Source organism: Medicago truncatula, chromosome 4 (assembly GCF_003473485.1).
Source record: "Medicago truncatula cultivar Jemalong A17 chromosome 4, MtrunA17r5.0-ANR, whole genome shotgun sequence".
In the NCBI taxonomy this organism is placed as follows: Eukaryota; Viridiplantae; Streptophyta; class Magnoliopsida; order Fabales; family Fabaceae; genus Medicago; species Medicago truncatula.
This window is the reverse complement of record NC_053045.1, coordinates 58,439,921-58,500,868: the sequence shown is the minus strand read 5'-3', so window position 1 is coordinate 58,500,868 and position 60,948 is coordinate 58,439,921. Positions and strand designations below refer to the sequence as shown.

Below are 60,948 nucleotides of genomic sequence, written 5' to 3'. Positions count from 1 at the left end.
GTCTGAACGCTAGTAATAATAATAATAATAATAATAATAATATTTCAAAAAATAATAATGATATTACTAACGTTAAGACAGTATTTAGTGTCCATTTATGCGTTCTTTTTATTGCGTTAACGTGTAAAAATTATAAATAATTTTCTTTATAAAATTTATATTTTGATTGAAATTAATTGTATATGATAGATTTTTTTTGGATGTATAGAATTGATGTCTGTGACTTATTGTGTAACAAATCATGATAAACTCTTTTTTGAGGAGTAATATAATAAAAACTCTTTTTGACAAAATAATAAAAACTCTTATCATTTTCAATGACACCAACAATATAACATTATTATAGCAAAGTTGTTTAGGGATATAACTTTAATAATAAAAAAATCGAGCTTAAAATATCATATTCCCTTTATATATTTTAAGATAATATTGTTTCTATTATAGTGGGGTAGTACCTATTTTAATGAGATTTAACTATTTTTTAATTAATAGTTTAAAGAATATTATAAAAAAAAGTCAGTCTAAAGCGCATCATATTACACTTGAAAGGAGGTATAAAATTGGAAAGGAAAAAAGTCAATCTAAAGTCATATATTTTCTTTATATATAGTATAGATGTTCACGTGAGTTTAACTCAGTTGGTAGAGACATTGCATAATATATGCAGGGGAAGGGGTTCGAACCCCAAACACTTCACTTTCCACATTTAAAATGTGTGAGCTCCAGCCGCTAGTCTACTTACTTGACAAAAATAAATAAATTACCTGGGTCTTATGATGTTTTAAAAATAAGTTCAAATCTTAACCCTTATAAGCACTTATTTTTTGAGTTAAAATAATTTAGCGTTTTAGTTTCTATTTATATAAAATGGAAAATAAATTGATTTTCTACATTCGGAACGGGTTCGGGTGTGGGCAGTGGCGGAGTCCTTCATGGGCTGGCCCACCTGAAAAAATGAAAATATTAATAATTATGGGTCTAATTTGCAAGATTTTAAACAATTTTGTGATGTTTTTTATTTTCGGCACATCGAAATCCCCGTAAATGGTGTAGTGGCCCACCTAGAAAAATAAAAAAAAATAAAAATCATAGGTCCATTTGTGAGATTTTTCAACAGTTTTAGATTTCGGCAATTTCAAAAGTGGTTTACGTGATTTTTTTCATGTATATACTTGATTGGTTAACGGAGGTTTAAAGACCTTCTAATTTGTGGGAGTTTCAAACCTCCCTTATATTGTTTGTCAACTGAAAATTGTTCCAATTAACATTTGTATTTTAAATAAAAAAAAAGTTTCATAATTTAGCGACCCACCCAAACATTTTTTTTTCTGACTCCGCCATTGGGTATGAGTTTGGGGTGAGTATATATATTCATGTTACCCGTCTCATACCTATGTTTTGAAAATTGGGGAAAACCCATGCCCAAACCCAATCAAAGCGGGAAAAATCCGTCGAATTGAGTTTGGTTCGGGCGGTTACCCGCGGTTATGGTTTTGTTGTCATGCCTAGTTTTATGACTCTATGAGAAAGGGAGGTTTTTCGTTTTGTTTTATGTAGTAGTTGTTTTAGTTTTCTCGAGGTGTTTTTGGTGGTTTTTCTTTTTAGGGTTTTTGTTTTTGGTCAATGTTGATGATCCTCAAACTTTGTATATCTGTGCTTTTTTCTATTATAATATATCTATTTGTCATTAAAAAAAGTGTATGTTTGATTCTACTTTTGGATGAGTCAAAATTGATTTTAGAGGTGTATAATATTTTGACATGTTTGGTTATTCCTGTAAATTTAATTTTGTCTTTGCAATTCATTATACTCGAAGCGAAAATTTGTAATTTTTTATTCTATAATTTATTTTTGCACTTGAATTTATTGTTTAAGTCACTTTTACATGAATGTGTTGCAATACATTCCAAAGATTTCCTTCGTGAAATTTTACAATGCCGACGTGTTGTATTTGCAAAGCAAGGGAAAACTTGCATTTTCGGAATTGAAGGAAAATATAGGGTAGGTCAAAGCTTGACTAGCCAATGAAAATCAATTGTGATACGTTTGAGATGTATCCCCTCGCGGTATTGAACATTTTTGTATAATCAACTCATCTAAAATCAAGAAAAATGCTAATAAGTGTTTTAATGACATTGTTTAAGGAATTAAAAGAGGTAATTTTTACATAGATAAATAATGTAATTATTACTTTGATAATAGTTTGACTTGTATCTGCAAAACAAAATTTCTAATATAAAATTTTAAATTAATTACCTAAGAGTGGTGGTGCTTGCAAAGGGGGTGGAGAGTCTTCAAGGTGGTGGCAACTTTTTACGTAACTTGATGGGAGATGGATAAAAGGATACTTTAGAAATATTGGTGTTCCAGATGCTCTTCATGTTAAATTGTGTGACATGTACCTAAGCTTGGATATGATTTGAAATGAGCGCATTCTACAACTTATTGTGGAAAGTGACTCTAAAGTTATTATTAATATGGTTACATTTAAGTATAAGTTTAGTGAGACGATTTCCACGGTAGTGAACGTAGTCACAATATTTTAGTTGATGAGCCTTTGTTAGCATGATTTTAAAATTAGTTTTTATCAGGAGAGAATCAAATATTGACATGTGTGTTTTGTTTTACATTGAATGCCCTTTTATGCATGGCATAAAGTGATTGAGCTAGAGCCTATAGCTAGTAGCCTATAGTTTTGTTTATGTGGCTGAGTGGTTATGATCACTTTACTTTGATTGATTCAGTTTGATGAGGAGGCAAAGTCGTAACCTAACCATTGTTGAAGTTGAAGAAACAAACCACGTGACATGAAGAAGCTGCCACTGTCACGAAATTGGCAATGAAGAAGTAAGGAATATAGTTAAATCACAATGGTCGATCCTGTTTTAGTCATTGAACTTATGATTACTGTGTCCTTTTTTAGTGTCAGTTCGTTGCAGATATCACTATCACAATCATAAATAATAAATAGTAATAAGTAAACCGCAGCAACTTTAGTTTTTTAGACACAGCCCAAACGCGCCTGAATAATTCACCTTAGACTTTCAATGACTTGTCTATTTCAAACTCTTGCTCCTATCACTGACCACTCTGCAAATTTATTCTTTATGTGGCTCTCCTCTCAGTGCATAAATATGTTTTATTTCCCCTTCTGGCGTCTAGCCTGTAATCATTTTTCATTTTAAGTACAAACCAAACCACCACCCACACACATTGGTAAACGTAATAATGGATAAAGAAAACAACATTAGAAATAACTTTTTTTTTGTTATTGTTACTAGTATGTTCCAATTCCTCTTTACTAATTTTGTTTTGATAAAAATATTGTGAGTAGTGATATATGAACATCCATTTGAAGATAATTTTGATGATAATCTTATTTTTTTCACTTTGATAGATGTGCATGAGTTATCTACACTTTTACAATGGTGTTTATACAATTAACTTGAAATAAATATTTAATAACAATCTTAAATCAATAATTTAATTAATAAATAGCCAATACACTAATATTTTATTTTAAAATATTCTATAAATATATGTATATATTTATATTAGTATAAATATTTTACATTCACATTTGATTCAAATGTAGGGATATCTATGTCAATCCTTATACTTTCTTTCCTTTTGTCATCCAAACAGACCCTTAGGGTGTGTTTGTTTTCAAAGAAAGAAGAAGGAAAGATTGTGATGGGAGGGAAAGATGATGGAAAGGTCAACTTTCTCTCGTTTGGAACAACAATAATAAGGCAAGGAAAGAAAGTTGGAGATGAGACCCACCTGAAAATGCTTTCCCCACACTTATGCAAGGAAAGTGAGGATGGAACATGTTATATGAGGAAAAGACAAAAATACCCACAAAATCAATGTTTCTTTAAACTATTTTTCATGCAAGCACAATAATTTTTTTTCGACAAAATGGCAAGCACATTAATTAGTAAGCCTTACCAAATTACCAATGCGCCATGCCGCCATCATAAACGTTAATTTATTTATTTGTTGATGAAGTTAGTTCTTTATTTCTACTGATGAGAGCATATTTCATATTTTTATTCTAATGTAGTATTTTATTTTTGGATAGGGTTAGTTTTGTCATTTTAAAAAATATACATCTTTCTTTCTTTTCAATTTCATTCATACCAAACACTGAAACAATCATCCCACTTTCCATTCACTTTCCTCATACTTTTTTTCCTTTAACAATCTTTTCTCTTACATTCTTTCCTCTCACTTTCTTTGGTGATCCAAACACACCCTTAAGTTAGTTTCAGAGATATGCACAGCCCTTTTCTATGGTCACCGTATTATTCGTTTGATAATCATTTACATGAATATGACAAATCAAGAGTATCAATCAACCACTGTATTGAGTCTTGTTTTGTCAATATAATCAGATTTGACCTATTATCATTCAAAAATCTATGGAGAAAATAATAATTGCTTTGCTTCATAGATAATATTTGTTTGAATTCGACTTTGCTTCAATGCCAAAAAAAATCCGTAACTATACAAACTTTCATCCTTTATATTACTTTTTGCTCTCTGATATTCCTCAGAGCGAATATTTTGGTTGATGATGTTAGTAAATTGACTATCAATTATAAATTCAATAACTGTGGCGTGTGATTTGCCATTTCTTTTTATCATCACACTGGTAATTAACAAGGTAAAAGTGAAGGAAGATGTTTGTCTTTGATGAAGATAAGTTTAAGTTTTAAAACTATTAAGGTGTTGTTTCAAAAAAAAAAAACTATTAAGGTGTCAATATCATTTTAATAAACCTTGTAAGATGTGATTGTAGTTTTCCCTTGTCTTTATGATCAATTGATGATTACTTTATATGAAAATAAAACGATTTTTTTCTTTAAAAAAACAACTAGATAAGATTACACTTTTGTTTGTTTGAGGGAGACAAACTTAATTCAATAAATTTGTTTTCAAAGTACAATTACACAACGGGGCAAATATAATGGAGCTATTATAGGATGATGCTACATTCGTTAATGTGTGAACGATCCCATTAATTTGTCTCCGTCTAATTTGATTATGAAGTTTTGAAATGTAATTTGGAACAACTATTTACAGACATACATTAATTTAATTATATCACATTCTTACTAGCGGAACGCCCATCAACCACAATGTCCCTTTGGTATATGCGGTTTTGCTTTGGAGGAAAGATATTCCTTTGAAAGTCTCGGTCTTTGCATGGAGGCTCTTTAGGAATAGGTTGCCTACGAAAGTGAATTTATTTCGGGGGGGAGTTTTTCATATTGAGACGCAGTCATGTGTCAGTGGATGTGGCTAACGTGAAACGTCCGATCATCTTTTCTTACTTTGTAATCATTTCGGTATGGTATGGTATCTGGTTCGTCAATGGTTAGGTGTCTATAATGCGGATCCCTTAACTTTGATGGGTTACTTCATTCAATTTGGTACTTCAATAGGTTATTCAAAGGTGCAGTGTTCTTTCATGCACTTAATTTGGTTTGCAACTTCATGGGTCATTTGGAAGGAAATGAATGATAGAATTTTCAAGACAAATCAAAGCTCCTTTCCCCAGCTCTTGGAGAACATTAGGCTTCTCTTTTTTTATTGGCATAAAGCAAAGTTTGCTAGTTTTAATTATAAGTTTCATGATTGGTGCCATAATCCGTTCTTGTGTTTGGGTATAGGCTAATCATTGTTCATTCTTGTTGATATTTTGTTATAAATATTTGATATCCTTCTTGGCACATATTGTGCTAGAAGAATAGTCACTTGAATAATATATCCCATTTTAATTTCTTAAAAAAAATAAAATTATATCACCACTACTTGTTCCAAAGTGATCAACAACCTTCTTGAAATCCAACACAAAGTTTCTAAACTTGCACGTCATAGTCTTATTTGATAAATTACAAATGATATTTTTAAGTTTGATATTTTATTTGGATCGGTTTTTCAATGTTCTTATCTTGGTCTATTAAATCTCTAAACTTGCACGTCATAGTCCTTTTTTTCCTTATATATATTTTCAGTCACAATTATAAACGAAAGTCAATTTTAGATTCATTCAATTAAATGATGCATATGGTCTTTATTATAGATTACACACATCATTTAATGAATGGATCTAAAATATTTCAATAGTTGATATATATGATGTTTATTATTGATTAAATACGTAATTTAATAAATGAATCTAAAATATTATTTTTTACTTATAATAACAACAAAAGCGTGTATATTTTTAACTTTATTTCAAAAGTCACCAGCATGAACTTTTTTTAAGGAAAAAGTCACCAACATGATTGTTAAATGTGGACATGTCAAGTCAAAATCAATAAATTATTATTTTTAATTAATTTTTAACAAAAATAAGTAATCCCAAATTAAAATATAGGAATCATTTTTATCATTTTTCCTCAAATTAAATATAAAAAATTTAGATTGGTTCATTAATCAACTTTCATTTTCTTCATCCACAATTTCATATCATCTTATAAAAGTAATTCCATAAAAAATTCAAATTGTTTTTTTTTTTGTTAAAAAAAAACCTTTTTTGAAGTTCAAGAAACCTATAAAATTAAGAAATACACAACTTTTGTGTGTTTTCTTTGTTGTGAACATGTTTCATATTATATAATTTGAACGGACTCTAAGCATGATTTTTAGATTATAAAATCCAAAAATATCTTGACTATAGACAATGGTTTGCTCAACAAGGTTGATTGATTTCACAAATGTTTCATGCATTTTTTAACGGGTTTGACCAGGTATTCAAACTTACATTGTTTGTCATTATAATTGATACTTGTTTGCTTATAAAATAGCCACTCATTATTTACAATTATTCATTCTAACTCATTTTCTAGTCTTATTTCCATCTGCTTAACATTTATGATGTCATGATTTCATTGTTAACCATTTATACTATCCACAAAACTGTTGTGCGATTTTTGTGAGGATATTACGTCGATCAACATAGACCTTTACATCACCTAGTACATGACTTCTGATTTTTTTACATGATTCATATTATATAATTCAAAACAGTTCAAAAATATTTCAGATTAGAGCAAAATGAGAAATTTGGAGGGCATGTAGAAATGAGTAGGGTTGGAAAAATAATTCTCTATTTGTCACGTATATGATGATACATGGGCCTCTAAAGGTGTTATGTTAGCCCAACCAATTATTTCCCGCCAAAAAGTGGAATACCTCTTTCCAAAAGGCACATTTTCATTTTCAATTGTAAAAAAGCCGCCATATTCATCACAATCACAAATTCGCGTCTGAATCGAAAATGGAAGTGAATACAGAGATAGTTGAAGACACCCAAATGGACGTAGAAGAACAACAGAAAGAGGAAGAAGATCCTTTTCTCAATTTCGTCGATCAAGCAAGATCCGAGCTATTGTCGCTAGAAGACGATTCAAATCGTGGTGATTCGGATACATCTGGTTATGGTTGGAGTTGGATTGTATCTCGTATTCTTAAAACTTGTATTGCGTATTCGAGCGGCGTTACTCCTGCGATTTTGCTCTCTGAACTTTCTCAGGTATTATTATTAGACACAATAGTTAGTTACAATAACCAGTTACGCTAGTTAATTAGGTTGGATTATGAAATGCCTTAATTAGGGATTTGTAGTTGGTTATATTAATCTAATTTGGAATTTAGTTGTTAGGGTTGTTTGATGTTATTGTGATGAGGTTTTGAGTTTAATTAGGGTTTTGAGTTGATGATTTTGTTTTTTGAAGGCGTGGAGTGAGCAACGCAGAGTTGCTGTACCGAAGAAAAGACTTGAATTAATTAACAGTCTGAAGAAGAATAATCGGAGGATAAAGCTTCCAAACACGGTTACTATTGATTCCATTTATGAGAAGAAATTCATTGCTTTGAACAGTGTTTTGGAAGTTGTTATTATCGATGCTCATGTACTTCCAGGTACATTGAAATCAAAGCATTTTCTTGTTTTAGTTTATTGTATGGTAAAAAAACATGGATGTTCAAAGCATTTTCGCATATTAAGTAGAATAAGCATGTTGAGTGTTCATTTAATATTGTCAACTGTGTGGAGGAGGTTCAAAACATGCCACATTCCCATGGAAAATGTTGATTGTAGCACTTATATGACCTACCGTTGAGGCACAATTCTATCAATTGTTTTTAATTAACATCTGTTTTTGATATTTTACCCCATTTTTGGTGCACTAGAAAGTGATTTGGTTTAGGAGAAATAAGTAAAAAATACCTCACTCTAAATTAGATTTTAAAAAATTAGTTGTTATGATTGAGGCCATCGTGTTACTAATCCCAGTTGCTAGGATAACGATTGGCTGTTGTCTCGGTTACTATGCTAGATTGCCGACAATGGTCTTTAGCTTAGTATACATCAGGTTTATGCCAGTTTCTTTAGTAATTAGTATGTTTTTTACATTGTCTAAAAATTATTTGCTTGTTGACATTTTTACTAATTTAAGCATGATGACCTACATGAAGACTTAAGCCTATAAATTTACTCATACTTTTTATAAATTAGGTCATACCTTAAATAAAATTATGTCATAAACAAATTAGGCTTATCCTTTAAAAAGCTTGACTTTATCTACAAGTTTTTACCCCTTATAAACTTTTAAGTTGGCTAATAGACCAAACTAGACCTTCAAAAAGATCAGGTTAGACCAAAAGAAAAGCCAGTGATATTAGCCTTAAAACTTGAACTTTTTTGACAGAACATTTTTCCAAGCAAAGCTTTGATTTGCTTAACCTATTCCCACCCCTAGTCTTTGTTACAGATGAACTATTTATTATGCTTCTGTAGCTGTCAATGCGATTATTGTAAACTGCTTCTTTTTTCTTCAGGCACAAACATCCACATGCTTACATTAGGGGATTATTGGAGCTCTAATATCATAGATCTCTATCTACACCGTAGGTAATTGCAGTATGCATTGTTAAATCTCTCAAGGTCAAAGTCAATTTGTAAATTTTATGATTAAAAGAATAAAATATCTTGGTCTTGCCAACTGCACGTGGCTTGTTTGTATTGCTGGTGAAAATATGAAAACCTAGAAATACTTACAATTAAGTACTTCATTTTGTTGAGTGCATTCTTTATTCGAAATACTTTCGAGATATTCTAACTGACAATTGTGATGATCAGTGAAGTAGATTTCTCTCCTGCGACTATTTTTTCTATCTATTGATGATTGAATGAACATTTCTTGGAGATGCATAACTTTTTTTTTAACAATATCATTGGTGCGAAGTATCCACCGACTTTACTGATGATTGGTAATGCTTAATTTACCAATGAATTACTTTAAAAAAAGTATTTACAATAAATACATGTGTTTTTTTAAAAGGTCATAAAATACATGCACAGAATCATCCACGTAGCATGTGATTTGAAATCAAAAGTTTCCATAGTCTTATTGGCAATTCCATTCAAGGTTGAAAATATCATATTTTGTCCAGCAGATTCTATGACTTGGCAGGCCTGCCAAGTGGAATTCTGAAGAAAGGGAGGGAAGTTTTGCTCACAGGCTGCTACCTTCGAACTGCCACTGAAAGTTCTGGTCATCCACGTCTTTTGCCAACAGAATATCTTGTGATTCTATTGGATGAGGTAAATATGAGTTTCTTATGTGGTATTGCGGTCTTCAAATTTAAGCATCGAAGTTTCATATGCTAGTAATTCAAGTTTGGAATCGAGTATCTGCATCTGAAGACTGGCTTTGTACTGCACCTATATTAGTTTTGGATCCAGTTTTCATAAAAATAAGCCTTTCGTTTTCTTTAATATTGTAGAATCAGGATGATGATGCAATGCTGCTAGGAGCTCAGTTTTGTTCCGACTCCTTCTCTTCAATTTCTTTGGATGCAGTTAACAAAGGGGTTTCTTATTCCCTATATGCCAGGTAACCTACTTGGAATGAACGTTGTTGTATATGCTACATGACTTTGTTCTTGAGCATATTGTAAATTTACTGAGCATCGTGTAATTAAAATTATTTCAGGCACCATTTTGCTGTTTATAAAGATACCTAAGTGTAACTATGAGGTTTAAATAATTTACTAGTTCATCAATGTTCCTCTATATATGAATTCATCAACATGATCCATAACCTTGAATTATGATATTTTTTCCCTTTTACAAGGAAGCATGCCCTCACTAGTTTCTTTTATTGATTACAGGATTGAAAACATTGAATCTGCGGAAGTTCGAGGGAATTTTGGGACCTCACAAAGAAAACAGATCACTCTTGTTGATGGTGATGGTGTCACATTAAAATTTTTCTTGTGGGGTGAGCAGATTCTCCTTGCCAATCTTTTCAGGTGAATTTTCACACTGTCAAACTTATGAAGATGAGTCTTTCTTTTCTTATATGTGGATAACATTCACCATTTTGGTGGGTTACAGAGTAGGAAGCATGCTTGCCCTGGACAAACCATACATTGCAAGTTCTGTAGAGTGTGATATTCAAACAAGTGAGGAAGTTTGCCTTGAATATGGAAGTGCAACACAATTATATTTGGTGCCTTACATTCAACATGAAGAACAGGTGACTTAATGGATTTTTGTATGACATTACTATAGTAATTGTCATATGGAGAGAAAATACTAAGCAGCTCTGTTGATTAGGTATGTGTAGCATTGACACCAAACCGCCATCAAGGTTCAAGGCAAATGGGTTCGTGTAATCCCACTCAGGGTCCCAGGTTCTCTCAAGTGAGTTTGCCTTGTGATTCTCAGGGTACCGTAGATTTCAGCAATTACCCGTTGCGGGTGAGTTTACCCTCTACCACTCTCCAAAATAAAGCAAAACGAAATGATAGATTTGTTTCTTATTTCTATCTCTATCATTTGCAATAGCTATCTCGCATTTAAGTTACTTTTATTTATGTTAGAAAGATATTTATGCTAGTTGGAAGTCAGACAATAGCTGTTGTTATGACTTATGATTATGTCTTAGTTTGAGTTCAAAGACAACCTGTACGAACATAAGTTATACAAGCCTATAAGATTGCCTAATCATACACCTGCTTTGCCTGCATGTTTTTTCCTGAACCTACTCCTATAACCATCTCAGTTTTGCAAATTTATACACATAAACTGGTCCAACATGGATGTCTTTGTTCATGCTATTATGTTGTTTGGCTGATGAATCTGCATAAGCAGTGCCAATCATATGGCTGTATATGATTTTACTACTATTATCCTGCTTACACTCCTTAAAAGTGTTAATTTTCAGTTCTTATGGAGTTATGGTTGATTAGTTAACCTCATTACTTATATGAAGTTTTGCAGTCAATTGTGGTCGACCTTCGTGATAAGATGACTGGCATCAGCCTCTATGGTGTTGTTACAGAAATTAGCAAAGAAGATAATAACCAAGCAACTGTTTTTTCTTTAAGAATTGCCGATACTAGCGGAGAAATCAGGGCAAAGCTTCATTTTACCAGATTATGGTAATGATTTCGGGCATTACTTGTATTGTATTTACTTCCAGACGTGCTTAAGAAGTATTGGGTACTCGGATGCAGGCTGGGTAGGCTTAAACATGGAATTTTTAAGAATAAATAAATATTTAATCATATATGTCATAAGTGTAAATAGGTTCTTACACTACTCTTACATTTTAATCAAAAACTAATTTACATTGATATTTTATGGAAAAATAAAGGACTTTTGTTGAATGTTCGTGAAAAATTAACACTCATCTTTTTAAAATTCTTAAAACAAACAACACAGATGAATTCTTTTTTTGGTTTCATTGGGTTTTGGCCTAGTCCCCCAATCTTAATTTACTTTTTCTTAAATAAAATTTTCAGCTTATCGAAAAAATAAACACGATATGGAAAAAAAATGCAATAAATCACAGGGCTAGACGGGTAGATGGAAATATTGACCGTATAATATTTTCTGATATTCCTAAACTAATTGAGACTGAGAAAAGAGTAAAAGAAAGTGTAAAAGAATTTTGAAAGAAATAAGTGAAAAACTTATTATTGTAAGTATGAAATTCTTCAGCATGTTTCCCTAATGTTTTTCCAAATATTCATTTTAGTATCCTCCCATTCTTATGATTATGTAAAATATTTCAGGTCATTGGGAAGAGTGAGTCTTGGTCACACAATATTTATATCTGGGTTGAAATGCACTGCTTCCAAACGTAAAAAATGGTGAGCACATTCTTACCTGATGTATATAACCAGCAATCACCTAAGAAAAAAGATAATTCTAAAAGATTATGGTGTAAAATTGAGTGGATCATTCAATACTATTTTTTTATCTTTCAAAATGTTGTTTACAATGGCCTGGTGTCTGCTCAATCTGTTTTCTCTGATTTATAGTTTAATGCGTTTTGTACTTGAATATTTTTGACTTGACAGTCTGGAATTAGCATGGTTTGAGAATGGTACCGGGGCTTCTTTCATCAATCTCAGTTGTTTACCTGCGTTGATCAACTCATCTTGCCTTCATAAACTATTCAAACTCTCTGATATTTCTAATCAGACTTGCTACGCTCAAGTAAGAATTATGTTTTTGTATAATTTGAATATGTATTTGACCTTTTAAATTTGTTTCAATTATTACTATGTGGCGTGCTTAAAAAAATATTTATGAATTTAAATCTTAATATACTATTCAAGGCTTATTTCATAAATTATCGGAGTTTAATCCATGCATTGTCGGTGTAAAATAATTTTACCCTGATATCCAATGAAAGTCTCTACTTTTTTGAAGAAACCCAATGAAAGTCTATTATTCTTCCATGTAACCCCATTCCTTTAAATATATTTTGAAATTGTTTATATGAAGTGCCAAAATAGTGAGTTCTTATTGGTTGCCAGCGTAAAGCAAATTTACACAGACTGCAATGCCCCTTTAACTCAAACTATCGCAAGTGACTGCTCTCTGATATTTTGCTTATTTTTTCCCCTTTTACTGTATAACCGTTTGATTGTTATCATTTATCTACAAATTCTGATCATTTATCTTGCTTGATATTGTTGCAGGTTTGCCGAGTCTGGCTTGTTCCGAATGAATATTATTACGTGAATACAAGATTCTCGCATTCCCTCTGTGGTCACTTTGTCGACAAGAAACCCGGTGGTTTTGTGGAATGCAGTTTCTGTCATAGAATTTCTGATGCAGAGGTTGTACGCACTTTCCATTTGAAAATTACCCTTGCAGATAAGAGTACGAAAGCTTTAGCATGGTGCACCGGTCAAACTGCTATGGATTTGTTGCAGATATCTCCTGAGGAGTTTTATGACCTTCCCGAGGTAATAACTTATATTTGATACCAATTGTTTCTTGGAGGTAAAAGTTGTGTTTTTATGCACATGGTGTATGCAAAGAGAAGCTTGTTGCACAATTATGAACAAACACTTGCTTGGGGGAAGGGAAGGTGAGAGCACCCACTTATTACCAAGTGGGTGAACCACCAAACCATCGGTGTAATGGAAAACACTTTTTTTTTAACAGACTAAAATGAATGATATTACCAACACCCAAGAAGTCTTCCAGCACAAGAAATGGAAAACATATGCTATCTTTGGGGGTCGATCTAATATGGTCCTGCAACCTGTCTGGAGGCGACCTTTAGTAATAACTATCAAGAACAAAGTGTTTACTAACTATGCAACTGAATTTCATTCATCAAAGTTACAAAGAGGGAAGAGATAGTATATATTGTAAATTCTAGATCTCAACAGATTCCCAACTAACTAAAACTTAAGATCTAACAAGCTAAACTAGATCAGAGATAAGATAAGCTGTCAACAAGCTAACCAAGCTTATCATAACTAACTGAAACGATAAGAGAACTGGAACAAATATAAAGTGGTTCTCATAATCCTCCCCCTCAAGTTGAGTGAAATACGTCATGATGGCCTAACTTAACAATAAACTGTTGAAATTGAGGTCTGGGTAAAGCCCTTGCCAGAGGAGCAGCCAGTATTTTGCTGGAACATGAACAAGATTTAAAAACCTTGAGGCAACATGCTCTCGAATGAAATGACAATTTATGTCAATGTGCTTTGATATTTCATGAGTAGTAGAATTATTTGCAAGATGGATGGCTGAAATACTGTTACTGTAAACCGTAGTAGTTGCAACATCAACTTCCATGTCTCTTAGCAATTTTTTGAGCCAATGCAATTCTGACATCAGCACTGCTACTGCTATATATCCCGCCTCAGCAGATGATCCTCGACACAGTAGGTTGTCTCCTAGATTTCCAAGAGATTAAAGAGTCTCCCAAAAATATACAATAACTGTTCAGATCTTTGAGTGATTTTGCAGCTGCCCCAAAGGCACGATGGTCCAAGCGTTGTTGGCCTCCGAAGCTGCTAATTCCACTGTCATGCCCTTCTTCCGGGTATCGAACTTGAATGCCTAATGATGAAACAGAGGTTCATAGGTGGAATTGACTTGTAGAACAAAACCATTCTAGCTGTTTGATAGTTTGGAATAGGTAAGGTATTTATTGATTGGGTATTTTGTGGTGCATGCACAGTCCTGAAAATAGGTAGGAGGCCTACAAGTTCAGGAGGATTTCTAACATTAAGCGAAGGAGGATTATCAGGTGAAGGAGGATCATCCTGATTGTGGTCAATACTCAATAACAAGAGGATGAGGTTGAATATCAGGGAGGGTTTTAGGAATAATATCTTTCAGAAAACTAGCCATAATCATGGCTTGACGCCAAACACCATAGTTGTTGCTGGAAGGAGGGATTGCACTGCCAGAACAAGGCCAGGGTTATTGGATTAAGAAAGGGGTTGGCGTTCACTGCCAGTAGTTCTTCCATGGTAAAGCAAGGAAGGAAAGGGGAAAAAATTGTAGAAGAAGGAAATCATCAAAATATTTCTGATACAATATTCAAGAAGTGTTTACTGAATTCACAATTGAATTTCGTTGATCAAACTTGGTTACAAAAGGAAGAGATGATATATTTGGAAACTCTATCTCAACAGAATACCAACTATCTAAAACTTAAGGTCTAACATGTCACTTATCACAATAATAACTGTTAGATATATTAATATTTTGATTAGCAATTTAGGTTTCAATATATCCAATAATATGCTGATCCCATCTATGTAAAATTAAATGGGAATTTTTATATGTCCTCGTGAGCTTAGCTCAGTTGGTAGGGACAATGCATAATATATGCAAGGTCCAGGGTTCAAACCTTGGCCACCACAAAAAAAAAAAATGGGAGTCTTTATATTTTCACTCTATCTATTGAAGCTCTTTGAGGTCACATGCACGTTTGCAATTTTTTCTATATTAAACCAAACATAGCATTAGTTGTTTCGATGACCATAATTGCTATTGTAGGACTCTTTTTTCTAAGTTTTAGAAACCTGTCTTTTTCTTTTTTAAAAAATATTATTGGCAAGTAATAGGTTGTTATACTTTGAATTCTGCTACATAACATAAATAATGCCTGAATGACATTACTATTAAATCTGTTTGTTGGTTTCACAGTGAAGTTATTTTGTTTCAGGAAGAACAATTGATGTATCCCTCGTCGTTAGAAAATGAAACGTTTATGGTTGCATTGGTAAATTGTAAGCCGGAACGCTGTGTGACGTATGACCTTTTGCCGGATGATTCAATTTCGTGGGAAATCACTCGTGCATACAAGTGTGAATAATTATTAATCGTAGATGCACATGCAAGGGTGCCCTTCAGTTGTATAAACAGAGGGGGACTGGAATTGCAATGAAACCTTTAAACCACACTAATGCATTTCAATTGGCGACTTGTGAAGAGACATCCATTTTGAGACCAAGTTAGACAGCATAATATAACAGGAAGAAACACCGTGTTTTTTTGGAGGAAAAGACTCATAAGCAACCAGTTAGGACAATAGAGCTGCTGCCTTTCTTACCACCATTGTATCGGAAGGTAAGGTGTGTATTGAAAGAAATGTCTTATTGATGGCCAGCCAATTTTTTCAGGGGAAAACTTGACCAATCTTAATGTAAAGAGATAACAGTGATCTTAAAAGCCATTAGAGTTTCATTACTGAGACTTTTTTTGTACAAAGGCTTAGTTATGTTACCACTACTAGAACTTTGGGTATTCGCTCAATCTTGGTAAAATAATTCGGGGTTTCTTTTAAAAAAAAAAAAAAAAAAGGAGGGTATCCTTACCCATTTTTTGACGCAAGAGTATCCTTGAACTCAACATTGATATTCAATGTATAAATATTGCTATTATTTGTTTTTATTTTTATTATTTGATCATTAAATTTTAATTAATATTTTGTAGTTAGTTTTTCTAATAACAAAGAATACGAAATGAATTTGGTAAATTTGATATATAATTGAAATTTTGAGAATGGTTTGAAACAACCCTAAAGAATGAATAAATCAAGATCTCAAGCATAATCGGTCATCAAATATAATTGTATGTGCATGTTATTTTTTTCCCTTAAAAAAGAAGTTATTTTTCGTTTGTTTTAATTTTATTATAAAAACACAAACAAGTAGTTGATTGCATTTAAGTTATCGATGAGCTCCGATAAAGGATAAACTATTTAAGAGAATGAAAGTTCGAATATTGACTATAATAATTATTAGATTATTGGAGCTCCTTTGTTTTGAAAACAAGAGGTTTGAGATGAAAAATAAAAAACACAAATCTATTGACGGACTTAGAAATTATTATTTTCATTTATATTACTTAAAAAAATTAGAATAAATAATTAATAACCAAGTAATGAATACGAATCAATAGATTTCTATTCAGTTTCAGATGAATTCTAACCACTAGACTATCAGAAAAAGAAAAAAAAAATCTGTTGAGTTTCATAATAGTCATTAAATATGTCATTTGGTTTTATATAGCCTTCATCTCGATTCATCAAATTCCTTCCTTCCTTCAAAAAAAATATTGATTCATCAAATTGTTTTCTCAACCGCCCTGTTCATATCTCTGAAATTTAAAATTATAAACCTTTTAATTTTAAGACGATGCTGATTTAGTGAAATTGATAATCAACTTTCATATTATTTATTTATTGATGAAGACATGACCCTTTTACTTTTTATAAATTTACTATTTTCAAATCGTTGGATTTTTTTTCCTTTGCGTATTTAATATGTAATATCTACATTTTCAGCTCTATCAATTTTGACTCTAAAATTTTTATTTACTTATTACTTTTAAAAACATATCGGTGTTGTAAAAAAAATAAAAATATCGATGGTCATTTTTTAACCACTCCTATATCGATACTCATGTTCATATATTACATAATGAGAAAGACTTGATTGGGAGAGAAAAGATTAAAATTGAGGTGAGAGGATTAAATGAGAAAGACTTGTATTGATTTGCACTTCAAATGATACATTTATACCACTTCTAGTATAGTTACTTGTGCGACAAGTAATATGTTTCTCTAACCAACTAGCAAGTATATGAAAAACATAAAAATTAGCATTAAACACAACTAAATAACTAATTCTATACACACTAAACAAACTTAGTTTGAATTATTATTAATCTCGACATGTCTTCTTAATTCAAACTATCAAATGCTACAACACTTAGTGCTTGACAAGCAGCTGAGAAATATGCTAAATACTCAGTTTTGTAGCTAAACAATGCTATTACTGACTATTTCTTTGAGCACCGTAAAATTGGAACTCCCTGCAGCTTGAACACATAATTAGTTGTGCTTCACCAATCAATTGTATTGTAACCCCACACCAATTAGCATCAAAGCATACTACTATATTAAACATTTCATCTACTCTACCATTTGGAAATAAGATGTCGTAGCGTAGTGTACCTTTTTAGGTACATCAAAATTATCTTTGGAGCTAGAAAACGGGACTTCAATAGATTTTTCATAAATCTACTCACGACACCCAAAAAGTTGCTTAACAGTGTTGTTGGATCAACAGTATCCCTTCACCTCTCACAGTAACTTCAACTTGTGTGATTGTTGAATTGCACTCCATCATGTTGAATTTTCTAATATCTTAGTATCATGCTTTGTATGATGGAGTAACAAACCTTTCGAGGTGCTAAGAATTTGTCGGAGATCAACATGATTAACCGAGAAAGAAAGGATTATGATTGATAAAAAATAATAAAATAATAGTTTAAAACAAAAAGTTAAAATAGAAGAAAAAAGTTACCATCCAATTATATATATAATTTAAATTTAAATTTTACGCAAGGTCAATGTAAAATTATTTTGTATCTTTTTAAAAATGCATCTAATAATATATTGCAACATCAATTAATAAATATGATAACTATCATATCTTCAAAATTATCAAACGGTGGGTGTAAAATAATTTAACACGTGAATACAAAATTAAATTCATATAGATATTGATGTAGATGTATTTTTTCAATTTCAAAAAAATAAAATAAGAAAAGAAAAAACAAAGCATGGAGTACTGAGAAAAAATAAACGGAATTTAACGACGATTAAAACCCTAACAATAAAACTCACTCATATTAGTTCAATGAAATCAAAGAAGATAAAATGCAAGTGCTGCTTCATTGCCTTTGTATCACAAACAAGTCGCAGTCCGACTGAACTCGCCGGAAAATCAAAACTTCACCGGAAAACACCGTAGCAAGGAAAACCACCACAAACAGCCACGATGTCCAGGTTTTCCTTTTCGTATTTCATACCTGTCTTTCATATTCTTGAAAATTATTATTTTTTCTTTCTCATATATAACCTAATTTCGTAATTTGATTTTCTGCAACATACCATAGTACTAAAGAAATTCTGTTTAATGGAAAAATATTTGGTGTATATAGGTTTGCGATTGAATCCATTATGCAGAGAAAAAGAAGTGATGTGCTACGAAAACCTAGGGTTAATTGTGATGCAATATTTCAGCATTACTTTGGGTTGTTATCATCACATGCTCACAATGAGAAGAATGTGAAAGATACAATTGTTGTTTCTGATGGATTAAAAACTGAAAATAAGCTCAAGAAGCTTAAGCTCAAATTTGGGGGTGTTACTCATACTATTCATACCAAGCCTTCTTCTGATGCTCGTAACCCTAAGGTAGTAATAACATGTCACTTGATTTGTCTTCTGAATTAATTGTTTTCATTAAAGATTCGCATTATGAATTAAGTGTATGTTCGGTTCCACTTCTGGTGGAGAAAAAATTGATTCTAGAGGTGTAGAATTGATTTTGACATGCTTGGGTGATGTTTATTAGATTTGCTTTTGCCATACATTTTTTAGCTTTTGACTTCAAATGCGAGTTTTTACACACTTTTCAACATTTTTACGAGGACGTATCCAAACATAGACCACTTTGCATTCAACTCACTTTTAACTAAAATCAACTCATTTAAAATCAATTTTTGTCACCACGGAACAAACATGCACTTGGATGAATTGAATAGTTTTGAAAATTGAAATTACGGTTCTTCAATTTTTGGTAGCTGAAATCAGTATTTGCAAAAGCTTCTTCTGGTGTCCTTTGTATAACTTTGTAAGTTTATGCTAGCAACATACTCTATATCTAATTGCTGAAATTTCATTTGAGTCCCACGAAATCATGTACATACCATATAAATTTAATGGGACCCATTTGAATTTCAATCAATTAGAAAGTGTATTGATAGCACCCTCAACTTCAAAATATTCAATCTCAAGAAGTTTACTCCATATATGATAAAGCAACTATATTTCCTTCAGATAAATTGGTATTAACTTCTAAAGCTTCTTATCTATCCGTTATCAGTGCATGCAGGACAATGCAGGTAATGATGTCCACTCTTATGATAAGAAGAGAGGCCATGGGGACAAATTGGTTAAGCTTTCAAGAACTGATCATAGTCATGCTGCTGAGAATCATTCACATAAAAGAAAGGCAACTGAACAACATGTCCGTAAGAGCAAGCGAGTTACTGAGAAATGTGCCATGGATGTGGGGTGTAGCGATGAAGATGATGATGCAGAACTTCATTTTCTTGAAAAAATCAATGCATCAAAAAGAGGAGTTAGTCGCCATAAGGATAATCAAGGAGGCACAACAATGCGTGGTGTTTGTAAAGATGCATCAGGAAAGAACTATGAGGATCGGGACTATATGCAAGAAGACCCTACATCAAGTGATGAATCAATATTAGAAGGGAAGAAGCCAAAGAGGGAATCTGTTGGTTTACTTGTACCAAGAAAGCATTCCACCCGCAATAATCATAATTGTTCAGTTGAGTCTTTCAAAGATGCGCTATCTGGGTCAGTTGCAAGCATTATTGACATCTCAGGTGGTTTGGTTTCCACATTATCTCAAAGTTAGAAATTTATTTAGTTTAGTTTTTTTTTTTCTTTTCTTTTGATCTTATTTTAGTTGCTTTATCATTTTAAGTCGTATTTAGAGTATTAAGATAAGAGATAAATGAAAAGTTAGAGATACCGAAACAAGCAAATGCATGATTTTCGCCCCAACCATAAGTTAAATCGAGTATACAAAGTGCAAGTTTAGCAAAGGAAAACTTACAATATTACAAGTCTTGTGTTTTAAGTGCCTTGATTCCATACAAAGTGACTAGGAGATAGAGGGAGATATTAACCTTTGAGGGGGATGGATGAAATAGGCGAATGCTTCGAACTTCCAAGTGTTAAATCAACAGAAAATACCGCTAAAGCTTAAAGAAAATTTTTACTGCATATCTATAATACCCAAAATGTTGTATGAAACTGAATGTTTGATGGTAAAAAGCCAAGAAGAAAATAAATTCAGTGTCACAAAGATCTCAATGGTGCAATGGACTAGTGGTTATAGTTATCCAAGAGAAGATGTGATTAAAAAAACAATTATTATAGATAAAATGGGTGTAGCCTTTATAGTAGGGAAGATGGTTAGAATATTTTCTTAAGTGGATTTAGCAAGTTATGAGGACCTATAGAAACAGCTTAACGCTGATGAGGAAAATGGACTAGCTGGAGAATTTTCTCATAATTAGAGGCAGAGAGAGATTAAGAAAACTATAGGTCAAAGCCATTAGAAGAGATTTAGAGGTAAATGGTCTCATGTTGAACCTAATAGGCTCATGCATGTTGGGATTTTACAGTATTTTGACTGATCCATGTAACCAACCTACCTATATGGATCTCACCTATAGGTTAAAGGCTTGTTGTTGCTATTATATCAGTGATTACTTTTACTTGGATTTAGTAGATATACAATAATAGATTGTATCTTATGTAGTGCATATTACTTTTAATGGTATATACAAATTTTAAATTAATAATGGAAGCAAAAAACTTTAAAAGATAAGGTTAGCGGAGTAATTCTTCTTAAGATCATCATAATTACCTTATAGATCTCACAATTTTATTTGTGTACAACTAATGTAAGTGGGCCATCAAATATTGATTGAAAGTTTTAACACAAATTCTTTTCTATAGAATAATCTAATTAAAGAAAATAAACTTATGAAGAATGTAATGTGAAGCACCCCCGGGTCCTCCCCACCTTGTTTCGTAACTCGGTATGAGGTGTTGACTCATAATTTTATTAAATTATTATTATTATCTTAGATCTTATATGACATTGTATACATATCTCTAGGAATATTTGTTGAATCATGTTTTCTTTGTTGATATGAAGATAAAAAGGGCAAGTTGTCAGAGGAACAGCTAATCAAGAAAGCTGAGGCTGCAAAGAGACGAAAAATTCAAGCTGAGAAGGCAGCTAGGGAGGCCGAGGTTTGAACGTGACTCCTCTGATCATCTTAGTTTTAGGAATTAAAGTTTGTAGTATAACATTGGGATGCAATGCAACATACAAGTTCTAGACAACGATGTTAATAAATGAGCTCTCACATTGTGTTTATGTAGGAAGCAGCCATTAAGAAGATACTTGGTCAAGATCCTGCTAGGAAGAAGAAAGAGGAAAAGATGAATAAGCACAGGGATGAAATAGCCAAGGTCTTGATACAGTTTACGACCAACCTTCTTCCTATATTGTTTCAACTTTAAAGTTCTAACATGTTGGTTGTGCAGGAAAAATCTAGCAAACCCTTCAATCTAGCATCAAACACTGTTCGATGGACTATGGGTCCCAATGGAACCGTAGTAACTTTTTCTGATGATATTGGTCTGCCAAGTATCTTCCAAACAATGCCTAACAGGTACATCTTCACATCACTTAATCTCGCACATTTTAATCTTCTAATCTTGTTATCCTTGATTTTCTTTGTAACATTTTTAGTACTTGATATGCTTTGGAAACTTCATTTCTGTAATGATTATGTCATGAATTGTTTCAGTTATCCTCCCCCAAGAGAAAAGTGCGCAGGTCCAAACTGCACTAATGCTTACAAGTATCGGGATTCCAAGTCAAAGCTTCCCCTTTGTAGTCTTGGTTGTTACAAAGCAATTCATGAAAAAATCTCACCTGTGATTGCATGTTAGTCCTTGTAAATAGTAGTTGGATATTATATCTTGCAAGACTTGGAAGGTTTGTGATTTGGCCAGGAGGATATGTGGAAATGTATGTGGAAAAATTATCCAAATAGACCTATTTGTCTCAATTCTGTCTTGTTTCTATTCACTTTCATTTCATTTTATCTCATGACAATCGACGCCCATGTCCAGTTAATTTTAGGTCATTTGGACAGTTTTTAAAGGGTTTCATGGTATAATTTCTTTTACTTTTAAATTTTGATAAGAAAAAAAAAAAGGTTAAATTTTTTTCTTTATAAAATTTTTTAAAAATTACTCTACAGGTTATCTTCTTTGCAAAAAGTCCCCAACCCCGTTTTCTTTATAAAAATATCCCGAAACCATGGATATCTACAGTTATAGACTTAGGCCTCGTTTGGATAAACAACTTATATAGATGCTTATAGCATTAGGGCTTATAACATTAGAGCTTACATCATAAGCTCTTATACTTGATAAGTTATTTATGTTTGGATATGTACACTAAAAAGTACTTATATAAATTGAAGTGTTTGGATGTGACATTACATAAGCAATTATCAAAATTATAATATATATATATATATATATATATATATATATATATATATATATATATTCGTCCTTAAAAAAAAATCAATATTTATATAAGACAAAATTAACATTAGATAAGTATACATTTACGTAACAAAAAATATTCATATAAGAAAAATATTAATATTCAATTTATTTTGTTACGTAACAAAAAAATAATAAAAATCTTCCTTAAAAAAAAAAAATCTTTGTTATGTGCGTTAATTTAGTAAGATAGGTATATAGCAATTTTGTTACTCATACACTGTTAAAGATAACTAACATTATAATTAAAAATATATGTTTTGAAAAAGTGAATCCAGAGATAATCGAAGGAGGTTACATAAATTCATAAGCTCCTTGTTAAGTCGGAGGGTAAGCTGAAAAATTAGGCTTATTAAAATATGGCATAAGCAGCTTATGAAACTATCATAAGCTATTTTTATTTATTTACCCAAACACCTTTAAAAAGGCTTATGGGAGTAGATAAGCTCACAGAAGCTCAAAATAAGCCAATCCAAACGGGGCCTTATACATGATTGGAGGATGGGTTGGCATGGATTGGTGTTACTGTGATGCACAATATATTCATATAGAAAAATAAAATTTATATATTACTTTGAAGGCTCGTGATATTCAAGTCATCAAAGCAAGAAAGGGGAATCCACCCTTAAAAACGTTGTATTGCGAATGAATTTCACATATATTAAAAAAGTTGTCGAAAAAAGTCGTATTATGAATCACATGTATTAACAAAGTTGTTCTTATGATTACACTAAACTTTTCTATACCTTGGCTTAAAGGTTAAAGTGGTTTGTCCTTGCGAGCTTGGTAAGGATATGCATATATACAAGGTCTAGGGTTCAAACCCCGGCCACCACAAAAAAATAATTCAAGTGGTTTTATAGGATGTCATGTGAAAGACGATGATGACAATAAAAACTTCATTCTGGAAATTGAGTCATATATTTGCATTGTAGCGTGAATATTATTATTAGAACAAGTATACTTAAGTGGTTAGGAATTAGGATGCAATATGATGTAAAAAGACATCAAGAGATTTGACATTTGCATGGCAATCTATAAACTTTTCTATAGAGAATAATTCGTCAATTTATCATTGACCACGGTCAATATATAATTACATGCCATAAGTACAACAGCAGAGTCGTAAACTATCGGTTGAGTTTAGAAGCCCAAGACATCCCTAACAACAGCATGGGGCTAAGAATATTGATATTGGAGCTAACATGAACAATGAAAACACCTAAGATCCATTCATGAAAACTGCTCCATGTTCCGTAGATTTAATGAATTTCTTCAGCAAAAGAACCATGATAGCTATAGCAAGTCCAATAGCTGCCAGAGTAAACAATCGGTCATCAGGTTTTTGAACCCTTGTCTCTGGCTTCAGATTTTGAACCCTGGTATCTGACTTTCGGGGCAATTGATTGGTTGAGACGCCGGATGGAGTCTCATTTGAAGCTTCAACTCCTGCCGGGTTAGGATTAGCATTGACATTGACTTCTTGCTCTTCAACTATTCCGTCACCTGCTTGATCTGGAATCCCCTCTCCTGCAGGTGGAGCCTCAGGATTTTGAGTAACTTGGGTCTCAGCCTCCTCATTTTTGGGTTCTTCAGAAGCCTGCAGAGGGCTGGGTTGAGGAACAACGGCTGCCATGCTCAGCATATACTCATGTATCTGGGATGCCAGAGTGCAATTAGTACAAGATTATTATAATAAATGCTTTAGGGAAAGAAAAAAAAAAAAAGTACTCCCTCCGTCCCTATATATAAGACCCTTTTGCCAAAATCACGGGAATTAAGATAGTGGATATTTGTAAGGGTTTTTCTATCATATGCAAATTTGCACATGTTAAGAAATTTAAAATAGTAATTTTGCATTGGAACTTGAACATTTTGTATTAAATATATAACTTTTTGTTAAATAATTGTTGGTTTCAATAAAAACTTGCTACTTTTAGTTACCTTAACATGTGCAATATTGCACATGTTAGACAAACCCTATTTGTAATAAAGTTGTTTGTAATCACTATTGTTTTTACAATTTTATCCTTTAAGAAAGAAGGTTAGTTTATGTTTTCAACATGTTATTTATTGTTGATTGAAGAAAAAGATGTATAATAAATAGGGGCATGTATGTAAAGAAATAATTAATGTAGTTGGAAATAACAAAGGGGTCTTATAAAAAGGGACAAAAAAAATTCTCAAAAGGATCTTATAATTAGAGACGGAGGGAGTAACACTTAACATGGTTTAATCAACATGAGGGATCGACTAACATGCACTGTGAGAAAAACATTAAGCAGCATTTACCTCATCAATCAGTTTTTGACGTTCAGGAGTCCCAAATTTTGGAGATGCTTCACGGGATTTAATGGCCAAGGCACGCCTATCTTCTTTCTTGTAGTCTAATGAGCCCAAGGCACCGTTTGGGTTGGTGGGCATGAATGCAATCAATGCAACTAGAGCAGTCCTTACTGTCAAGAAATTTAAATCAGCCAAGTAGTGAGAGATAATCTTCTTCCATCAAAACAAAGTATGAATCTTCAGTGGTTGTGATAAATACTATTAAGAGGGGTTCAAAAGAGTTAACTGAAACTTGTTCAAGCACATGAAAAAGCTTAAAAAAATAGTTTATGAAACAACTTATGAACTCATTTTCGTAAGAATAAAACTGATTTCAGCTTATGCAGAGTTTATCCTCATTTTCTATTCCATTGTAGAAACAACATATGCATAGGCTCTAATACTATAAGTGTTATCTAAGTTGCATATCCTAAGTCCTAACGCCCCTCAAATGGCAAGAAAACAAGCATTCCATTCCCATTTGACATATGACTATACTTAAGTGCGAGTATTTCCTACACAAAAGTCGACTAATGACACGACTATAAATACGATATCAATCCTATTATATAAAGGGAAATTACTTTTCTTTTACTTGTAGAGCATCTCTTGCATAAAAAAACAAGATTCATGGAATGCTAGATAGGTCACTTTAATAGGTCACACAAAGTCAAATGTACAGCACTATTCAATCCTTAATTGAATTTGGAAAGGAAAAAAAAAAATCATGGAGGAATGGCAGGCAAGCGACCAACAAGCAGTGCCCCTAATCCTTTTTGGATGGCAAAACCAATCCACTTAAACACAACATAGTTAAAAAGTAACCTATATAACAAACACCATCTTACATGAATCTGCGATTCTTCTATGTCCAAAACGAGCAATGTACAAGTTATATAACAAATATTCCAACAACCAAACATAGCGAACAAATGTACTACTCCCAAACAAATACTCACCACTCCATGATGGTTGCCAATGCTCAGGATGATGATTTGATATGCTCAAACAAATCTTCGTTTGCGTCTCAAAACGACCATTAGGCTGAAAACATAGCAATTAAATTCATAATCATAGAAAAAATTGAGCTTTCATTAACAATTCAAACATAAATTAAAACAATTTAAGAACAAAATAACATGAAAATCTAGAAATTAGTATCTTACAGTCAACAACATAAACGAAGGAGGTTTGAATGGATATTCAGCAGGTAATTGAATCCTTCCATGATAAATTCCACCTTCAAATTCAGTTTCACGAGGACCCCTAATTGCAAATTGCCATTCAAATATATTTTCCTGAAACCAATCAAATACAATATTAATCAAATTTGCGTAATTTGATATCAAATTGAAAAACCCTAAAATTGGTGAAGGGTAAAAAGGGAGAAAGGAACCTCGAGAGGAAGGCTCATGAAATCATCGGAAGGGTTTGATTGCATCTCTTTGACCTCTTGGAGAATCCGCTTGACAGCTGGATTCTTCATGTTGTACTTGTCCGCCATGGTTGAATATGAGATTTGGTGCACGGAATTTGACGGAATCTGTTAAATTAAACGGAGATCGGAGAAAAGTGGTTACAGAGAAGAATTCATGGTCGGTGTGGTGTGGTGTGTGAGAAAATATCTGAATTTGGATTGGAAATTATATAGAATGGAGAAGATGGATCGCCACGTCATGGTATGTGTGATTGCTTATGTGTCTTTCTTTTATTGGTTAGGATGAAGCTGAGGTGTTTATTTATTCACTTCATTAACCCCACAAAAACAAATTACTCCAAAATTAATTTTCTTTATTGATTTTTCAACGTATGTCATGATGGCACTTCATAAGAGCGTTCTTGTTAATATTTTATTTTAAATTATATATATTTACTTCGATCTTACATTTATTTATTGGTGTTGAATAAGAATGAAAATGAGAGACATATGCATAAATTGTGTTTCAACTACACCACGATAGTTTTATTACATAAACTTCATGTTGTTAATTACAATTACAATAGAATGTGTTAGAATATAAGAGAATATGACATTCCTATATTTAGAGAATATACTATATTGTTTATATGTCGAATTTTTCTCTCAAGTTTGAGCATATATAAAATCAAAGACACCAATCATGTTATATATATATATATATATATATATATATATATATATATATATAACTCACCCAAGGACCACACATGATTTTGTAAAAACGTCCATCAAGTTGGAATTAACAAAACTTACGTTGTTTGAGTCAATATGATTAGTCATCTCATTGATTTTATCTCTTTAAATTCAAACATTTTTAGTAATTGTTTGAGTCAAATGAGGTCATATGTTACTAATATCACGATTATATATGTGTCCATTGCTAAAGTGTATAATGTCTTCAACATCGAATTTTACAACTACATTTTGTTTCTTACTTTTTTGAGATATCAAATTTCATTCGACAAGCAAACAATATCAAGTTTCCTCCAACAAGTAATCTGCACTCATATGTTAATTTGAGTAATCTAGTGAGTTTAACATTTAACTTTTATATCTCTAGATCAAATTCAAAACATATTTGTAACTAGTTTTTTATGTTCAGTTTAAGTAATCTAGGGTGTTTAACATTTAACTTTTATACCTCTAAATCAAATTTCTCACACATGTTTGCAACTAGTTTTTTTTTATTATAATATAATTTACAAGATTTCATGCTTGTGTTTGAGATAGAGAATTCTTCTAAGAGTTATTGGCTGAATCAATTGTGGATCTTATTAATGCTCTTGTCTTTCTCGTAGAAGTGACGATCATTCATCTTCTAGACTAGTCCATTTTGCAGGTTTTATTTTCTTTTTTGATTAATGTTTCTAGGGTAATTATTTATAAAAAATGCTTGGAAAATCAAAGTCAACCATGGAATAGTCATTTCTTGTTGAACCTTCGTCTTAGATTCACTTAATAGCTGACAATGAGGATTGTTAAGTGTTAATAATTTAAAATTGGAAATAATTGATAAATTTTATATAAAAAATAATAATTTTTGTTGTTTCAATGTGTTAAATGCATAATTTTTAAGATAAAAGTTTTTACTTTAAACTTCTTAACAAATGTCATTGTTTTCCTTTATTTAAATACGTAGAAATCATGTCCTCCTATATTTTAATTAGTAACTCTTCAAGATTGTTTCCTAAAAAAAACGAGTTTGGGTATGCTCAATTTACCTTTGCTCCATTAACACCAGAACTCAGACCAATTTATTTCCCAAACTCAGCCCGATTTGTTTCTCATTAACTCCAAAACTTCACTGTTCTATAAGTGACGGGTTGTGATGGGCTGATTACTGATGTGAGCGATGGACGGATTAGTGATGACAGATATGGTACGAAAAGATCCGCTCATGAAACCAGTGATTGGATAGCAATGAGCGGTGATGAGAGCAAGAAATGTGATAGGCGGCGATGGAGTAATTGGCGACGACAAGCGGCGAAAATTGGATGGTTACAGGTTGTGTGGGGGAAGGGGGTTGGACGAGATGTTAATTGAAGACGAAAGTGAACGGTGCTAATCTAAGGATTTTGTTTTATAACTTATATTTACCTTTTTAATTTTAACCATTGGATATTATTTTGCCACATGTCACACATCCATAAATGTAGATAATGGAGCAAAGGTAAATAGAGCATACCTGAACTCAAAAAATATTGCACATGTAGTTGCGGAGTTCAGGTATGCTCCATTTACCACATGCTTCATTTACTCCATTTAGGGTATTGGATGAATGACATGTGATAAAAAAAGATTCAATGGTTCATATTTTAAATAAAGAAAACATGTTTTGTTTTAATAAAAAAAAAATTAAAACTCAATTGCGGTTCCTCTTTCTATCAGGTACCTTTAACATTGCTCTCTTCTCAGCTTCATTGCAAACTCTTCCTCTCGCCTCTCATCACCGCCAACATTCGTCGACTGCACCATCACCGTTCATCTCAATCTAACGACGACAAAGAATTTTTGGAATACAAAGACTCTGAATCTCAACTTCAATTTTCTGTATTTTCCTTTGTATGTTCCTGCTGTCATGAATATTTTGAAATTGGCAAGGGTAAAAACGGGTAAGAATGAATCAAATGGTGTGGAAGAAAAAAGCAGCAATGATGAGGATGGGAGAAGGGCGGTGAGAGGAAGAGGGGGGATGTTGTGTTTGATCGACGACGACGGCGGAAGGCATGGCGGTGAGGGGATACGATTGTGAAAGATGAAAAAGACGTGGATGAGATGAATATCAGGATACGAGAGAAGAGAAAGAGGAACAACAATTAAGTTTTAATTTTTATTTTTTATTAAAAAAAAAAACATGTTTTGTTTATTTAAAATTTGAACAATTGAATCTTTTTTTGTCACTGCCATTCACCCAATATCGTAAATGGAGCAAATGGAGCATACCTGAACTTGTAGAATTGATGATACTATTATATATTTATGTATCAAAACTATTACAGTAATAAAGATGTTCATGTATGTCTAGAAGTCCTAGCTCAACTGGTCAATGTCAAAGTTGCAAAGCTGAACGTCGTGATCTGGGGTATAATCCGGGACATTACAGATGTGTGTGAGTTTAATTTCAGTGGATTACCACCTCATCTAAGACAAAAAAAAAAATGTTCATGTATTTAAGAAAAGAGATGATTTTTAGTCGCAACAGAATGAGTGCCCATATTTTTTACTACCTTTTAAATTTGCAATTAGGTTAATATACATGTACGTTTTTTCTTTCTTCAAAGAGTCTTGTGAAAAATTTACCCTTAAAGTGTTTAATTGGGATGTTTGAAGTTTAAACCCTAATTCATATATATATTATAAAATATTTCTATCAATCGAGCTAATCACACACAAACTATAAATTTGTTATTTTTTGGTCAAATAATCTGATAGTTATAAATTTACCTTTTTAATGGTGAATAAATCGAGTGTTTACGGTTCGAATACTGACATCTACTATATATATTAAACTCAGAAGAACATGAAATTGCAATTTTAATTATGGTTGATATGAATTATTTGTCTCCAAATATAATCCCAATTTCACCACAAAATAAAATAAAATAATATAATCCCAATTCGCAAAGTTTAATGTATATAATTCCAATTTTCAAATAAACAAATACACCGAGGGGTATTCTCTTAATTTAAAAAAAATAAAATTACAAATCTCCTTTATTAAAAACCAAAATGAGCTTTTATTTATTACAAAATAAAAATAACTAGCGGTGGGTGATGGGTCTGTGTGAGGAAAGGCAAGCCACGTGCAATGTGAGCACTTTACTAGAAGACACTGTTGTTGGCGGCCACCTCAAAGTTGAACGATTATATATATAATAAGTCTGAACAAACTCAACTCACACACCGATCACCGATCACCGATAAGATGCAGGTAATAGCAAAAGCAAAAGCTGAGGAGAAGAAAATCGGCTTGACAGAAACATGGTTGAGGAAACACCGTCCTATCTACGACGCAGCAACCAGACACCCTTTTATTCTTAGCATCCGTGATGGCACCGTTCAATCTCATTCCTTCAAAACATGGCTCGTAAGTAATTTTTTTTTATTATCATTTTTTCAATTTCAATTATTATTACAATTTTATCCATAATTTTGCAGGCTCAGGATTACTTGTTCGTTAGAGCGTTTGTTCCATTTGTTGCGAGTGTTCTGATTAAGGCTTGTAAGGAATCAGATGACAGTGATGATGTTGAAGTTATATTGGGAGGTATGGCTTCTCTCAAGGATGAAATATTATGGTTTAAAAGAGAGGCCAACAAATGGGGTATTTCATTCTCAGATGTTGTTCCTCAAAAAGCTAACATAAACTATTGCAGGTACTTTTATAAATTATTTAGCTTATTTCCATAAGTTTTTCTAGATAGCTTATGAAAAATAGTTTGAATTTATTTTATTTTCTATTATACAAATGTTTTATGAGACTATAATCAAATGTTCTAGGTGTTAGAGGACCATTTCTAGCTATATTTGCAAGGGCTGTTAATTTTATTGTAAGTGACAGGTTGCTGGAAAGTTTGATGAGCCCAGACGTTGATTATACCGTGACTCTTACTGCATTTTGGGCAATTGAAGTGGTGTATCAAGAGAGTTTTGCACATTGCATTGAAGAAGGCTCAAAAACCCCACCAGAATTGAAGGAGACTTGTGAAAGATGGGGAAATGAGGGATTTGGTCAGTATTGCCAATCTCTGCAAAAGATACTCAATCAGCGCTTGCAGAAGGCTTCTGATGATGAACTCAAAAAGGCTGAAGTTATGTTACTCAGTATTATTGAACATGAAGTTCATTTCTGGAATATGAGCCGTGGAAATGTCTGATTTTGTTTAAAAGAAATCTTTGATGTTTGTGTACTGTGTAAAATAATGAAACCTTGTTTATCTTGTTAAGTGTATGGAATGTCTAGATTAATTGAGTGGGAAGTAATTAAGCAGCAGGTTAAAGGAATGTACCATGTTTTATTAAGAAGGAAAAAATGTCGTAGAATTTTCAATAAGTTGTTAGTGTTGCTTTCTTCCACCTCATTTCATTAGTAGACCTTTTTGTCAAATTCTCAAAATATATGATTTCAGAACACAAACATACCCTTAAATAGTAATTTATCAGATATTCAATATCTCATAATGGCTTCTACTATAAGATGCAGAGGAAACAATTTATGGAACACATTTTTAAGGAGAATTGTTTGTTGTCTTATTGGCATGGCATTGTTCTACTAGGCCAACATGAAACTGTTATTTTACTTTACTGGTGGTCACTAATTAAAGTCGAGAAGAAAGAAGATACGAAATGAGAAGTTCTATCGAGGTAAGAATTTTATTTAATCTTCGTTTTATCAAAGCTGTTCTGCAGGTAGGATATTTAAGACCAAAAGAAAATAAGGTACAAGCAACTTTGCTTTGACAAATAAGCATAAAGATAAAGTTTCAAGCACAAGAAATTCATTTACCGAAGTGTTAGTTAATTCACCATATTGCTGATAAGATATTGAATTTTTGTAGAAATTTTTTAGTTACATGTTACATCCAATTTTAATTAAAATTAATCCATAATACCAAAATGGTCCATACATGTAAATTTGTAGATTCAATCTACGCAGAGACGTAAATTCAGTTTAGCTTTGTTTTCAATGAGTGCAACATAGTCAATTGAAAATTTATTTCAACCAAGAGTATTTGGTTATTTTTGGACTGTAACCGTTTTTCTTTTTTGTGTGATCAGTAGCTGTCAAATTTGTAGTTTAATATGTTTGTTCAAAAAAAAAAAAATTGTAGTTTAATAATATCAATATTGTAATAAATATTTGAAATTGACAAGACATAACAACAAAGTGGCTGTAGTTTAGTGGTGAGAATTCCACGTTGTGGCCGTGGAGACCTGGGCTCGAATCCCAGCAGCCACAAGTTTTTTATCTACGCATTTTTTGTGTACTAGTATCTTTTTATCTGAAAATAGTAAAAGCAAGTCATGCGGAAAACAAGCATCAATGTGGCTGTAGTTTAGTGGTAAGAATTCCACGTTGTGGCCGTGGAGACCTGGGCTCGAATCCCAGCAGCCACAAATATAACATTGATTTTTTGCTATTTTTTTCATATCATGATATTTAAGATATGTGAGTATGATTCGTAAAAATAAAAAAATGTGTGTTTTAACTTTTAGTCATTTTCTATTCACAAAATGCATCACCACTCTGTTGAGCCTTGCAACAATCAGCAAGTTCAAATTCTAGATACATGAACATAGAATTTAAACGGTCATTTTATCAAAAAAAAAAAAAGAAGATTTTTCAGCTTTATACCTAGACATTTTCTGGCTTAAACTATATGTAGTTTCTTTTTTTATGGGAAAATAATTATATGTAGTTTTGGTCTGCGATTTTAACTTATGTTCAGTTTTAATCATTTAATTTTTAAATCAACGATTTTGGTCTTTCAATTTTTTAAAGGGTCCTGTTAACGAGTGTTTCCACGTAACTCTTTAAGCATTTTAAAATAAGTAATTATTCTTTAAAAAAGTCAAATATTTTAATTTTCAATGTATTGATTATATGTATTTTCATAAATTCTTACTACTTACGGTCCTTAAAAAGTGTCACAAAGACACTTGTTAATATTTCTCTTTTTAAAATGTCAAATATTTTCCCCGCGTATGCATTTAGGTTATTTGAACTCGGATTTTTTTAGTTACTTTTGTGACATAGATATATATATTTTGATGAAATAGAAATTATTTGTTAAATGATAATCTATCTAAACTTTGTCATGTCATCAAGAGAGTTGCCACATCAACATCTCATTTGTCATATCAATCAAAATTTAGTATTCTCATTTTTCCATATTATCAAAAATTAGCATTAAATGTATATGTTAAGGGAAAAAAAAAATTAGACATTTTAAAATTTGGGAAACCAAAATAGTAAATTTAGAAATATAGGAACCAAAATCGTGAATTAGTAAAAGTATTAGGATTACAAGTGCATTTAATTCAATAGTGACTACATAGAATCCAGATCCATAAGAAAGATAAAACGATTCTATTATATCAAGATGAAAGATGCTTTCATTTTGCAAATTATCTTTGGGGGAATAATAAATATCAAATATACCAACAAATCAAGAATAACTTTATTTAATTCCACTGGCAAATGGTTCTTTCTTATTATCTATGTACAAGCAAGCACTATTATATTCCTGATCTCCATCTATAAAAGAAGAGTTCTGGTATGCTCACAAATTAATCAATTCTAGTCAGATCAAATACATAAATTATTAGCAGAGTCACATTCCATGGCTGATCTTCAACAAAAACTGGATGCTCTCAAGGGTCTTGTTGGTGTGCTAAATAGCATGGATGATGGTGAAAGTGAAACTCAAAATGGTTCTCCTTCAACACCCTTGCCTGGAAGAAATCGCTCCAACAAAGCAAAATATAACAACACTGGCAAACAAAATATAAAAGGTCTAAGTAATCAAACTGGCTTCACTGAAGGCAATGCTAATGGAGCTATCAACTTTGGTGATTTACGTATGTAAATAATTATATTGTCACATATAATAATTATAATTAGAATAAGTGCTTTGTTGCACGGTTCCAATTAATATATATCTTCAGAAGTTTTATTAATATATGATATGATATGATATGATGGCTTCTAATTAATTAACCGAATCTGTATATGATATTGGTAGCCTATTCTACAAAGCTTTTTCAAAAGTATTTTATGATTTTCTTAATTTTAAAAATAAAATAAGTTATTCCCTCCTTCCCTCCAAAATTCTTGACCCAAGCTTATAAACAATCAACTTTGTCACGACCCAATTTGGATGGTAACCGTAACCGGTGCAGAGAATTCTAGTCTAGCCAGGGCAAGCCTCAACAAAATCTCAACTACAGTTTGGAAACAAATATCAAGTTAAATTAGTGACCTAATCACCTATTCAACCAAAGAAAAATTAATAAAGGTTGTATAGATCCATAACAATCAATCAACAATACTAAAAAGACATAACAGATAATTTCAAAGATCCTCATTTTTCATTTCTCAGGGTTATTGAACCTTACTTGATCTTGATGTGTCTCATGGAAAGAGCAAACACATTGAGACTACATTTGAATTGAAGGGAAGTGTTAAAAAGTAATTTAAATGTATTAGTTAGTGTTGGAGTTAGCTGTAACTAACCAACTCAATTAATTACTACTGTTGCAAAATTTATGAATAGTGATCTTAATGAAATAAAGAATAGTGCAATTTTATGAATCATCCCTCTTCCTTTTCTCTGATTTGAAGAGCTACTGCTTTAACAGAAAAATCCCTTAACATAAGTTACAATTGCAGAATAGTCTTTAAGAAATTGAAATGACTTGTGTGATAATCTTTTCTTTTTTCTTTAAAAAATTATTCTATAAATAAAATAAAGGTTTTGTTAACGAGTGTCCGGGGCACTTTGTAAGCATTCCAAATTTAGTAATTATTCTTTTAAAAAGTCAACTATTACAATTTCCAACGCATTCAATACACAACTTTTCATTTAAAATTTACTATATAAAGTGCTTAAAGAGTACCCCGAAAACACTTGTTAACATTTCCCATAAAATAATTCTAAAAAACAGTTTTTCAAAGTTTCTCCACTTTTTCTAAAAGGGACAATAAATACATTTCAAATGTTTTATAACTCTAAAAATACAAACCGTTTAAATTTAATTCTTAGAAAAAGTTTCTTCTGCTCATATTATATGTCATCAAGTACCTTGTAAAGACAAAAAATACCCTGCATAAATAAGGACCTTCAGCAAGTTGAACTCCTCTCAAGTAACTTAAATATTAAGGTTGGTCATACATGATCCACATTTTTGAGTAATGACTTTTCTGTTATGAACTTTGAGAGTAAGGACTAATGATATGAATCTATGCTAACCAATTAAGCAAAGGAATATTACTTCATATATATGCCCTTGGCATTGATTCCCTTATCAGCACAGCTTTAGATATGTGAATGATATAAATTCTTCTTGCTTTGTTTTATTTGTCCATATGCATCTAACAAGCATATAGGAGCAGTAATTAAAGTGAAGCACTACCATTGTGTGGAACCATATTCCTCTCACAATACTATCTTCATTTGCATTCACATTTATTAATTAAATATTCTTCTCTCCACACAAAGTCTATTAAAGGAAGATCAATTCCTCAGACATAGCAAAGCTATCTAAAAAACCTGCATATAACAAGTTTTCCATTTTCTCAAGTCAATTAAGCATTCAATCAATGGCAGGTATTGCATCTGGAATCTGCAACCTTGCTGTGGGCACAGGCGATGCTCGCCGCCGGCAAACACAAGCACAATGTTGTCCCAACGGCAACGTTCCCCCTCCTGCTCCTGCTCCTGCTCCTGCTCATGCGCCTGCGCAGTCATCTGAAGAATTCACCTATTCAAATGCTGGAAAGCAAAATATCAAAGGTCTTACTAATCAAACTGGTTATGTTAAGGGTAATGCTAATGGAGTCATCAACTTTGGCACCTTGACATCATCTGCTAGGCAAGCATGAATGAATCCTTTTGATAACATGCATGAAGCAATAATGTATATCTGGTTGAGGCAACTCAATATAATTATTACTAAGTAAATAAATTCTGCTTTGTTGCTTTAGCATTTTATAATGTGTGTGTTACTCGGATCATAACCATAATAATATGTAGATAAAATAAAATATGGGCTGAATTCTCGAATTTCAATTAAAGTTTCATATAAGAAAAAAAACTCCATTAAGGGTCTTCTAATTAATTGTTCAAATATATTCTACCAATACAATAAAGTTACGAAATAATTAAACAAAATTTATATTTGGAACATACTGAGATTGTTATTTACACTGGTGTATAATTACTTGAGAACTAATACTAAAGTTGGACAAATTTAAACTGGGTTCAAATTTGTTGAGGTCAAAACTTTTTTAAAAGTTTATTTAACCAGAAGATTGAACTCTGAGTTATTTAAAAAGTGTTTAAGGCTATGTTTATTTCTATGATGGGATGGAAAAAACGTACGTCCAACTTGAAGCCACAATTTCCAGCTTTTGTATTTCCATGGCAAGAGTGCCTCAAAACGCGAGAATTAACTAACCAAACATACAATTAATCTAAAAGAGATCTATATATTTAAGCAAATATAAATATTAGAATCAGTGTGCTTCTAATATGGACCTCAAAAGAAGGGTACAAAGGTGAACCCTTAGCATTTTTACTGAAATTGTGATGGAACCATCTTAATTCTAAGGATGAGTTTGTTAGGATTATTATGTAGGAATTATATATATATGTCAGGAATGGTTGCAGGCAGTTGATTAAGGATTGAGGGGAATACATTTTGTTGTACTGTAACAGGATAACATGGTAACTTTGTAGGTACTGTCATAGCCCTTTTGGTTTGTAAAAATAAACATAGATAAAACTAGTCTGCTGCATGGATTTATTCTACAGTGTTTTGTATCAATTTTTCCAAATGGATAAAAAAGTGATCTTCCAATTAAAACTACATAATTTTATCCATTGAGTTCCATAAAGTGTGACTCCTTTGTGCATTTGAATTTGTGTTTTAACTTATTAAATCTGAGTTGGGAATCATACATATACCACACTAGAAAGAAAGTAAAAAAAATCAACATTAGCTTATTGTGCAAGCTACTACCTCAAATACGTATAAATGAGTGTTAAACTTGCCCAAACCAAATAATTTAGTTAAGCCATAAAAGCCAGCATCACATTGTTTTCCTAACCAACAATGGCAGGTTCTGTTCTGCAGTTGCTTCCTCTAAATGGCAACGATGATGATCCGGTGGAGACACGATCGATATCCACACTCTCCCTACTTGGATTAACGGTGCCCCTTTCCCCTTAAAACCAGAGGGTTAAACATATTTGTCAATCATTTAATTTTCTGACCAATATAAGTTTTGCTATTTGTTTGTTTGTTTATAAAAAGTCTAACAGTGAAACTCAAACAAGCTAAATCTCGAGAAATGAAAAATTCAATATATCTTAGAACCTTTTATCATTTAAGTTGTCCTTACGAGATTGTTTTGCTAAACTATTATTCTTATCTTTCCGAATATTATCATTAGGATGACAACTTTTCCAATAAGCAAAACATCGCAAATAATCCAAACAGATATGGCGGAACTGCCAATATCCACCCAACCTTTTCATCATTGAGCCATCACTTTTTATAAAAAAATAACTCTTAATTCTGGTGTGCAAAATATAAATACACTAAATGTCTATCTAGCTAGTTATTCACCGTTTAAAGAACCTTCTTTGGTAGTAATGTCTATCTTTGGTCCATATGGATAACAGATTTTTTTTTATTGAATTTCAGTTGGAAATCAATATACAACACTAGATCTACTTTCTACAGAATTAGAATATATTTCAAATCCTAGTTTTCAATAGAAGAAAAATAAGGCAAACATTATAGCTTATTGTGCAAGCTACAACCTCAATATTCCTTGCCTGTATATAAAAGTGTACCAAACTCTCTCAAACCAACTAATTTACATTAGCCACATAAACTAGCTTTCGTATTGTTTCACAACAACTAACAATGGCAAGTTCTAGATCATCTCTTCTGCAGTTGCTTCGTCTATTAGATGGCCATGACACTGAAACCGACACTGATGACGAACTGGTGGAGCCACAACCCCGACACTCGCCCAATTCCAATGCTGTTGCTCCTCAGCGACATGACACGTCACAGGACCAGTTCCTTGCCTCGTTTAACAACACAGGAACACAAAACATGAAAGGTCTTATAAACAACTCTGGTTACACCAAAGGCAATGGTAATGGATCCATCATCTTTGGTGGCTTTGACTCTTCCAATAGACGGTATAATTATTAATCTTGTACACATCAAAATGATGTAATCTTCTCTAACATATAGTGGAGCAAGTAAGATCTCTAATATAGTTAAATAAAATAGTGAGGTTTTAATACCTCATCTCTTAATAAGTATCTATACTTATATCTGTTTCTGTCTCCTGTAGTATTCTAATAAGAGTATATATATGATGATTAAATCTTAAACTGAAACGGATTAAATTTCAGAGACGCAATTCATCCATATATATGCACGGAAAATGAAGCTGAACTAACAAATATGAAGAAGAAAAAAATGCAAAGTGCATCCCAATCGTATGGGAATATGGCGTCAAATGTCACCATTTGTGTTTCCCAATCATTTCTCATAGCCATTGATGAGTTGATGTACTTCTACACTTTCCACTTATACATGGCTTCCATTTGGAGTTGTAACATGTAGGAAACACTTCTCCTAGTAGAAAGTTGGTCCACTTGTAAATACAACTCAATTGATAATTGCAAGGACGTTGATATGCAAGATACGGAGTTCAAACTCCAAATTCTCTACACTTAAGGTGTGTGAGTCTAGCCACAAGACTAATTGATTAAAAAAGTCGGTGCAACATTAGTTGCCATAGAAAAAATACCAAAACCTTGGATCGATAAAGTACAACATTCTCAACTGTTTTTTTTTTAATGATTTTTGGCTTTTTCGTTTTTAAATAGTGAGTTTGATTAGTCTCCAAAATTGAAGTAGTTAACCTGAGACATTTAAAAGTGTTTGAGCATAAGATTCAAGGTTCTAACTAACTACTAACATCTGTAAATAAAAAAAGTTTGAACAATTTAACAAACAGGATAATCCAAAAATGTTCATCTTCTTTACTCCAAGTTCAGTCCCACACTCATTGATCAAATAATCGCCCGGTTGATCATCTAACAATAAAATCAAATCAAGATAAAGTTCTATAAAGAAGAAAATTGCAAGTCATTCATACATCATACCAAAAGGAGATACTTTCACCACTCCCTACCTTCTTATCCTCTCCTTTAGAAAACCACTGAATTGTCCATATCAATGTATAGAGCATTAGTCTCTCCACTAAGAAGAATAACTCTTACTAGACCATTATAGATAAATGTTTTTTGGACACTCAATTTGACATTAATACCGTATTTTTATACATTAACACTTAATTATTGTGTATTTTATACGGACTCAGATACAATGTTTGGTTTTGTATATATAAATTATTAAGGCGAGAGAAAATTGTATACAATAGAGCTTCGTTATCCAGCAATTAAAATTCTCCACAACACTATTTCGAGAGGCTTAAGCTAAACATATTTAAGCCCTTTGTATGAATAGGTTAGATCAAAGATTATGACTTCACAAAATTTCAAAATGCACGTGGATAATGTAGTTTTAATTCACTCCCACCAGTTTACAGAAATCAGATACAATAGGATAACTGCAGGTCCCCTTCAAAATGATTTAAAATCTTTCAAACAAATTGCACACTGAAGTTGTCTCTCAATAGTATTTTACACATTACAGAGTTCCTCCACTTACTCTTGCTCTAGAGAATAAAGATCTCTAATTTCGAAAATGGTATTTGAGTTTAGGTTCAAAAACACTAATTTCATGTCATTTTATGCATCTAGAATATATCTATTTATAAAGTAATAACATCAAAGTAGAGGTTTAATACTACAAAGTAATAACATAAAAGTAGAGGTTTAATCCTACAAACACATGATTTTTCCAAAGAACACAACCACGAATCACTGGTAACCTTGTGTGTGGTATTTACATTGTTGTACATATTTAAACATTATTAGGAGCATGCAACCTTTGAAATTTATTTTAAAAATTTCTCACAAATTTTTCATATTATCATCATTATTAAGGAATTAAAGACAGTATGCAAATTCCTATAGAAGTCATCAATCAATTTCTCATTTGATACTATCTTCCTTGCAATTTGGACCAAGAAAGTCGATACTTGAAACTCCAATCAACATGTGTTTAGACCCATATGTGTCAAGTGCTCACTTAATTAGAATCTTGCTCTCCACCCTCTGCACATTTTGCTCGCGCCCTGCAGCCGTTCCAAATTTACCCTTGCGCACCTTAAGTAACGATGCGCAACTTAACTCACGCAGCGCAGGTTAAGTGACGCAGTGTTACTGTTTTCGTACAAAACCCATCAGTCCAAACTTCAAGCACCATTTTCTTTCCCTCCACCTTCAAAAACCCAAAAAGTGCGATTTTTTGGGTCAAAATCCTCATCCCAAACCATTGCAAATCGTCATGAAGCAAGTTTCTATGCTCATCAAGCACCAAATATCAGGTATTGTATCATCAAAACTCATCTCATTTTGCTGGTTTTTGTGCTTGGTTCGTCTGGTTTTCGTAGGCCATAGGGCTAGGTGCGCAAGTTAACTTGCGCAAGTAGTAAAGGATGCGTGACTTAAGTCACGCATGTGTTAAAGTGTTGCGTGACTTAAGTCACGCCACTGTGCTCTCTTGATTTTTGAATTGTTTGCGCCACTTTTGTTCTTGGTTAGCTTGTTCCACAAATAATTTATTTATTCTTCCTTTGTAAATTTTTTTATTCAATAGATATATAGTGAGATGGTTGACAATGTCGCGGATGATGACGTTAAACTGAAACCGGCCAAAAATGAAGTTTCCGGTGAAGGTTTCAGTGATGTCAAACCAACCGTTAATTTGAAATCGTTTAAAGTCCAAATTCCAATGCAAGCTCGAATTGGTAAAATTGAAGAACCTAAACGAGTACCTATCGGTGTTGTTTGTGAAGCTCGCGACACCGCCTCATTTTTTACAACAAGTGCAAGATGGAGAGAGCGAGAAGAGTTACTTACTTGGGTTCGTTAACAAGGGGTAAAGGCCGGATTCGGTGTTTGTATAGATAAATCTGTTTTAAAAAGGTCGTACTTGACGATGCAATGTGAAAGGAGTGGGATATACAAGCCACCTAAGACAAGGAAGAAACCGAACCTTGAAGGCATCGGCCCAAGGAAATGTAATTGTCCGTTTAGGTTGAAAGGTTTCTTTGATTCGTGAGGCGGAGAATTGGCATTTTGCATTTTTGGATAGACAAAATGCTTATACTGAGCTCATGTCCAAGGAGCTGATGCCGCCAAAGAAACCAACAATGAGCACAATCCAATTGTTTGTGATGATACTCCCACTCCGCGAAAAAAGGAACAAGATCTTGAATGGACGGAAGACATGGAAGAAGACGACGATTTAGGAATTTCACTAGACCTCTTAGATAGGTTATTATAAGTTAGGACACTTATAGGTCGGTCGGTGTTCGTCCTATTTTTTGGTGGTATTACACCCCGACGTATTTTTTGGTGGCCGATTATGTAATTTGGATATTTGTGGCTAATATGTAACTAATATTATATATATTAAATGAAATGAATTATTTTTTTTTGGTGGTCGGTTATGTCACACCAATTATTGCTCGCATTACTTACTTTGTCACTAATTATTCAACTATTTATTTTATCTCATTTATCTCATATTTGTTCTCATACTTTCATTATATTTTTGTGAAGTGAAACATGTCTGAAGATGCACAAGATCCGGTTAAACTTCATGTACTTTATGTAGATGTGAAAAAGAGGGCTTGGTTGACTATAAACCCCACTGACAAGTTGGACGAGTTGAAAGCAAAACTTGACGACTTCTTTATTCATATTGGTTCAAATCACAGAACATATTATGTAGTAGTACAAGTTCTATGCGTAGACTTGGGGGAGGATAAGGAAGACCGTGTATTTTCCACAACTAGTCAAAGATGATAGTGACGTTGATTACATGTTTCGCGTGATGGTTGAAAATAACTTTTTACATCTTTATGTCTGATCTGTTGAAGTGTTATATTTATTAATGTGTAATAGTAATAGTGTAATGTTTTTCGAATTTGTGTCTGTATTGTTGAATTTTAATGAATTTGTGTTGATGTAATTTAACAATGAATTTGGGTAATTCTGACTGTTTATAAGAGATTATGTAATTTGAGAAATTTATGGACAAATTTGTGTAATTTGGATCGTTTACGTGTGTTTAAGTGATTACGGGTCATTACCAGCGAATTTGTGTAATTTGGACCATTTGGATCGTTATGCGTGATTATGTGATTGTGAAAAAAACGATGTTTTTGTGTAATTTTCATCGATTGTGTCGTATTATCCAACAATCTTGTTAAACTGGAGTAAGTCGGTTCAATTACGAGCATCTTAAGGTTACAGGTCTTTGATGACACATATTGCATTCAATGCATATCATTACAACATTTATTGATGTATTGATATATCAGTAGAGCGTGAGTTAACTCGCACAAGTGTTAACACTATGCGTGAGTTAACCCACGCAGTGTTTTACACTTGCGCAACTTAATTGACGCAACCTCACGCAGTGTTTTACACTTGCGCATCTTAACTTGCGCAGCGTTATTTTTCACTTGCGTTAGTTAACTAGCGCAAGGGTAAATTTGGAACGGTTGTAGGGTGCGAGCAAAATGTGCCGGGTGGAGAGCAGAATTCACTTAATTATTGCATTTCAGATAAAGATGTCAAAATGTATGATACAATAGCTATCATTCAATTGCTTTGAAGTTTGAACGAATATATGAAAAACATTTCTCTGAATTTTAGTGGTCTACATATTTTTCCGTAAAAAATTCTAAGAATTAGAAATCATGTTGTTGAATACCAACTCGAGCGGTGCGCAGCGTTATTTTCACTTGCGTTAGTTAACTAGCGCAAGGGTAAATTTGGAACGGTTGTAGGGTGCGAGCAAAATGTGCCGGGTGGAGAGCAGAATTCACTTAATTATTGCATTTCAGATAAAGATGTCCACAAATGTATGATAGATGGCATATACTACTGTGGCATGGTTGGTACTACGGAATTTAGACGTTTCTTATCTTCAATTGCTTTGAAGTTTGAACGAATATATGAAAAACATTTCTCTGAATTTTAGTGGTCTACATATTTTTCCGTAAAAAATTCTAAGAATTAGAAATCATGTTGTTGAATACCAACTCGAGCGGTGGATTCTTTTAGGCTCTGTTTGGGAGGAGAGGGGGAGGAAGGGTTTGAGGGGCTTAGTATTTTTTTCATAATACAAAGTTCCCACAATTTGGGGAAATTAAAAAATTGTAATGGAGGAGGGTTTTGAGGGGTTTGGGTAAATTTTCCAAATCCAATATATATATATTGTTATAATACTCACAAAATTAAAAGTGCATTAATCATAAGTAATCTTTTATCATTCACAGTAAAAACACTCAAAATTTGAAAGACTATTTTTCGCTCTTATCTCATCCCTCCGATGGCCTACCCTTCATTTCCATCTCAACTCCCAAACAAAGCCTTAAGAAGACTAACTCATTACTATTTTTTCTTCATAAAACTTGAAGAGAAAGAAAAAAAAAAAAACTACTTATCACTTAAGTTGATACCTTTCTGTGAGCCCTGATATTCTCATTTTCGCATCTATAAAAGGCTAATTTTCCTTCAACGTTATGAAAGCACACACTTCATAGACAAAAAAGCCAAATTAAAGAGTTTTTTTTTATACACTTCTGTTTGATTGACCCCAATGGCAGGGATGGGGGTTTGCTGACTTGATGGATGGAGGTGATAGAAGCCAAGCAACTGCAACTCGGCTTGAATCAAATTTCAACCTCCATTCTCCTCTCCCTGTCCAAGCACCGGCAGCTGACTTTCTCAATGGAGACAGCCAAAAGCTATTAGGTGTAACCAATAACACCAACATCAAGTTAAAGGGTGATGGTAATGGAGTGTTTACGCTTGGCAACTTCGAATGAAATCAGTTGCAGCTGGCCTAGTTATACTGATGGCCTTCATACATATAAATAACAGCACCTACTATTACGGAAGGGCCTATAACAACTAATCTATGTATGCTTTGACCCACTTGTTATAGATGTAATAATCTTATCTACAGCTTATAACAGGTTAAGGTTACTATGTAATATTATTAATTTACTTAAGCCCAATCAGATATAGTTAATTTTTAACTCATTTTCGTATGGTGGAACAAGAAAAGATAGAGCATCAACTCCTGATTCCCCCATTGACATACCTGAAGGCAGATATACATTCTACGTATACATAATGTGTTAAGTTGCCTCAAGCTCTTTAAAGGGAGAGAGAATGGTAGGGGTGGAATGCCCAGAAATAAGTTTTGCTTTCACTTAAATCACACACCTATGTATGATCACATACAAATTTAAAAGTACATCACAATTAAGCTACAGAAATTTGACAAGTTATGAGGGTTTTGTGTCAATTGCACTAGGTTGTGTATTTAAATCTCAATATCACCATTGTAAAAACAGTAAAATGCAAAAACACAGAACTAGACTGCCAGAAAAAACATGAAAAATCCCCACAAGTATGATAATTAAAAGCTAATAGGGTTCACGACAAGTTGAAGACAACACATAACTGAAAATTGGAACTCTGGTAAACAAATACAGTAAGTATGAAAGCATTAAGCAATAAGCTTAAGTTCACTAATTCGATAAATGCAAGAAAGCCTGCATAAATTGAGAATATACAAGAACAAACTCAGTTACGTAAACATACAAGAATTGAGTATTAGACGAGGATATCATTTGAAGCTTGTATCAATTGCAAAATCCATCTAACTGTTTAAGCATAACAAAATATATAGAGCACCATCCATGAAGTCAAACGTTAAAGATAAAATCAAACCTCCAAGTATCTTCAGGATAACAAAGTTAATGAAAGAAGATACGTACAACCCAGGCATCTAGCAAAGCATATTGTACATTACATCGGCTGAAACTTAAAATTGTATCTGTGGAGCTAGCCATCAATCCTGCTCGATAACTACTCACCAAACTCTTAGCTGCTCCATACATTCTTAAGTACCATTCAACGTCTCCGACTATGCCTCTTCTTTCTCCTGCTGCTTTTATCATCAGAATCAGAGTCTGAACCAGAATCTGAATCAGATGATTCAGAAGATGTACTGTACCTCCTGCTTTTTCCTTTGCTCTTCTTCTTAGTCTGCTTCTTCTTCTGACTCTTCTTCTTCTTCCGTCTCCTTTCTTCCTCTGATTCAGAGGATGAGCTGGAACCCGAACTAGAAGAATAATCTGATCCCGTGGCAGACGATGATCCACTGCCACTATCGGTCTCAAACACTGAATCCTCACTATTACTAACTGAATCATACTTCCTCTTGGACTTTTTTGAACTCACTTTGGCCTTTTCCTCCTTCACATCACGATCACGATGATTGTTATTATTATTATCATCCAAATCATAACCCACAGACACATCCGGCCTCAATTTAGGGTTTTTAAGTTGCTGAGTCCTCGATGGCCTTGAAATATAAACTCGCTCATTCTTACATTGAAATGTCCAATGCCCACCCTGGTAACACTTCTGACACTGCGCATTACCATCAACAGTCGACATTGTAGGCTTGACATCCTTCCTTTCACCCAATTTAACAGCTTTCTCAGTACTCATCAAATACATCTGCCTCTTCGCCTCCCTTTTCTCCTGCCATCTGCTAGGCCCTTCTTCCTTCTGACCATAAGCGTTAACATTACGCGCAGCCGCAGTTGCTGCTCTTTCAGCTTGAGCACGACTAAGCCCTTTCGCAGCAGTTAATGCTGCAGCCTTAATCTCTTCCTTCTTACTACTCGACATATTCTATTTCAAATTTGAAAATCTGGTACAAAATACAAAATTGAAACAATATTAAAAGAATTTTTCAGTTTTCAATAATTTATAATATTGGATAAGATCTGATCCATCATTTGATTAGTTATCTTATAAATTATAAATCTAACAAGAAAATTATTGCAGAATCGCGGTGCGGAGTGGAGCTCCGATCTGCTGCAACGCAATTCACAGTTGAATTGAACCCTAGTGCGAGCTAAAGGAAGGCATAAGGAGAGGGGAAGGAAGAGAGGAATAGAGAGGAAAACCTGGATGATGAATTTCTCGCTGTTGCCGGCGAAAACGATGAACTTCGACGGGGTTGAGATCGTAGCGACTCCAAGCGTGATAGGGCAAAGTGGCAGCGGTTTCGATTTTGTTGATTTGACGGAAGCTTTGAGATTTGTTGTGTTAGGGTTTTAATTAATAGTAAATAAATTGTTAAGATATGCTTATTTTCTGTCTTTAATTAATAGTAAATAATTGTTTTTTTTTTTTTAAGAATTAATAAATAATTGATCGTAAATTGTCCCTCAAATAAAAAAATTGGTTGTAAATTGTAATAATCTCGGAAAATTATGAAAATAAAAAAATATATATTCAATTATTGTAGAGCTTTAATTTTTTGCATTAACCCTTTTTTTATAGAAATAGAAAAGACAAATAAAAAAAACTAAGGAACAAAACGGAGACACTACAACCAAAACATCAAAATGAAGGTGTGGTTGTAGGGGTTCATGTGAAGCATCGAAGACACTTTAAGTTGGTTTATTAATATGATTAAAATTGGTAAGAAGATCAACATAAATGTTGATTTATCTCTAAATGTTTGCAAGAAAGACGTTTCAATTAGGACCATGAAACAAATGAAACACATCATCGAGAAGAGGTTGTAGGGAGGCACCGACATAAAATTCGTTGTTGTCAAAGTTAACCACAATCAGGAAATCAACTTCAACAAGAAAAAAGAAAATGTGGGGTTCACGACAAAGTTTTAAGTCATAATAATGAACCCAATACTTCGCATGAACATTAGATGAGGTTTCAATATTGTAATGGAAACTTTAATGAATGATTGTGATGATCTCTAATGAGACCACCACAAGTTGAAGAATGATCAAGAGAAAATGACCGAAGTTATATGAATTTGATGGGAAATAACTATAGTTTGCTTGACTCTTATTTTTGGCTTTTTTTTTTTCCTTCATTTTTTCCATTTAGTAAGAGAAATTCATGTTATAAATAAATAGTTTAAATAATATATAAAATTGTAAGAAAATATAAATATGATAATTGTTAGTATCTCAATAGAAAGTCAAAGCTTGATTGATGTCAGAAGTTAGTAATGCATCCAGTGAAAGTTGAGTTTATAATGTTTTGTATTGACAATTAGTCGGTTGTAGTTGTTTGTTATAAGAGCTAACTTGTATCTCAAGCAACAGTGGTATCTAGAGTCTGGGTTGTTCCAACAGTGGCAGAGCCCCTGGTTCATGGGATTTAAAAATAGCTTCCGCAAAGAGATTGCATTTATTATCAACCGAGCAACAAGGATGTAAGAAATAAATTAGCACTTGGTCATTGATACATGTGGTATCAATAATGACTTTTTAAGAAGAGTTTTCTCAGGTCAAGAATTGTGAGAAGTGTCTAGTGAGGATGCGAGAAATCTTGGTTTGCAAAGAATGCTAGAAAAGATCCAAAGATGCATTTGAAAAGAGGAGGACATGGCTTCCTATTGGGTTTAGAACGTTATGTACTAACAGTTAGTCAGTTGTAACTGTTTGTTTGTTATAAGAGCTAACTCGTAGCTCAAGCAACAATGTTTATAAATAGTATAGCTTTCTTATGGAGAATCAATGAATTCAATGTAGTAGAGAGATTATGTTTTAGAATAACAATAAGTTTTCATTCTTTCACATTGTGTGTACAACTCTCTCTTCTCTCTAAATTTTATTCTTCTTCTTCCGAAACATGGAAGAGTTCCAACAATTGAGAGTGAAAGAGAGAGTAATAATGAAGAAAACTCATTTTTATATATTCGAAAAAAGGAAAAATACAATGTTATATAATGTTTTGATTGTAAGAATAAACACAAGTTGAATATTTACTTAAGAACATGGGCGGTTTTAAGGCCCGGCGAGCCCGGGCTCTGGCTCAATTTTTTTGCAATTTCTTTTGTAAATTCCTCTTAATTTCTTATATAAACCTCTATAAATTGGACAATTTCTTTAAATTTTTTTATTATTCACTTGCAATTTTTTATGTAAACCCTTATAAATGTGTTGCAAATATTTTTTGCCCAAACTTTATAATAATCTTGGTTCCGCCACTGCTTGAGACATCCCTAAGCTGAAATAAAAATCTAACATTCCAACTTTGCAATAAGAGTGGAAAAATGACTTAGGTGAAGAGAAATGGTGAATATATATATATATATATATATATATATATTTATATATATATATATATATATATATATTTATTTATTTTTTGAAGGCAATAGAGCAGCTGATTAGTTAGTTAATATTAGCTTTAACTTTTAGGAAAATGTTAACTTGTGTCCTTAAGGTACAAGTTAATGAATCAGATATAGAAATAGGATATTGGAATGTGTGCATTACATTTAATCTTTAACTTTTTAATGAATTGGATGCACAAAATTTTAGAGAATATTTCTTTTTTGGGGTTTCTTAACATGTGCCCTTAGGGCACAAATTAACACTACCCTAACTGTTAACTATTTTGATTTGCATGTAAATAATTGAGGCTTCTCAAGAGCTTCAAAATACTTTTTCCGTCTCACAATAAGTGACTCATTTGTAAAAAAAATATTGTATTAAAATAATTGATCTATTTCACTTTTTAATGCAATATTAATTATTATTTTTCCGATTATGCATTCTAATTAATATCTTTCACTTTTATCATTCTCAATTCAATATATTTCACTTTGCATTTATGATAGTGGTGAATGCACCAATACTTGACAAGTACACTTAAAACCATTTTCTCTCTCTTTCCCTTGGACATTTCTCTTAGAGACATGATAGGTGGACATCCATAGCTGCCAATCCACCTTGTACACCCTCTAGCTGGCATGGTAATTTTGATATTTCAACACTTAATTGAGGGAAGTTTTGTCAAAACACATCAACTATGTAGGAAAAAAAACTCAAATAAAATCAACACGTTTTCTGTTCCTCTCCCCCTCACCGTCCCTCTCTCCTCCACCAATACCGTCCGCTGCTCCTTCCTCCTCTTTTTCAGGTTTCTGTTGCATCGAAACTGAGAGAAACAAAAAGAAAAAAGATTTTTTGCTACCATCATGAAAAAGGAATCTGAATCCTTAAAAGGGTATCTTAGCATTCCATCAAAGATTCTAACAATAAAAAAAAAAAACAAGTTCAAAGTTGAATAATATTATGCTCTTTAAGCATCTTATTTTTTTAGTCCTTTATTCTGATGTTATTAATAAGAAAAGAGAGAAGCATGAAAGAAAAAAAAAATTACTAGAGAAGAAAGAAGAACACGAAGAAGGAGTTGATAGGATATACAAGAAGAGAAAAGAGTGAAAGAAAGTGAAAGCAGAAATCATAGTGTGTGTGGCTATGGTGAGAGAGAGCTGCAGGGATGAATGTGAGAGAGGATGAGACTCTGAGTCTGCGTTAGAGGAAGAGAGGTGGGGGAGGGTGGATCGGTGGTTGTTGCCGGAGCTACGAGAAGGGTGATGACGGTGGTGAAACCTTGAGTTAAACAGTTCCAAAAGAAAGAGACGGAAGAGAGACATAAAAGCTGTGTTTTTTTATGTGTGGGGGTTTTCTTCATTCTTCAAGATCTGATAATTTTTATTCTTTTGTTTTATTATTTTTCAATAGTTTTTTTGAACAAAATGCTCCGTTGTTTTGAAACGAGAGAGTATCATCTTTGATGACATATCTAGTACTTGCATACAATCAAGTGTTCATTTAGCTTTGCAGTCTTTTCTTTTCCTTGGGCTTTTTATACTGTTAAAAAATACTCGCTGTGAAAACTTTGTAAATATCATGATAATTCAAACAGAATAAAAACTATTGTATAAACACATCTAACCCACGACTAATTATTCTTGAGTAACAACGTTAAAACTATTAGAAAAATTTATTGCACATTAAGGTTTCACAAGACTTGAGTTGTTATAGTCTCCACAGATAACAAATTTATGGTAAGAAAAGTCTCATATGAAATTTTGTATTAAATAAAAGTCTATTCAACAATTTATTCTAGAAAATAAGTAATACCTGATAAAAGTATTTAACTTATTCAAGAATAATTATGTTAACCTTGAAACAAGCTCATTCATCATAAGTTAATTTAGTTTGAATTTACAAGTACAGTAAAAATATCTTGGAACTTTTAAGTATTAAAAAGTATAGAAAATCTTGTTTAATGCAAAACTTATCTTTTTTTTGTTTACTTTTGTAAAATGAAAACAAAACCGATCCATTACACTCAAACATTTAACTGTTCTCTTAAGTACTGCTAGTATATTACTAATACTAACTATATTATCAATGAAAACCACCGGAGACAACACATTTGAAAAAGAGAACTACAAATTCAGAAAGAAATAGTTGCTAAATGCTACAAGTTAATTTTAAACAAGTACCAAAAGTAGTAATAAATGTCACAAATTGGAAGATTAAAAACAAGGCTAAAAATCCCAACAGGTTTAGAATATCCCTGTTAGAAGATTTGCAGCAGTTGAAATCGCAGCTCCGGTAATAGCACATTGCGCAATCTGTTCATGAGATGTGTTATCTGATGTACATGCAAGTGCTGCTCCAGTGATTGCTCCAGCAACTGCACTATTTTTCTGCAACAGAATAAATAATTACTCAAGCACATGTAATACTGTACTATTATTCACACCAGTGATGAAGAGAGGCTTGCCCTTGTTCCTTTTACAAAAAAATGTATCATAAATCTAGTTATTTAGAACATTACCCAGTCATGAGTACCACGAGCTTCCTTCATCCCATATGTGAGTCCTGAATATAGTCCTGCAGCCAACCCTGCATTTTTCGAAAAATTTGAAGGATATATCATTTCCACAATCCTTCTAGATAATTCTTATACGCAATAATTAAAGAAAATAAGTTATTGAACGTAAACACATGTGGCACGTGCTACGTGAAATGTGGACATACTCGCATATGCTATACAAGTTCAGAATTAATAAATTATTACATAAAACTATAAAATAGTCCCTAATTATTGGAAAATTGCCAAATTCACATATTATATAGAAGCACACGAGGTCTCTTCAAGTTGAGAGAATTTATGATTACCCCATTGGAAGGATTCTTTCCCTGTGTTTTTTACCTGATGAAGGAAAAAAGACAACAATTAAACCAAAAAGACAGAACATAAAATAAAAAGGCCAGCATGTTTTTGCATATATTGAAAAAGTACAATTTCACGTAAGCAACTGTAAGGCAACAACTCTCCTGTACACATGAACTCACCATTGCCTCAATAGATTTACTGCTGGTCTCTCCTGTATGTGCAAAAAATCGAAAGAAAATGTTGTTACTATTTTAACTCATTTTAAGATTGGTAAAAAAAAAAATCTCATATCTAGATTCATATTAAATATCTATGCTCTGAATTTACTGGTTCAGCATAGTTAATTTTTTTTGTAATTTTAGTATACCTCTAAGACCATGAAAACGATTTTTCTTGGCTCCAGATATTTCTGGAGGCATTCCACCAGCATTATCAATCCCAGTACCTATAATAAATATCAAATTGACATGTATTAATAAATATCCACAAGTGAGGCACCAAAATTTGACACACTAAATGTGGGTTGCCATATCAATATCAATATCAATATCAATATAATACACACATAAAAGTGAGAAAAGAAGTGTTAAGGCCCAAGGGGGAATTGTATTGCAGTGCACCTTCAATAACCGTGAAATAGGCTTCACGGGACACAGCTTGAACTGCTCCTATCTGGAAGAAATCAAGGAATACATGATCAACTCAAAACTTCGAAAAATTAGAGATTTAATATAAAATGATAATGAAACATAATAAATATATAATAACTGCATATCAACATGATAAAACAATATCTGCAGTTATAAATATGCAATATGCGTTGTGGTTAGATTGCATTTGTAAAAATAATTTAGATTTAATTTATATACACAACGTAAAGTCTTTGCACGACAATGTATTACAATGGTGCACACAAATGAAATTATTAAATTCACGAACGTACCCCAGCAGCTTTAACAAAACTCTCAGCAATGCGGTTAACAAGAGGGTGACCAAAGTCGAAAAGTCCCCCTTTATTAAAGTCACTAAGTTCATCAAGAAGAGTACGAGTCTCCAAATTACTGTTGCTATTCATCTTCTTAATCTTGATTGATTTCTATGTAACTACACAACAATTATCCTTTCTAATTTGCTCTGGATGAGAGAGAAATAATAATAATAACAAAAAAGGAGTTGCAATTAAATTACATGAAGAAAATAACCGACATAAGATATTGAAGGAGTAGTGGCTTTGAAGAACACGTGTTACATTGACACACACGTGGATGTTCCTAGACAACGTGGGTACGAAGTTTGTGGCAACCCATGTAATTGTATCCACACTTAACTGTGTTAGTAAGTACTACTTTGTTGAAACTTACGACCAATTCTTCTTCCACCCACGATCCAAATCGAACGGATTTTGAGATTTAATACTCAAATAAGTTTTTTATGCAAATCCTTGAAAAATTAGACATATTGTAAAGTATACAAAATCTAATGGTACTCTAAAAATAATCGTGCTAACAAGACTATCACGTTTTCATGAAAGTGTGATCATGTGACTCCTCCTCAATGCATAAAACAATGACGATGATATATCTTACAGGTTTAAATTATTTTTTTTCAAAGAGTCAAGGCAAAAAATTATTTCAAATTATCAGGTTTAACATTTTATTTTGGCCTTGCAAACTTTTTTCTCGTATCTATCTTGAAAATAAAGATAGTTTATTTTGTATTGGTTATGTTTTTTATGCAAAGAAATTTAACGGACTCCCTTTCGTAGAATTTCACCTCCCAACCACATTTTTTTTATCAACAAGATTCAAATTCAAAACCGTACTCTATTTTTTTTTGACTCAATTCAAACCATACTTAACAAACGTAATGTGGGTATTATATTGCATGATTATGCCTACGTTTGAAATACGTCATGATTATGCCTATATAAATTTTATTCTATCACATTCGATTCAAAATTTTGTTTAAAATAACCTTACTATGACGTATTGGCGTTTGGATTTTTTTAATGTAAATGAATGTGATAGAATAAAATTTAATATTTAAATTAGAGTCCCTTCAAAAAGTAAATTAAAAAAATAATTGTTACTTTTACTGAACTCAACCGTAGTCAATCTTATATTTGATATGTTGTGGTTAAGATCGAATTCCCTGGTGCATATTTGATATGTATTCCACCACAAGATTTGCAAGTTGATGCTACTAAAAACTTCGTGTGTATTTTTGACTAACTAGGGTTTAGCTCAACCACAGAGGAAATACAAGCTATTTTGACCAAAGAATACACCAAATATATCGATCACAGTGGACTACAACTCAGTACTACAATTTTGAGATAGTTCCTGAAATTAGGAGATTCGAACAATTAGCTCGTTAAGCTCTTAATGTCACTTGGCGTTGACTACAAAAATTATTCCAAGCACGATCATAATCCACACAGTAAACCCATAATAAGACTAACGCAATAAAGCCAAATGTAATCCAATTACGATGTGAAAGAGCCTGCAAGACGAGAACAATGCATACGCAACAGTTTCATACAGATTTACAATGGATGATGATTCACAAGTACATTCGTGAAAAAATGGCCCTAGAAACACACTGCACATATATCCATATCTACCAACATCCACTGACAAAAAAAAGGGGGGAGAGACAAGAAAATATAAGAAAAACTTGTGAAGGGCAAAATATTGGCGCCCTCTATCATTAAGTTCAGATAACTGAAAAGAGGAATAATGACAAAAAATATCACCCTCTCATCCACACATTTTGTCCTCCGGCAAAAACAATAAAAGTAAATAAATGAGCTGGAAGAGGTAAAATTTGGAGACGAGAAAATTACAGAACTATTGCTCAGAAAAGTTATGTGAAAGCAACAACCACTTTTCTGTATTAATATTCTCCCAACTCGATGGCACTGTACAGTACTACCTCCACACCAAGTGCCTTCAATGCAATGAATAACCAGAATTCACACCCTTCTAGGCAAAATTCTTGTCTTAAAAAGCATGCTTCTTTGATAGTCACTAGTCAGCAACCGCTCAGCCACCAGGAAATTTATGCGTCAAACAGAACAAACAATCTGCCTTCCTGTATGAGTGTAGAAACCTATGATCCATTTACTGCCATCTCTGGCGAGGATTTAGGGGGGACCAGTGGACGTTCCTCGCCCCCCAATTGTATGTTATCTGATTTTGCATGCAAACAATCAGAAATGCTTCTAGAGGCTGAAGTATCTTTCTCTACATGGTTATCCTCAGCCCCTGTGTTGCTATTATCAGAGCCACTTCTAGAAACATTTTGTCTGTCTTCCTGATTGTCTTCACTAGAACTCACCCTCCCTTCAACTCTTCGAGCACCCGTATGAATATTGATTGCAGACTTCTTATTAGGTAGCACAGCTTGGCTCAAGGTTGAACACAAGGCAGCAAAGACACTATCTTTAGATTTTGAATTCTTTGTTAACTTCTGCTTCTTCACAAGTTCGGGCTCTCTGTCCTGTGAAGGAAGTTTTCTTTTCAGCCTGAGAGACTCCATTATCCCTTCATCTTCCTCTGATGCTTCTTTCTGCTTTCTTGGTGGTGGTTTATAATCTTCATCATCCTCATCATCTTCATAGTCAACCAGTGACGTTCGACTGAAAATCAAGATGAACACATTTTATCGCATATGGACTTTGGAAAAATGAACAAATAAAATAGACAAGTCTACCTTGGCTGCGGATGGTTTGAAGTAACTCCATTGGAAACAATAGGTTGTTGATGACCTTTATGATCACGTGAAACAGATGGAGATGCTGCATCCTCCTCATCACTGATCAAATTTTCCCAAGTTCAGACTCCACAACAATTACATAAAACAATAAAAATTCTTACAGTAGTTAAGAAAGAAGATATGTACCTGTCCTCATTAAAGTAACGTTCTTCTTCTTCTCTCTCTACAGCACGCTCATCAATTCTTCTTCTAAGGTCCATTACCGCACCAGCGTTGTTCCCACCATTATCCACACACTGCAAGCAAGCATTTAAATTTAAACATATGTGATGATGCCCAGAAATCATGGAGGAAAACAAAAAATTACCTGCTCATATTTTACTTTCAGCGAGCGAATTGAAACCAAATGCTCAAACTTTACCAGTTGATCCCAAAAAGAATCAACTAGGTGTTTTAGCAATAATTTCAGGTTATTCTCCTGCACAATACAAAATTGTCAGTTAACGTTCTTTTAGTTGGGGAATTTAAGATCCAAATGAATGCTCATCGAAGTTCAATACCTTCCGAATATACTCAAAAAGTTCCAGAACAGCAGAATTGAGAAGATTATAGCGATTGCCATTAGCAACAAAGGCGTCTATAATTGGTTTGAGAATGTTATTCCTAACGAAATAATTTATCATATGCTCATCCTGCAGGTTAAAACTTGAAATTGTCAGATGTAGTAGATGTAAAGTAGACAATCGAACTCTGCTGATATAACAAATAACATTTAATTTGGTTCTTCAAAAAATTATTTGTTCTCAAGATGAAAAAAAATTGCAACAGACAGAATATAGCTCTAATGGTTTAAAAAAAAAAAAAACTTACGAAAATCTAAGGTGAAAAATTATAATTTATAAATTATAACTGAACCGTAAAGATATCAAATAACTATTCAAAATTTCGAATTAAGAAGCAATTTTTCAAATTGAGAATTGTAAATTGTATCAAATATTTTAAGTATTTCATGATAGTGGGGACTCCCTACATTACCACACGACACTACGTTGTCAGTGAAGCTGCTATTGACAAAACTGAGACCCTTAAAATAGTAACATCTTTTTCTTCAACCAATTGACAATTTTCCCAAATTTCATTACAAAAAATAGTGCGTGAATGTTAAAACTTACATTGCGGGAGAGAACAGTTCGAACAAACCGGACAGCACAAACTACTAAGTATCTTTCTGCTCTCCGTGTCAATAGCAGAACATTTTCAATTGCATCATTGAGAAGAAAATTGCACCTAAAAACAGCAAGGAGTGGTCCATAAGCAAAATTTTCATGATTACCAGCATAGAGTTCAATCTGATTTATGCAGAGTAAGAAGGCATTACTTTATCCTGTATGGGTGATGGAGGACACAAAAGCATAGTAATTCACATATATTTGATAATATCTCCGATTTTGTTCTGCGCTGAAATTGAACACTTTGTCCAGGACCTATTGATTTACTAGCACCGGCAGTATTTTCTGAAGGACATGACGCTGTTATAACCTCAATCAAATGACCCAAATGCTTCTCAAAGAAGATGTCAATGATAGCGTCCCTCTGTCGGATAAAACTAAAGCAGTCAATGAAACAAACATAGAAAAAAGACTCCCATCTTATGTGACACTTAAACTGACAACTTTTTCCAACAAATCAGCAAATACATAACATTCAAATATTACACCTGCACAAACAAACTTAAATTTGTTGACCACGGCCAAACTTTTTCAACAATTGGTAAATAGAGTTCACTATAAAACCCCTGAAACTCAAGTTAAATAGCCAATCCATCACAAATGCAAAACTATGACAAACTTGCAAAATGAGACGAACAACCCCTCCCCTTAACCAAATCAAAACCCAAGATAGCTGACTGCAACATCCAATATAGACAGAATAATGCCAACAAAAGGTTCAATATAAATTATGTCATAAAGACATGTTACAATTTAAAACTAAATGCAGCCATTATGAAATAAAGAAAATGCAAAACAACTAATATCCAGAAATAAAACTGAAGTCAATAAATTATCGATCAAGGTTTGAGATAACAGGTCCAAGAAAATACAGAGAAAGATACCTGTGGTCCAGACAATGTGCTCGAGTCCAATAGAATACGAAGAATCTCAAGAAACTGGCAGTGCATGCTCTCTCCAAAGTCTGTTACCATTCCCTTAACCTGTACATGATAGCATGCCCAATAATTACATGAAGGACTAGCCTTCCAAAAACCATTAGATACATAACAGATCAACTAATATAAGTTGAATTTAGAGTATACTGCTACATATGTCTATTAGTGTAACAGCTAGTTAATATGTTCGATTCAGTTAGGCATGGTTATAATTATCAGTTGTAACAAATCAGTGTAGATCTGACTTCTGCAACTACACTTGGATCAGTCTGCCCCTAATAGCGAGAGTTTTCTTTACATAAACCCAGCTGGATATGCAGATGGTCAAATCTTCTGCATGGCCTCATGGTTTTTAGCAAGACTACACTGTCTATACGCATCATAAGTGCAAACCTCAAACTTATTTGTCTCCAAATAATCTTCAGATTTTCGGTTAGAATTGGGACTGCCCAAAGGATCTGCACCTGGTACTATTATTAAATTTTGAAGCATCCTATGAATAAGCTAAAATACAATGGCAATTCTGAGTAAGCTAACAAACACTTTGTTCAGCAAAACCCAAAACAAAAATTATTAACTGAATTTTGGCTCAAGTTTCCACTTAAAAATAATGTATATAACCAAACTTTCAAAACTAAATTACTGTCGAACACAACATAGAAGAGGGAGCATACACCATACACTCACATACACACATGTAGGCTTAGCTAGTAGATTATTTGATTTCTGTAAATTATTTACACTGCAAGTCATCCAAAAACGAATATGACCCCATTTACATATAAAAAAGTGGGATATGATCCTATTTACATACAAAAAGCATACCAAGAGTCCTAGAAGAGCAATTCCTTCCTGCCGAACAACATATGACCGCAGAAGATTAGGATCCTGATTCATAAAAAGAAGGAGGATGTCTGTTCTGCAACCATCACAATGATTTCCTATTAGAAATTAATCATAAACGAGTGTACAAACAGAACAGTCAACTAAATTTTATATAGACAACTGAGAAAGGAAGAATCAATACCCAGTTAGCACAAGTTTCTTGTCTTGACTTTGCAAAACTTCACTGACAATGTCAAAGATGCCTTCATTTGTCAGATCCCTACAAACATAAAAAATATGAAGCTACAAAACAATGGGATTCAACAGACACCCAAAATGTAGAATGAATGGTAAAACAAAGTGATGGGAATGAATTAGGTATCAATGTTCCGAATCAAAAGTGTGTTGTTAGAGGTAACTTATACCAGTTCCATTCAAAAGCAGCTACTACAGACATAACTTTTCGCAATTATATATCAAAAGATTCCTCTGTCAACTGTTGTATGTTAATTGCAGAGTACAAACTAGCTATTTCGTAAGTATGTTAAGTAACATGTTGCACACAAAATTTAACAAAATGAAATTTCCAGCAAGACTTGGTCAAAAATCTCTAATTAGATCCATGTGATCTCACATAGGAAATTAATAACAGACCAAGGAGAACTGGCTCCACTGAAGGCTACCATAAATCCCCAAAACAAAGTATGGAAAATAAGCAAGGAAGAGTTTTTTAGAAAATAGACAATCAATTGAACAACAGTAACTAATGTTTAAATTTAAAAAGGAAGACAAGCAGCAGAACAGGTTGTGTCATGATATCAATGTAACTTACCTAAATAGCCGAAGCTGCTGGACCATCTGCAAGCTCTTGCTTACACTACAAAACTCATACAAGAAATGGACCTGTCCATCCAACATAAGAGGCAAACTATGTTTAAAATAAGAATCCGAGGAAAATCATGATTCATGAGCATCTAACAAGGCAGCATTAACATCTATCCATTATAAAAATACAAGATAGGAAGTAACACACTAACATGAAGCCTCATTACATGACAGTTTTATAGCCATGAATCATTTGGAAACTATGATCTATTGATCATAGTATCCTCAAACTGTTGCATCTGATAAAATTTGACTAAGAGAGGTAATAAAATCCTAATAAGCTATCTCTTAGTCCTATGCAGCAGGATGAAAGGGGAACTTGTAGGAATTAGGATACTATGTTCCCCAAATTTGAGGATTCAAGAATTGCTATTCCCTCTGTTTCAAAATGAATGTCACTTTAGCAAAGAAAATGTGTTTCAAAATGAATGTCACTTTTCAATGTAGAATTAATTATTTGTTTCAATTGTGTCATCTAATTATTACTTATGTACACTACTTCCAAAGCATTCTATTTCACATTGCACTTATGATGGTGAGAAACTCATCAATAGTTAATAAGGTTAGTTTAGTAAAAGTGCCATGTCTTTTGACAACTTCCTTGGATTTTTTAAGTTGTGTATAAAAACCTTAGACAACACTCGTTTTGAAACTGAGGGAGTATTCAGGAGAAGAGAGTGTGAGTAGAACTCAATCCCCCTTACATACTTTTTGCTAGCCAGCAAATTGGCAATGAGGTATTTTTTTCATGGATGCAAATACTATTCACGGGAATACCTTTCTAGGAATGTAATGATAGGAATTTACTTCTATGGAATCTTTCAAAAAACAAAATATGTTTTTAAACTCCTGGGAATATTTTTCTAAAATTCCTGGAAATAAACAAAATATGTTTTGGATCACGTCATACAATCCTTGAAATAAATATCAAAATTCTTAAAATATTCATACTAGTATATGCAACCGACACACAAAAATGTACACAGCTGCAAAGCTGCACTTACAATAATTGATTGAAAAAATATTATAGGATAACAATTTGTTATCTCTATGATCTATCAAACAATAAATAAAAATAAATCATTTATTGTTGCTGAAAATAAATAAAAAAATCAAAATGCATGGTTTGATGCAAATCTATCTAGCACAAAAGTTTTGTTTGGTGAAAAATCTAGTGGAAAAGTTTATTACTTTCATGAATCGGAGCTAGTGTACCAAAATACAATTAACATATTTTTTGGAATGAAATCCCAGCTTCACAAATAAAAACCAACACATGAAAAAACAAACCAATGAAAGAAAATGTACTCAGTAAGAAGTTGAGGGATGCAGTTGTATTTTACGCAGAATAGTAACTGTAACCACCCACTTCTCCACTTGGGAATGAAAGGTTCCCACGCTATTGAGGGGGGAATGAAAGCCTAACTTTGCGGGAATAAAAAGTTCCTGGGTATAGTTAATTCTTGTGAATAATTATTTATTCCTGTATAA

At 32.8% G+C, this 60,948-nt stretch overlaps 9 protein-coding genes and 2 non-coding genes across 15 annotated transcripts in view; 7 read left to right on the top strand and 4 right to left on the bottom strand.

The window, feature by feature from the left end:
* The first annotated feature begins 7,230 nt into the window (after nucleotides 1–7,230).
* On the top strand, nucleotides 7,231–16,081 carry LOC11415145 (uncharacterized). Of its 2 annotated transcripts, none has more exons than XM_003609718.4 (13): nucleotides 7,231–7,546; nucleotides 7,749–7,935; nucleotides 8,854–8,926; nucleotides 9,472–9,619; nucleotides 9,802–9,911; nucleotides 10,189–10,329; nucleotides 10,415–10,556; nucleotides 10,637–10,780; nucleotides 11,303–11,463; nucleotides 12,100–12,177; nucleotides 12,388–12,526; nucleotides 13,015–13,284; nucleotides 15,516–16,081. In XM_003609718.4, the coding sequence occupies exons 1-13, from the start codon at nucleotides 7,292–7,294 to the stop codon at nucleotides 15,663–15,665; spliced, it is 1,998 nt and encodes a 665-aa protein (XP_003609766.2). In that variant the 5' UTR covers nucleotides 7,231–7,291; the 3' UTR covers nucleotides 15,666–16,081. The 2 variants fall into 2 exon arrangements, with proteins under 2 accessions (XP_003609766.2, XP_024637106.1); XM_024781338.2 differs by having other exon boundaries at nucleotides 9,469–9,619.
* Nucleotides 16,082–18,411: 2,330 nt separating this feature from the next.
* Nucleotides 18,412–22,566, top strand: LOC112421058 (uncharacterized). Of its 2 annotated transcripts, none has more exons than XM_024781074.2 (7): nucleotides 18,412–18,647; nucleotides 18,803–19,058; nucleotides 19,759–20,275; nucleotides 21,622–21,719; nucleotides 21,852–21,941; nucleotides 22,017–22,144; nucleotides 22,283–22,566. In XM_024781074.2, the coding sequence occupies exons 1-7, from the start codon at nucleotides 18,640–18,642 to the stop codon at nucleotides 22,425–22,427; spliced, it is 1,242 nt and encodes a 413-aa protein (XP_024636842.1). In that variant the 5' UTR covers nucleotides 18,412–18,639; the 3' UTR covers nucleotides 22,428–22,566. The 2 variants fall into 2 exon arrangements, with proteins under 2 accessions (XP_024636842.1, XP_024636841.1); XM_024781073.2 differs by having other exon boundaries at nucleotides 18,414–18,647; nucleotides 19,750–20,275.
* Nucleotides 22,567–24,069: 1,503 nt separating this feature from the next.
* LOC11414701 (ubiquitin-conjugating enzyme E2 32) lies at nucleotides 24,070–27,006 on the bottom strand. The gene is made up of 5 exons (XM_003609715.4): nucleotides 26,776–27,006; nucleotides 26,546–26,677; nucleotides 26,339–26,423; nucleotides 25,347–25,510; nucleotides 24,070–24,711 (listed from the first exon to the last, which is right to left on the bottom strand). The coding sequence occupies exons 1-5, from the start codon at nucleotides 26,881–26,883 to the stop codon at nucleotides 24,277–24,279; spliced, it is 924 nt and encodes a 307-aa protein (XP_003609763.1). The 5' UTR covers nucleotides 26,884–27,006; the 3' UTR covers nucleotides 24,070–24,276.
* A 3,645-nt stretch (nucleotides 27,007–30,651) lies between these two features.
* On the top strand, nucleotides 30,652–31,935 carry LOC11414699 (probable bifunctional TENA-E protein). Its single transcript, XM_003609713.4, has 3 exons — nucleotides 30,652–30,946; nucleotides 31,018–31,235; nucleotides 31,421–31,935. Exons 1-3 carry the CDS (start codon nucleotides 30,785–30,787, stop codon nucleotides 31,734–31,736), a joined length of 696 nt encoding a protein of 231 aa, XP_003609761.1. The 5' UTR covers nucleotides 30,652–30,784; the 3' UTR covers nucleotides 31,737–31,935.
* Nucleotides 31,936–32,746: 811 nt separating this feature from the next.
* On the top strand, nucleotides 32,747–32,818 carry TRNAH-GUG (transfer RNA histidin (anticodon GUG)). Its single transcript has one exon. It is a non-coding gene; the product is annotated as a tRNA-His (tRNA).
* Nucleotides 32,819–32,904: 86 nt separating this feature from the next.
* TRNAH-GUG (transfer RNA histidin (anticodon GUG)) lies at nucleotides 32,905–32,976 on the top strand. Its single transcript has one exon. It is a non-coding gene; the product is annotated as a tRNA-His (tRNA).
* A 3,112-nt stretch (nucleotides 32,977–36,088) lies between these two features.
* Nucleotides 36,089–36,636, top strand: LOC11414698 (uncharacterized). The gene has a single exon (XM_024781076.2). The coding sequence runs from the start codon at nucleotides 36,182–36,184 to the stop codon at nucleotides 36,461–36,463; it is 282 nt and encodes a 93-aa protein (XP_024636844.1). The 5' UTR covers nucleotides 36,089–36,181; the 3' UTR covers nucleotides 36,464–36,636.
* A 1,811-nt stretch (nucleotides 36,637–38,447) lies between these two features.
* LOC25494116 (uncharacterized) lies at nucleotides 38,448–38,996 on the top strand. Its single transcript, XM_013602857.3, has one exon. It carries the CDS (start codon nucleotides 38,515–38,517, stop codon nucleotides 38,809–38,811), a length of 297 nt encoding a protein of 98 aa, XP_013458311.1. The 5' UTR covers nucleotides 38,448–38,514; the 3' UTR covers nucleotides 38,812–38,996.
* Nucleotides 38,997–45,270: 6,274 nt separating this feature from the next.
* LOC112421356 (zinc finger CCHC domain-containing protein 10) lies at nucleotides 45,271–46,965 on the bottom strand. The gene is made up of 2 exons (XM_024782874.2): nucleotides 46,808–46,965; nucleotides 45,271–46,548 (listed from the first exon to the last, which is right to left on the bottom strand). The coding sequence occupies exon 2, from the start codon at nucleotides 46,524–46,526 to the stop codon at nucleotides 45,741–45,743; it is 786 nt and encodes a 261-aa protein (XP_024638642.1). The 5' UTR covers nucleotides 46,527–46,548; nucleotides 46,808–46,965; the 3' UTR covers nucleotides 45,271–45,740.
* Nucleotides 46,966–51,001: 4,036 nt separating this feature from the next.
* LOC11422893 (outer envelope pore protein 16-2, chloroplastic) lies at nucleotides 51,002–53,036 on the bottom strand. Its single transcript, XM_003609708.4, has 7 exons — nucleotides 52,807–53,036; nucleotides 52,484–52,535; nucleotides 52,231–52,308; nucleotides 52,043–52,074; nucleotides 51,866–51,899; nucleotides 51,522–51,589; nucleotides 51,002–51,390 (listed from the first exon to the last, which is right to left on the bottom strand). The coding sequence occupies exons 1-7, from the start codon at nucleotides 52,936–52,938 to the stop codon at nucleotides 51,247–51,249; spliced, it is 540 nt and encodes a 179-aa protein (XP_003609756.2). The 5' UTR covers nucleotides 52,939–53,036; the 3' UTR covers nucleotides 51,002–51,246.
* A 1,320-nt stretch (nucleotides 53,037–54,356) lies between these two features.
* LOC11415143 (serine/threonine-protein phosphatase 4 regulatory subunit 3) overlaps nucleotides 54,357–60,948 on the bottom strand; it is a 17,895-nt gene continuing 11,303 nt past the window's right edge. For all 3 annotated transcript variants that reach the window (XM_003609707.4, XM_024781194.2, XM_024781193.2), the window contains 11 exons: nucleotides 59,405–59,475; nucleotides 58,775–58,852; nucleotides 58,573–58,666; nucleotides 57,694–57,792; nucleotides 56,959–57,173; nucleotides 56,753–56,867; nucleotides 56,141–56,272; nucleotides 55,948–56,058; nucleotides 55,767–55,876; nucleotides 55,578–55,679; nucleotides 54,357–55,503 (listed from right to left, as the gene is read on the bottom strand). In XM_003609707.4, the coding sequence (XP_003609755.1) occupies nucleotides 54,975–55,503; nucleotides 55,578–55,679; nucleotides 55,767–55,876; nucleotides 55,948–56,058; nucleotides 56,141–56,272; nucleotides 56,753–56,867; nucleotides 56,959–57,173; nucleotides 57,694–57,792; nucleotides 58,573–58,666; nucleotides 58,775–58,852; nucleotides 59,405–59,475 (1,656 nt within the window). In that variant the 3' untranslated portion in view covers nucleotides 54,357–54,974. The remainder of the gene's footprint in view (nucleotides 55,504–55,577; nucleotides 55,680–55,766; nucleotides 55,877–55,947; nucleotides 56,059–56,140; nucleotides 56,273–56,752; nucleotides 56,868–56,958; nucleotides 57,174–57,693; nucleotides 57,793–58,572; nucleotides 58,667–58,774; nucleotides 58,853–59,404; nucleotides 59,476–60,948) is intronic.

Excerpts from the sequence above, each read along its gene's own strand:
- LOC11415145 (XM_024781338.2), top strand. The coding sequence starts at position 7,292 with ATGGAAGTGAATACAGAGATAGTTGAAGACACCCAAATGGACGTAGAA. Across the intron at positions 9,912-10,188 it reads TCTTATTCCCTATATGCCAG|GATTGAAAACATTGAATCTG; the intron begins GTAACCTACTTG and ends TATTGATTACAG. Across the intron at positions 13,285-15,515 it reads AGTTTTATGACCTTCCCGAG|GAAGAACAATTGATGTATCC; the intron begins GTAATAACTTAT and ends ATTTTGTTTCAG.
- LOC112421058 (XM_024781073.2), top strand. Across the intron at positions 19,059-19,749 it reads CTGATGCTCGTAACCCTAAG|TGCATGCAGGACAATGCAGG; the intron begins GTAGTAATAACA and ends ATCCGTTATCAG. Across the intron at positions 21,720-21,851 it reads AGGCAGCTAGGGAGGCCGAG|GAAGCAGCCATTAAGAAGAT; the intron begins GTTTGAACGTGA and ends GTGTTTATGTAG.
- LOC11414701 (XM_003609715.4), bottom strand. The coding sequence starts at position 26,883 with ATGGCGGACAAGTACAACATGAAGAATCCAGCTGTCAAGCGGATTCTC. Across the intron at positions 26,678-26,775 it reads TCATGAGCCTTCCTCTCGAG|GAAAATATATTTGAATGGCA; the intron begins GTTCCTTTCTCC and ends GATTGGTTTCAG. Across the intron at positions 24,712-25,346 it reads GTCAAAAACTGATTGATGAG|ATACATGAGTATATGCTGAG; the intron begins GTAAATGCTGCT and ends CTGGCATCCCAG.
- LOC11414699 (XM_003609713.4), top strand. The coding sequence starts at position 30,785 with ATGCAGGTAATAGCAAAAGCAAAAGCTGAGGAGAAGAAAATCGGCTTG. Across the intron at positions 30,947-31,017 it reads ATTCCTTCAAAACATGGCTC|GCTCAGGATTACTTGTTCGT; the intron begins GTAAGTAATTTT and ends ATAATTTTGCAG. Across the intron at positions 31,236-31,420 it reads GCTAACATAAACTATTGCAG|GTTGCTGGAAAGTTTGATGA; the intron begins GTACTTTTATAA and ends TGTAAGTGACAG.
- LOC11414698 (XM_024781076.2), top strand. The coding sequence starts at position 36,182 with ATGGCAGGTATTGCATCTGGAATCTGCAACCTTGCTGTGGGCACAGGC.
- LOC25494116 (XM_013602857.3), top strand. The coding sequence starts at position 38,515 with ATGGCAAGTTCTAGATCATCTCTTCTGCAGTTGCTTCGTCTATTAGAT.
- LOC112421356 (XM_024782874.2), bottom strand. The coding sequence starts at position 46,526 with ATGTCGAGTAGTAAGAAGGAAGAGATTAAGGCTGCAGCATTAACTGCT.
- LOC11422893 (XM_003609708.4), bottom strand. The coding sequence starts at position 52,938 with ATGAATAGCAACAGTAATTTGGAGACTCGTACTCTTCTTGATGAACTT. Across the intron at positions 52,075-52,230 it reads TCGTTTTCATGGTCTTAGAG|GAGAGACCAGCAGTAAATCT; the intron begins GTATACTAAAAT and ends TTGCACATACAG. Across the intron at positions 51,590-51,865 it reads GAAAGAATCCTTCCAATGGG|GGTTGGCTGCAGGACTATAT; the intron begins GTAATCATAAAT and ends CGAAAAATGCAG.